Source organism: Kogia breviceps, chromosome 19, assembly GCF_026419965.1.
Source record: "Kogia breviceps isolate mKogBre1 chromosome 19, mKogBre1 haplotype 1, whole genome shotgun sequence".
Lineage (NCBI taxonomy): Eukaryota > Metazoa > Chordata > Mammalia > Artiodactyla > Physeteridae > Kogia > Kogia breviceps.
The window spans coordinates 29,443,378-29,515,466 of record NC_081328.1 but is presented as its reverse complement, the minus strand read 5'-3'; positions in this window follow the sequence as shown (position 1 = coordinate 29,515,466).

The window sequence follows — 72,089 nt, the reverse complement described above, 5'->3', positions numbered from 1 at the left end:
AATTTCTCATTGATATGTATCATATGTCCATGACTTAACACTTTGGGCAAATTTAAATGCTATCATGAAGGTGTCAATAAACGTGTCCTGTAGTTCAACACATATCTCCACGATTTTCACACTCATTCACCAAAAGCTCTCTTAGTCTGACAGGGTGAGGGAGGAAACATATCAATTTTTCTCCAGAGTGGAGTGTTAGTAGTAAATAATATAATGAGTCACTTATACAAATCACTTAGTATAGTTTCTAGGATCTAGAAGGGCCCAATAAATATTAGTTTTCTCTCCCTTCACTTATTTTCTTCCTTACACACTTAAAAACTTAGTTCTCAACATATAATATTTATTCTGATCATTTGAAGAAGAGGTTAAAGCAGCATATAAGGTAATAATGATGTCTGTTGAATTGCAAACTAGTTGCCTGTGGCAGTAGTTTTCAGCCATGTTTTACACTGATACCCTCAGGCCAAAAAGAGGGCCAGAATAGATAAAAACCTCCATTTACTTTTTGCTCCTTTGACAAGACTCCCCTTCGTACTTAGATTCATCTTTCCCAGGCTCCTCTTCTCATGGAGTGGAAAAATCTACAGGGAAAAGATTAAGGGGAAAAGGCTGATGAGCCTGCTAAACTTACTTTTTCTCCTCAAAACTGTATTTAACTATAGAATTTAGCTTTTCATTTAGTCTAGGCAAAATGATTTCTAATAATTTCATAATATCCAATCCAGTTAATCATATTTAGACTAAAAAAGTGTGCCTTACATGGTAATTGTTATATTATGCCAGGCATGGGTCCAAGGTAAACCATAAGCTTGGAGATTTTTTTTAGGTCTCTGAAGCAATGAGTATAATAGCACAGAAACTGTTCTTTGGAAAAAAGCCTTTCCATATGGGCTTTTCCAGTGTTCTTTCTTCCCAATTTGTGAATCACAAGGTGAGGGGAGTACTGTTTGAAACCTATGCTGGTCAGTGATTGTTTCTCCTGTAGTCAAGAGGTCACCCTGGAGTAGATCCTCCTGCTCATACAAAATTTCCCCATGACATGACCGATTCTGCTCCTATTGAACAGTTTGAAAGAATGCATACTTTTAAGATAGATTTTAAAAATAACATTTATTGTAGATTTTCTAATTACAAAAGTTTGGCATGTTTGTCAAAAAATCAGAACACTCAGGTAAGAAAAAATCACTTTTATATCACCCAGGATTTTTTCTAGGCATATACAAAATGAGTTTTAGTTATTTTAAAAAGTATTTGCTTAATAAAAGAGAATTAGGGGTATCTATTTCTGTTCATGCTATGGTATCTATGAATATGCCAGAGAATGTATCAGTATTTGGACATGATCTGTAATAAGTAACCAGAAATCTGTATCAAGTCATATCAAATGAGAAGTCTGTGACATTAAAACCTAAATGATAATTTAATTATAGAATTGGTTATATGAATTGTAAAGAATAATAAAATTTAATTTTGGGAATCATGTCTTGACAAATATATCTTGATGGAAAATGTCTTAATTTCATTTCCCACGGGCTTGCCAATATTACTATATAGAAGGCAACAATCACATACACACACATACAAGCACACACAGAAACATACACATGCACATTTTAGACAAATGAAGTGCAAAACATAAGCTAATCATTCACTTTTCAGAGACAGTTTAACACCTGGAAATACTGCCCAAAATTTATATAAAACCCCAAGTATTTTAAAAACAAAATATAATTTACATATAAAGAAATGTATTGTGTGTGTGTATATATATGTATATAGTATATATATATATATATATATATATATATATATATATAGTACATATAGCATAGTATATTGTGATGTTATATCTTAAAAACATTTCTGCATGGAGAAAGACTGCCCCTCTGGGGATTAGCCAATTCTTAGAGCCAGCAAAGGTCCCAGCCAGGAACCTGTCTTTGATACAGAAACCAATCAATACAGGATAAACTTCCACTAGCTGGTCTGTACACCCCATGAGACAATGTTCCTCTGCATTAGCCATCCCAGAGACAGGTGTCAGGCAACTAGGGACCATCTCTATAGTCCCAAACTAACTAATTCTAAATGAGTCACCCTGCCTTGTCATGCCTTTCCCACAAAATCTCCAATAAGGGCCATGGCCTAAACCATCACCTTGGTCTTGTCTTCTGCCTCTTGAGTACTCTGGTGTCTTTCCTGTTGGCCCCAGGAAGTGTATCATGCCTCTCTTGTCTAGTACTTGTGGGTAAATTAAGTGTCCTTTATTCCTGAGCCTCACTTCTGTATCATCTTGTGGCTGCACCCAACTGACCATCTCATAAAAAAATACAAAAGACAGAGATATTAAGGGTATAATTAAATCAGCTTCACAAACACATAAAAAATATCTATCCCATACCATAATCAAGAATATAATATTTCCATTATTCTTTATACCTTCTGACAATCAGCACTATTCTCTCATTTTCTAAGCAACGACTGATTTGATTTCCAACATCAAGGGTTTGTTTTGCCTATTTTAAACTTTATATGAATGGAGGCACTATTCTTTTGTGCCTCGATTCTTCACTCAGCACAATGTTTTTGAGATTCACCTTTTCTATATGTGTATAAATTATTTATTTTCCTTCTTATTACTGACTATTGTGTGTTTAACATTCTCTTGTTGATGGATTCCTAGGTTACTTTCAGTTTTGGGAGCTCATAAATAAAGCTGTTATGAACAATTATTTATAGGTTTTTACAGATGTGGTTTTTCTCTCTTGGATCAAAATCAAAGAATGGAATATCTGGGTCAGGGGAAGATCCATGTATAACATTTAAGAAACTGCTAAACAGTTTTTCAAACTAGTTGTACCATTTTACACTCTTATTAATAATGTATAAGAGTTCTGGCTGTTCTACAACTTCTCCAACATTTGGCATTGACACTCCCTCCTTGATTGGTGATGACATTTTTCTTGACAATTTTAATAAATATATAGTGGTATCTCCCTGTTTTAATTTTCATTTCCCTGATGAGTAATAATTATTCATTTTTCATTACTCTTTTTTCACTAGTGTATTAGCTATTTGTATACCTTATTTTTTGAAGTGCCTATTCAAATATTTTGCTTATTATTTTGTTTTTCTGTCATTTTAATTTGGAAGAGTTATTTATATGTGCTGGACACATGATCTTTGCCTGCTGTATGTGTTGATAATATTCTCTCCATGTATATGCCTTGCCTATTTAGTTTACAAAAAGTATTTTTAATTTAAAATAACTTCATTAAGATATAATCTAACATACAGTAAGTATATTTTATTTGTACAATTCTATGTATTTTGACAAATACATATACTCATGGAACTAGTATTATAATCAAAATATAAAGTACATTACTCCAAAAAGGGCCTTCATGCTCTTCTATAGTCATTCATTTTCCCAATCCCAATCTTCAAGCAATCACTGATCTACTTTCTGTCACTGTAGATTTTTTTGAAACTTTTAGAATTTCATGTAAATGGAATCACACAGTTTTTTTTTATGTATGGCTCCTTTTGTCCAGGACATGATATTACATGTATCAGTAGTTCTATTTTATTGCTGAGTAATATTCTATTGCATTGATATATGATAATTTGTAGGTTTGGGTATTTATAAACATCCACATGTAATTCTTTTTCTTTTCATGCACATATACTTTTATTTCCCTTGGATAAATATCAGTAGAATTTCTAGATCATAGCTATTTCAGTGTATTTTTCTGATAATTTAAATATTAGGATCACATCTGGATCTGTTTTTGTCTATTTCCTCTCTTGATTATGTGTCACATTTTCTTATATCTTATAATCTTTGATCCAATGTCAGCTATTGTGTATAAAAGAGCAATAGAGGATAAGGTAAATCATATTTACTTCCCAAAAGAATACACCTCTTCTTCTGTCAGGCTATGAATAAGGGAAATATTTCAATCTAGTCCGTGACTGAACTGGGCTTGGCATATTGATGCTTATGGTAGAGTCACCAGAAGTTCCATGTTATTGAAGGTAGAATCAGAATCAATTCTTTATCAGGGCTTAGACTTTGATCACCAGGATAGTTTATATCTGTTGTCCTGCCTGATCTCACCCATCAGCCCACTCCATTCATTGGTGCCTCATGGGAGTCTCTTTCAGTTTCCTCCTCAATTGCCAGCAACAGATGGCTGCTGACTGGTGCTCAGTGTAAGGTTCTAAGTACTTGTGGAGTTTCTCTCAGTTCTCTTTTTTTGCCCTAAGATGTCAGCAGGTCCTTGGTGTCTGTGTCTCTGGAGATCTCTCTTGGTTTTTGTTCTCAACTCCAAGTGGTAGTGGCCATTGTCTGGTCTTCAGTGTGAGCTGGAGAGCTTGTGGATGTTCTCTCCATTCTCTCCTCATCTCTTGGACTTCCAATGACACAACTTCCTTATGCACAAGAATATCTAACAGTTATTATTTTTAAAAGAACAATTAACAACTGATAACAATTCGATTAGAACATGTTTAAGTAAGTTATGGTACAATGATGATAGAGATACAGCTCTAAAAAATGAGAAAAATCTTAACTAAAATGGAAAAAAAGTTTATGATATACTGAAAAGTATTAGAGCCAGGTTGCTGAAAAAAAATATATATATATAAGCATGCATAAAATATATAGACATTTGTACACTGCTTTATCTATCTTTGAAGTGCATATTTCATGTACAAGTCTACATATTTTATTCAATCATGTGTATATTAATATGTGTATATATGTGAATACATATATATTATATATGTGTGTGTATGTATAATTCATAAAATGTACAAAGAGAAATGTCAAAATGAACAAGCAATAAAATGTCAACCTTGGTTACCTTTGAGGAAATGTTGGGAGTGGGCCAAGTAAAAGTACTTTGAATTTATATTATACGTGCTCCAGTATTAGCGATTTTTTAAAGTATCAGAATATGTTGATTAGGAGAGTCATTACAAAAATGAATGAAACTGATGAAAGGACAAATATACATTTGATGAGTATAAATATAGCTAAATGGAGTTCCACATAAGTTGCAAAAATTATAAACAAATCTAAACGTGGCTTTTTATTCTTAAAAGTTATGCTAAAATACAAAACAAACAAAAAAATAAGACTGACATAGTTGGGCTGCTTGAAACAGAGGGTGTGGTGTTAAAAGTAGGTGAGACTACACAATTTTTAGCTCCCAGTTTGTTTCTGACTTTTCTGTCAAGAAGAATTACCTTACTTAGACTTGAAGTTCAGAATGAAGAAACTTAAGTTCAAGTTAGGAGAAAAAACAAGAGATCACTTTTTAGGCATTAAAAATGTTTGGCAGGAGAACTTCAAGATGGCAGAAGAGTAAGAAGTGTAGATCACCTTCCTCCCCACAAATACAACAAAAATATATCTACATGTGGAACAACTCCTACAGAACACCTACTGAACACTGGCAGAAGACAACAGACCTCCCAAAAGGAAAGAAACTCCCTACGTACCTGGGTAGGGCAAAAGAAAAAACAGAGACAAAAGAATAAGGACAGGACATGCACCTCTGGGAAAGAGCTGTGAAGGAGGAAAAGTTTCCACACACTAGGAAGCCCCTTCACTGGCATAGATGGGTGGTGGACAGGGGCAAAGCTTTGGAGCCACAGGGGAAGGCACAGCAACAGAGACACAGAGGGCAAAGTGGAGAGATTACTGCACAGAGGATTGGTGTCAACCAGCATTCACTAGCCTGAGAGGCTTGTCTGCTCACCCACCAGGGTGAATGGGGGCTGAGAGCTGAGGCTCAGATTTCAGAGGTCAGAGAACAGGGAGAGGACTGTGGGTGGCTGCATGAACACAGTTTGAAGGGCTAGTGTGCCACAGCTAGCCAGGAGGGAGTCTGCGAAAAAACCTGGAACTGCCTAAGAGGCAAGAGACCATTGTTTCAGGTTGAATGAGGAAAGGGGATTCAGAACACCATGTAGACAAGCTCCAGAGACATGCAAGCTGTGGCTACCAGTGCAGACACAAGAGACGGGCATGAAATGCTAAGTCTCCTGCCACAGCCACCAAGAAGCCTCTGTGAAAGCACAGGCCACTATCCACACCTCTGCTCCTGGAAGTCTGTGGAACCTGCCACTGCCAGGGCCCCGTGATCCAGGGACAACTTCCCGGGAGAACACATGGAGCACCTCAGGCTGTTGCAGTGTCACACTGGCCTCTGCCACTGCAGGCTTGTCCCACTTTCTGTAACCCTCACTCTCCCAGGCCTGAGTGAGACAGAGCCCCTTAATCAGCTGCTGCTGTAACCCCATCCTGTCTGGGTGGGGAACAGTCACCCTACAGTGACCTACAAGCAGAGGCAGGGCCAAATCAAAAGTTGAACCCCAGGAGCTGTGAGAACAAAGAAGAGGAAGGACAATTTCTCTCAGAAGCCTCAGGATCAGCAGATTAAATCTCCACAATCAACTTGATGTAACCTGCATCTCTGGAATACCTGAATAGAAAATGAATCATCCCAAAATTGAGATGGTAGACATTTGGAGCAACTGTAGAATTAGGGTTAGCTTTCTGCATCTAATTTGTTTCTGGTTGTATGTTTATCTTAGTTTAGTATTTAGAGTTTATTATCATTGATAAATTTGTTTATTGATTTGGTTGCTCTCTTTTTAAAAAATATATAGATATATATTTTTTTCCTCTTTCTCTTTTTGTGAGTGTGTATCTGTATGCCTCTTTGTATGATTTTGTCTGTATACCTTTGTTATACCATTTGTCCTAGGGTTCTGTCTGTCCATTTTTTTTTTTTTTTTTTTAGTATAGTTTTCAGTGCTTGCTATCATGGGTGGATTTTTCTTTGGTTTGGTTGCTTTCTTCTTTCTCTCTTCTTTTTTTAAAGTTACTTTTTAATTTTTTTTAAAATTTTTAATATTTTTTAAAATTTTAGTAACTTTATTTTATTTTATTGTTTCTTTCTTTCATTCTTTTTTTTTCTCCATTTTCTTCTCAGGCATGTGACTGCCAGGGTCTTGGTGCTCCAGCTGCATGTCAGGCCAGTGTCTCTGAGGTGGAAAATGAATTTCAGGACATTGGTCCACCAGAGTCCTCCCAGTTCCATGTAAAATCAAAGAGAAAAAGCTCTCCCAGAGATCTCTATCTCATTGCTAAGTCCCAGCTCCACTCAACGACCAGCACACTACAGTGTTGGACACCCTATGCGAAACAACTAGCAAGACAGGAACACAACCATTCCCATTAGCAGAGAGGTTGCTGAAAATCATAATAAGGTCACAGACACCCCAAAACATACCACCTGATGTGTTCCTCTCCACCAGAAATACAAGATCCAGCCTCATTCACCAGAACCCAGGCACGAGTCCACTCCACCAGGAAGCTTACAAAACACACTGAAAAAACCTTAGTCACTGGGGGCAGAAACCAAAAACAATGGGAACTAAGAACCTACAACCTGTGAAAAGGAGACCCCAAACACAGTAAGTTAAGCAAAATGAGAAGACAGAGAAACACACAGCAGATGAAGGAGCAAGGCAAAAAACAACCAGACCTAACAAATTAAGAGGAAATAGGCAGTCTAACTGAAAAAGAATTCAGAGTAATGGTAGTAAAGATGATACAAAATCTTGGAAATAAAAAGAGCAAAAAACAAGAAACGTTTAAGAAGGACCTGGAGGAACAAAAGAGCAAACAAACAATGATGAACAACACAATAAATGAAATTAAAAATTCTCTAGAAGGAATCAATAGCATAATAACTGAGGCAGAAGAACGGATAAGTGATCTGGAAGATAAAATAGTGCAAATAACTACTGCAGAGCAGAATACAGAAAAAAGAATGAGAAGAATTGAGAACAGTCTCAGAGATCTCTGGGACAATATTAAATGTATCAACATTCAAATTATAAAGGTCTCAGAAGAAGAAGAGAATAAGAAAGGGACTGAGAAAATACTTGAAGAGATTATAGTTGAAAATTTCCCTAATATGGGGAAGGAAATAGTCAATAAAGTCTAGGAAGCACAGAGAATCCCATACAGGAAAGATCCAAGGAGAACACACCAAGACACATATTAATGAAACTATCAAAAATTAAATACAAAGAAAAACATTAAAAGCAGCAAAGGAAAAATGACAAAACACATACAATGAATCCCTCTAAGGTTAACAGCTGATCTTTAAGCAGAAACTCTGCAAGCGAGAAGGGAGTGGCAGGACATATTTAAAGTGATGAAAGGAATAAACCTACAACCAAGATTACTCTACCCAGAAAGGATCTCATTCAGATTTGACAGAGAAATCAAAACTTTTACAGACAAGCAAAAGCTAACAGAATTCAGCAACACCAACCCAGCTTTACAGCAAATGCTAAAAGAACTTCTATATGCAGGAAACACAAGAGAAAGAACAAACCTACAAAACACCACAAAAATATTAAGAAAATGGTAATAGGAACATACATATGAATAACTACCTTAAATGTAAATAGATTAAATGATCCAAACAAAAGATAGACTGGTTGAATGGATACAAAAACAAGACCTGCATATATGCTGTCTACAAGACAACCACTTCAGACCTAGGGACACATACAGACTGAAAGTGAGGGGATGGAAAAACATATTCCATGCAAATGGAAATCAAAATAAAGCTGGAGTAGCAATTCTCATACCAGACAAAATAGACTTTAAAATAAAGACTATTACAAGAGACGAAGAAGGACACTACATAATGATCAAGGGGTCTATCCAAGAAGGAGATATAACAATTGTAAATATTTATGCCCCCACCTAGGAGCACCTCAATACATATGGAAAATGCTAACAGCAGTAAAAGGGAAAATCGACAGTAACACAATCATAGTAGGGGACTTTAATACTCCACTTTCACCAATGGACAGATCATCCAAAATGAAAATAAATAAGGAAACCCAAGCTTTAAATGACACATTAAACAAGATGGACTTAATTGATAGTTATAGGACATTCCATCCAAATACCACAGAATACACATTCTTCTCAAGTGCTCATGGAACATTCTCCAGCATAGATCATATCTTGAGTCACAAATCAAACCTTGGTATATTTAAGAAAATTGCAATTGTACTGAGTACCTTTTCTGACTGCCACCCTATGAGGCAAGGTATCAATTACTGAAAAAAATCTGTAAAAACTACAAACACATGGAAGCGAAACAATACACTACTAAATAACCAAGAGATCACTGAAGAAATCAAAGGTGAAATAAAAAATACCTAGAAAGAAATGACAATGAAAGCACAATAGGATGCAGCAAAAGCTGTTCTAAGAGGGAAGTTTATAGCAATACAATCCTACCTCAAGAAACAAGAAATATATCAAATAAACAACCTAACCTTACATCTAAAACAATTAGAGAAAGAAGAACAAAAAGCCCCCAAAGTTAGCAAGAGGAAAAAAAATCATAAAGATAAGATCAGAAATACATGAAAAAGAAATGAAGGAAAAAATAGCAAAGATCAATAAAATTAAAATCTGGTTCTTTGAGAAGATAAACACAATTGATAAACCATTAGTGAGACTCATCAAGAAAATAGGGAGAAGACTCAAATCAATAGAATTAGAAATGAGAAGTAACAACTAAAACTGCAGAAATACAAAGGATCATGAGAGATTACTACAAGCAACTATATGTCAATAAAATGGACAACCTAGAAGAAATGGACTCATTCTTAGAAAAGCACAACCTTCTGAGACTGAACCAAGAAGAAATAGAAAATATAAACAGACCAATCGCAAGCACTGAAATTGAAACTGTGATTAAAAATCTTCCAACAAACAAAAGCCCAGGACAAATTCACAGGCAAATTCTATCAAACAATTAGAGAGGACCTAACACCTATCTTTTCAAACCCTTCCAAAATATAGAAGAAGTAGCAACACTCCCAAACTCATTCTATGAGGTCAGCATCATACCAATACTAAAACCACACAAAGATGTCACAAAGAATGAAAACTATAGGCCAATATCACTGATGACCATAGATGCAAAAATCCTCAACGAAATACCAGCAAACAGAATCCAACAGCACATTAAAAGGATCATACACCATGATCAAGTGGGGTTTATCCCAGGAATGCAAGGATCCTTCAATATACACAAATCAATCAATGTGATAAACCACATTAACAAAATGAATGAGAAAAAGCATATGATGATCTCAATAGATGCATAAAAACTTTTGACAAAATTCAACACCCATTTATGATAAAACCCTCCAGAAAGTAGGCATAGAGTGGATTTACCTCAACATAATAAAGGACATATATGACATACCCACATCCAACATCATTCTCAATGGTGAAAAATTGAAACTATTTCCTCTAAGATCAAGAAAAAGACAAGGTTGTCCACTTTCACTCCTATTATACATAATAGCTTTGGAAGTTTTAACCACAGTAATCAGAGTAAAAAGAAATAAAAAAAATTCCAAATTGGGAAAGAAGAAGTGAAGCTGTCACAATTTGCCGATGACATGATACTATACATAGAGAATCCTAATGATGCTACCAGAAGACTATGAGAATTAATCCATGAATTTAGTAAAGTAGCAGGATGCAAAATTAATGCACAGATATCTCTTGCATTCCTATACACTAATGATGAAAATTCTGAAAGAGAAATTAAGGAAACACTCCCATTTAACACTGCAATACAAGGATTAAAATACCTAAAAATAAACTTACCTAAGGAGACAAAAGACCTGTATGCAGAAAACTATAAGACACTGATGAAAGAAATTAAAGATGATCCAAACACGTGGAGAGATATACCATGTTCTTGGATTCGAAGAATCAATACTGTGAAAATGAATATACTACTCAAAGCAATCTACAGATTCAATGCAATCCCTATCAAACTACCAATGGCATTTTTCACAGATCTAGAACAAAAAATTTCACATTTTGTTTGGAAACACAAAAGACTCTGAATAGCCAAAGCAATCTTTTTTTTTTTTTTTCCATTGCGGAGCACAGGCTCTGGACACGCAGGCTCAGTGACCATGGCTCACGGACCCATCCGCTCCGCAGCATGTGGGATCTTCCCAGACCGGGGCACGAACCAGTGTTCCCTGCATCAGCAGGTGGACTCTCAACCACTGCACCACCAGGGAAGCCCTGCCAAAGCAATCTTGAGAACGAAAAATGGAGCTGGAGGAATCAGTCTCCCAGACTTCAGACTATACTGCAAAGCTACAGTAATCAAGACAGTATGTTACTGGCACAAAAACAGAAATATAGATCAATGGAACAGGATAGAAAGCCCAGAGATTAACCCAGACACATATGGTCACCTTATTTTTGATAAAGGAGGCAAGAATATACAATGTAGAAATGACAGCCTCTTCAGTAAGTGGTGCTGGGAAAACTGGACAGATACATGTAAAAGAATGAAATTAGAACACCAACTAACACAATACACAAAAATAAACTCAGAATGGATTAAAGACCTATAGGTAAGACCAGACACTATAATACTCTTAGAGGAAAACATAGGTAGAACACTCTATGACATCAATCACAGCAAGATCCTTTTTGACCCACCTCTTATAGAAATGGAAATAAAAAGGAAGATAAACAAATGGGACCTAATGAAGCTTAAAACCTTTTGCACAGCAAAGGAAATCATAAGCAAGACAAAAATACAACCCTTAGAATCAGAGAAAATATTTGCAAATGAAGCAAATGACAAGGGATTAATCTCCAAAATTTACAAGCAGATCATGCAGCTCAATATTAAGAAAACAAACAACCCAATCCCAAAATAGGCAGAAGACCTCAATAGACACTTCTCCAAAGAAGACATAAAGGTTGCCAACAAACTCATGAAAGGATGCTCAACATCACTGATCATTAGAGAAATGCAGATCAAAACTATGATGAGGTATCACCTCACACTGGTCAGAATGGTAACCATCAAACAATCTAAAAACCGTAAATCCTGGAGAGGGTGTGGAGAACAGGGAACCCACTTGCACTGTTGGTGGGAATGTATTAATACAGCCACTATGGAGAACAGTATGGAGGTTCCTTAAAAAACTAAAAATAGAGCTACCATATGACCCAGCAATCCCAGTACCTGGCATATACCCTGAGAAAACCATAATTCATAAAGAGTCATGTCCCACAATGTTCATTGCAGCTGTATTTACAATAGCCAGATCATGGAAGCAACCAAAATGTCCATTGACAGATGAATGGATAAAGACCATTGGCACATATATACAGTGGAATATTACTCAGCCATAAAAAGAAACAAAATTGAGTTACTTGTATTGAGGTGGATAGACCTAGAGATTCTCATACAGAGTGAAGTAAGTCAGAAAGAGAAAAAGAAATACCGTATGTTAACACATATATATGAGATCTAAAAAAAAAAAAAAAAAAAAAAGGTTCTGAAGAACTTAGGAACAGGACAAGAATAAAGATGCAGATGTAAGAAAAAAAAGTTTGTCACCTTTTCTTGGTATACTAAATTTCAGGGAACCAAAAGAATGTGAAAAGATCACTAAATTTCAAGAGGTATTTTTTTTTTTTTTTTTTTTTTTTTTTTTTTTTTTTTGCGGTATGCGGGCCTCTCACTGTTGTGGCCTCTCCCGTTGCGGAGCACAGGCTCCGGGTGCACAGGCTCAGCGGCCATGGCTCACGGGCTTAGTTGCTCCGCGGCATGTGGGATCTTCCCGGACCAGGGCACGAACCCGTGTCCCCTGCATCGGCAGGCGGATTCTCAACCACTGCGCCACCAGGGAAGCCCTCAAGAGGTATTTTAAGAACAGAATGCAAAGATTTCAAACATTTAACAAAATAGAACAAAAGAGCTCAAATGCATAAATACAGGGAAAAGGCAGAATTTATAATATGGAAAAATGAACTTGAAATTAAAATTAATCAGAATTTAAATATATATCATCATGTCTAGCTGTTTGAATTTAAATATAAGTTGATAGTGGAAACCAGCAATGGATCACTAATCTAAGGATAACAACTTTCTACAAGGTTTACATATTTGCTCTAAAATGTGACATAGCTCACTTAATTGCAAGGTATACAACCTTGTAGTGATAAATGTTTCTTGATTTAAACTCAATAGATTTAAAACATAAAAGTCCAGTTAAAGCCAACAGAATTTACAGAGGTTTGGATGTCATAACATACCACCTTGTAGGTTTAGCACATTTTAAATATAGGATGAAATAGAAAACAAATGGCTAAACTTCATTAGCTTTAGTCAAACCCAAGTATTGGTGATAGTAAAACATTGAATAATAATCTCAAGAATTAAAATGTCATTTCCTTGATAACAAACTTGATAAGCTAAATTCTCTAAAATGTGGATGATCTCTGAAGTGTACAGTTCTTTTTATATCTAATTGCATTCTGTACTTGACATTAATAAAAATCTTGAAGTTTAACCTAAGAATTCACTTAAACATTCCATTAGAAAGATGATTTCCATACCAAAATAGTAGGTGATCATGTAAAACTTTGATATAGATTTTTAGGTATTACTTAGAGATAAATATGTCAGAAAAATGGCCTATCGGAAACAATGATTTCAATAATTTCCTTTACTTTTCTACTGGAATATTAGGTTAAAATTATATTATTCATCCCTATAACATTCTATAGAAAATTGCACTGTTTTGATCTGCTAATTTACTAATCAGACTTCAATAATGTGAACCCTTGAGAAATTTTATCTCTTACATTAAAAAATGCATTAGGGTTTTATTTTTATTTTTTTTGGTTTTTGCTCTTATTATTTTTAAAAAATTTTATTGGATTATAGTTGACTTACAATATTGTGTTAGTTTCAGATGTACAGCAAAGTGATTCAGTTACACATATGCATGTATTCATTCTTTTTTAGATTCTTTTCTCAAGTAGGTTATCACAGAATATTGAGTAGAGTTCCCTGTGCTATACAGTGGGTCCTTGTTGGTTATCCATCTTATATAGCATAGAGATTTTAATCCAAAACATCTGATTTTGAGATGTTTTGAGTGTAAGTCCTTCATCAACCAGCTGAACGACCTTGGGAAAATATTTTTTTTTCTGAGACTCATTGTACTATAAAGCATCAAGGGATTTAATGTATGTTAAAATTCCTAGACATAGTAATACAATTCCTAGAACACAATAAATGATACATTTCCCCCTACTTCCTCTCTTCTCTTCCAACCATCTATTCTTTCATTGTAAGAAAGAAGAAAAAAAGAAAAAAGAAATGACTAATGTTGTAGGCAGCCCCTGAGATGGCCCCCAATGATCCCCACCTCCTGGTAAAAAACATCTGCAATACTGTTCTGTGACAGTGACTATAGGTTTTCTGATCAAATGTGTCCAGGGACTTTATGGACAATTAACTTAAATGAAGAATTTCTGCTTGATATAGGATCGGGAGATAGTGCTGGAGTTAGATGGCTGTATCTACAGTGTGCTTTGACAAGTCTTGGTGGAGTTATTAAAGAAACAGCTCTGGATAATCAGAGGAAGGTCACAGCACATCAACCTAAATATTCTTTATGGCACGTTATCATCAGTGATAAGTGAATGATCTCCCATCCTAGAGAAACCTCGCTCCCATATAAGTTAGATGAGATATATACTACTGTATACTGGACAGAGAGAAAGAAAGAGGGAGAAATGGAGATGTAGAAATTAGCCAAGAAGGTGTATCATACAAAAATTATCAGAGAAAACTGTGATATGAAAAAAAGCAGTTTCTGTTGATGAAGCTAGTAAAGACAAGATCATAACTACTGAAAGTCTCTGAAAGATTAAAGTGGAATGGAGGGAACTTTCCTCGTGTAGGGAGCAAAAATTATTACACTTATCTACAAAGCAGGCTTTGGGTAAAGGACTAAAGTCCAAACCCACCTATCATGCTCAGGAGGAGGTAAATTAAGTTGTATGTTTACCAAAAGTTAGTTTATTTTCTCCTAAATCTGTATATGTTTATTTTACTTAATAAGCAGTTTGATTTACAGAAAAGTTTTACTGGCTTAACATTTAGGCTTCTATACTCTCAAGCTATGGGAACCAATCTTTCTCATCTCTATAATAGATATAATATTGCAAATTCTAAAGTGTTACTAAAAAATTTATTTAAGATAATATGTGTCTAAATATTTCACACAATTTTCTATAGGTAAGAGATTGTCAGTGATGTTTGTATCACTCAGGACACCAGCAGGAAACTCAGAATTCACTCAATGCAGTGACTGAAGAGAGATTGATGAAAACACAATAACAAAAAAATGTGTGCAGAGTTAAGGGATGGATGGAGAAGCATCATTGAGAGATTAGCAACAACTGGATGTTATTACCACCCTAGAAAGGTCTGTAGGTTTATGAATGTGATTGCTCACAGAACTGGACCTTGGATGAAGGGGCACAGTAACTGCCAACTTGCAGCACACTAGGGAGGGAACAGGCAAATAAATACCCTGGTCTCTCTTTTGTTTCCTCTTTTGCATTTTCTCTCATTAGTCTAATCCAAATTGCAGTTAGGTTACGAAACTGAGTAGATCAAGATAAACAAATGGATAATACCCAGCCCATGTATCTGCTCACTTTGTCCTAAAAGGGAATTTTGAAGAGAGATATGCCTAAGGATAAAGATATAAGTTCATGAGAATACCAGATAAGACCTTGAACACTGGTATTGCTGTTAAGCTGAAATTTACATTTAGACAGGTAATAATGTTATAGAAACATAATATTAAAAAGTATTTGAGGGGGCTTCCCTGGTGGCGCAGTGGTTGAGAATCCGCCTGCCGATGCAGGAGACACGGGTTCGTGCCCTGGTCCGGGAAGATCCCACATGCCGCGGAGCAGCTGAGCCCGTGAGCCATGGCCGCCGGGCCTGCGCGTCCAGAGCCTGTGCTCCGCTACGGGAGAGGCCACAGCAGTGAGAGGCCCGCATACCGCCAAAAAAAAAAAAAAAAAAAAAAAAAAAAGTATTTGAGTAAATATAAACAAATGGAAAACCTCATAATCTTGTATTGCCCAATCTCTTTCAGATATTTAATACTACCTTAAAGTAGAATATTTTGAATAGCCAGATATCTGCATTGAATTTTTCCTTTGTTTTCTTCTTTATTTTCAGGGGGTATTTAAAAGGGGTGTGGTGCAAATGTGTATATACACATATGTGTTGGGGGGAGAGTGTGGAGGATAAGTTTCAGCTTGTTATTTTAGTAAATCCCTGTTAATTTCCTATACCTTTCATTTTATGGCAATTAATATTCTCTGATAAGGACCCCCAGGAGAAGATTTTGACTTAGAAAATATTGAGATGGATAAAAGTGTAAAATTTTGACTTAATGTTTTATTTCATGGCCACACACACACACAAAAGCAGTGAAGCCCATGCATAGACAGAGTTTTTGTGCTGTATGTGTTCTCCTTGACATTGAATGTTAGATATTATGCTGATATCTTCAACGAAATCTCAACTTCATTAAAGTGGACACATTTCCAAGTTAACATAAATACATATGTTTTTGTCATATTTAGAGCAAAAGCAAAACAAAAAAGGAATAATTTTGTTATTTTCTATGTATTAGGAACTCTGCTGGTCAATGTACATATGTTCTCACTTAACCTTCACCTATAATCAAAGGTTGTGTATTAGTCAGACAATTTTAAGGCAATAAAGACCAGAGAGATTGAGTGATATGTTACAAAGTTAAAGTTACTAAGCTAGTATGGATAAAACTGAGGGACAGACATGTCTGTCTGATTTAAAAATCCATGACCATTCAACCACATAAAGCCTCCCAGAGAGAAGGAAAGAAAAAAAACATTGCTAGCAAAAGTAAATCTACTTTTCTTGTGGCTTAAAATAATGATATAAAGATAGCCTTTGTTTATGTAAAGGAATATATAAGCACAGATCTTGTTGCTAGACAATATTTGATGAATTAAAGAACTGTGAAACATATCTTATCTTACTGACATGAAGCTAATTTGTATATTGAAATGGAAGTAATTATATTTTTACTAAATTCAAAATGTTAAATTCTTCTAGATGCCTATAGCATCAATCAATCATTTATATTGGTATAAAAATACATTCAGTGATGCCAAATAGCTACTGCTGATAGGTTGTTCTTAAGTGTCTGTTTCTGTTTGGGGCCTAAGGAAGAGATTATTCTCTCCAAAATCATTTCTGTCCCATGTGGATTGCTAAGTATAATTTCAATAATACAAATCCAGACCATTTCAACTAGACAAAGAGAGAGCAGTAACATCTCCTAACCATTCCCCTAAGTGACAAAATCAGAATTGTGTACATTTTGAAGCATATAGCACATTTTGAAATCAACTTACAGTTAGGAGTAAAAATGGTACTTCTACACATGCAAAACCAAAAAATCATATCTGTAGGTATTAATGTGTCCTATTGTGAGAAAGCAACACCTCTTATCAAAGTAATTTGGGAAAACACAGCACCAAGCACATAAAACATGAGCAGAATATTTGGGAGAAGAGAATTCCTCATGGAACCATTAAAATCTAGCATAATGGTCTCCTGGGTTAAAATGTCATCATAGACCTCAGTGAATAAGAAGTAAAAGCTGACATCAGAGACCTAGTTAATGCCTATGATGTAATGTATAACTATATATGAATTATATATGTAAATTATATACTTATAATTATTCAGAACATTCTTATATTAATGGATATATACACACATACCCACAGATATACACACATATTTTTTCCCCTTAGAGAGTGAGAATTCAGTAATTCTTAATAATTATGTTGCTTTTAACAGTGTGCTCTATTCTCTGAGATATTGTTACATATAAATAATTACCTTGTCTTAATTAAGTTTTCTTAGCCACAATAGTCAAGATTAAAATGTCCAGAATAAATAAAGTTGAGGGATTCCTTCAGAAGTGATTCTAAATCAGGACAAGAAGTAGATGAGCAAAGTCAAATAAGGAACCTATCAAAACAGAGTTGACTTTGGCGATTAATCCCTTGTCAATTGTTCTGTTTGCAAATATCTTCTCCCATTCATGCAAGTCAATATCAAAACACAAACAACCCAATCAAAAAATGGGCAGAAGGTCTAAATAGGCATTTCTCCAAAGAAGACATACAGATGGCCAAACACACATGAAAAGATGTTCAACATCACTAATTGTCAGAGAAATGCAAATCAAAACCATAATGAGGTATCATTTCATGCAGGTCAGAATGGCCATCATCAAAAAGTCTACAAATAATAAATGCTAGAGAGGGTGTGGAGAAAAGGGAACCCTCCTGCACTATCGGTGGGGATGTAAATTGGTACAGCCACTATGGAGAACAATATAGAGGTTCCTTTAAAAAACTAAAAATAGAACTACCATATGACAGTAATCCCACTTTTGGTCATATTTCCAGAGAAAACTAATTCAAAAAGATACATGCAGCACTATTTACAATAGCTGAGACATGGAAGCAACTTAAATGTCCATCAACAGATGAATGGATAAAGATGCCATAATTATATATGATGGAATATTACTCTGCCATAAAAAAACAATGAAATCATGCTATTTGCAGCAACATGGATGGACCTAGAGATTATCATGCTAAGTGAAATAAGTCAGATGGAGAAAGATAAATATCATATGATGTCACTTACATGTGGAATCTAAAAAATGATACAAATGAACTTATTTGCAAAATAGAAATAGAGTCACAGATGCAGAAAAAAAACAAAAAAACAAAATAAACAAACAAAAAAACTATGATTACCGCAGGGAAAGGAGGGAGGGATAAATTAGGAGATTGGGATTGACATATACACACTAATATATATAAAATAAATAAATAATAAAGGTCTACTCTATAGCACAGGAAACTCTACTCAATACTCTGTAATGAACTATATGGGAAAATAATCTTAAAAAAGAGTGGATATCTGTATATGTATAACTGATTCACTTTGCCATACAGCAGAAACTAAAACAACATTGTAAATCAATTATATTCCAATAAAAATTTTAAAAAAAGAGTTTACTCACTGCTAATTGTCAACATCTTCTTTCAAGGAAAAACAAAACCTTTCTCACTCAAGGGGCTATTATCTAAAAATGTTATTATTCCCTCATCCACCCATCTAAGGTATTAACTCCATGTGTGTATGTCTGTGTGGTTTATCAGAATTAGAGTTCAATAGAGAAAAGTGATGAATTCAGCAACATTGTCACTCTAAGAAGAGCAAGATAAAATGAGCTGAAATTTTAGAAGGAAGAAGACTGATTATTTATGAGAAATGACTCCCTTGAAACTAAAATGAGCAATTATTTGCTTTAATCATTAAAGTAAATAATTTAGACATTCAAGATAATGTTTTGGGGGCTTCCCTGGTGGCGCAGTTGTTGAGAGTCCGCCTGCCGATGCAGGGGACGCGGGTTCATGCCCTGGTCCGGGAAGATCCCACATGCTGCGGAGCAGCTGGGCCCGTGAGCCATGGCTGCTGAGCCTGTGTGTCCGGAGCCTGTGCTCTGCAACGGGAGAGGCCACAGCAGTGAGAGACCCGCACACCACAAAATAATAATAATAATAATAATAATAATAATGTTTTTGGAATCCACAAAGAATAATAAGTTATGCTAATGCATTCCACACTCACAGTACAATGTGGATTGATAATAACAAGCATCATTCTTAACTTTTCTCAGAATAAAACCCTCAAATTCCTGTGATTAATTTGTTTTTAATTATATTTTTCTTTTTGCAAGCTATGATCTTAAACACTCTCTATTCTTGCAACAAAAATGTTTAACACTAGAAAAAAGTGTATCTTATTATTGTTGCTCAATACTGAAAGAAGCCCTTATGTGAAAATCCTACTTACTATGCCACAGTGGTTAACAAATATTTATGCACAAAATTCAATTCAGGAAGAAAAAAACACTTGTAAATAACACTTTATTTTAAAAGTTATACTCCTTTCATTATTAAACAAAATATCTATAAGCATGTTTAAGAATTATTTTTCCTGATCAATGAAGGCTTTATTTTGGACTACAATTTCAGAAACTATGTAGTTTGTAGCATGTAATTTTAATGACAACACTTAGAACAAGTTTTGTGAATAGTGTTCCTTTGAAGGTGCCTCTTTTTGTCTTTAATTGACTGATCTTATGAGCTAGTAAATTGTTAAATACGGTTTGTCTCATGTGGCCACTTGAATTTTATATGTTTATGTATAGCTGATTCACTTTGTTATAAAGCAGAAACTAACATACATTGTAAAGCAATTCTACTCTAATAAAGATGTTAAAATTTTTTTTAATTAAAAAGAACTTTTTAAATTTTAAATGAATTAAATAACAATGCATTTTACACAGCTTATTTACAATAAAACAAATATTTCATTAGTTTTTTTTTCTTTGTAACAAATTTCAATTTTAATTTGAAAATAGTTACCTTAATTGACAACAAAGATGAGTCCCCTTTATGGTAGTCGATGAGTCATGTTTTCAATAAAGGAACTGGATCAATTTAATAGTCATATGGAAAAACAATAAGTTCTGACCCTTATCTCAGTCCATAAATAAATATCAATCATAGATAGAACATACAATTAAGTGTAAAACATGAAACACACACACACGCATATTAATATCCTAGAAGAAAGCTTAGGAAAGCATCTTTATGACCTACAACACAAAAAGCACTGCCCATAAAACAATACCCGATAAATAATACCATGTTAAAACTAGAACTTCTATGAAAAGACACATTAAGAGAGTGAAAAGACACATTAAGACACATTAAGGCAAGCTACAGAGTGGGTGAAGAAACTGGCAAAATGTGTAAAGTGAAATATCTAGAATATACATATAACTTCTTCAATTTGTTATTTTAAAATATATAACTCAATAGAAAATAAGGGAAAATACTTATATTTGATACTTTACAAAAGATAGTATCCAAAGACAGTAAACATGAAAAATAATAATCAACAATATTACTTTTCAAGGAAAAACAAATTTAAAAATAATGGTAGAGGGCTTCCCTGGGAGCGCAGTGGTTGAGAGTCCACCTGCCGACGCAGAGGACACGGGTTCTTGTCCCAGTCCGAGAAGATCCCACATGCCATGGAGTGGCTAGGCCTGTGAGCCATGGCCACTGAGCCTGCGTGTCTGGAACCTGTGCTCCACAATGGGAGAGGCCACAACAGTGAGAGGCCCATGTACCACAAATAATAATAATAATAATGGTAGAGTTATTATTTTGGATTGGAGGTAAGATACGTCCTTATGGTAGTGGTCACCACATTTACATAAGACAACTAATCTCACAGCATAATGTCTAGCACAAGAAGACAAAAAAATCAAAGATTTTATAGATGAATCATTCATATAGAACTAAAAACTTAGTGAAACTAATCTGTTATGTTAGAAGTCAGGACTACCTTGAGGGAGGGTAGTCAAAGAGAAAGGGAACAGGGAGACTTTGGCCATGCTGGTAAGATTCTGTTTTTAACCTGGGTGTTGCTGATACAGTTATTTTCATTTTATGAATATTTATTGTGATTTTTCCCTGTCATTTATATGCAGTTCTTCATGTCTATTATTTACTAAAATGTACATTTTTGGGGAAAATAAATTGATATAATAAACTGATGCTCAATATCTATATTCCCTCATCCTTAAAAATTGAGGTAAGAGTGAAAAAAACCCCTAAATAAGAATAGTGCCATCAATGGATCAGAAATATTAAGAAGTCCTTAAACAAAGAAAACAAACAGGATCAGATATACATAAAAACTAAACCAAAGGAACAACCCATAGCCCTGAGTGAATAAATGAAGATATAATTTACAGGAGTTTAGGGTTCAGATTCAACAAATTAATCCATCCAGGTGATTAATTAACTTAAAAGATTAAAATGCAGCAGCTAGACCTGTTATCCTTTTCTCACCACATCATTACCAGTTATATCACCAAGCTGAAAAGAGACTATCTGGATGAAAAACTACCAGCACAATATTCAGTCTTCCCACCAAAATCACAAAAAGTACCCAAGGTTCAGTGAGAATGAAAACAAGCAGGACACTCTGGGGCTCCTGGGTATGAATCTTTTCTGTGCCCCCTGTTTCTTGCTGTAGAATATAGGCTTCACTCAGCCTCCTTGACCTTCCCTGAGTTCCAAAGGGAAGATTTAAGCAGTTTCTAATCAGGGAAGGGAGGGATTCAGAGACATGGGAGGGACAGTCAAGAAACAAAAGTGCAGCCTTGGGGCAGGATCCTGGTTCCTCTTCAAGGAATATGCATATCAATATCTTTGCCCATATCTTTGCCCTGTTACTTCACCACCAAGCAATCAGAAGAGTGTCACATACATTGGTGCCCTTACACCAACTTTTGACTATAAAAACTTTTCCCTGAAAGCCATTTGGGAGTTTGTGGTTTCTGAGCACAAGCCACGTGTTCTTCTTGCTTGGCACTGCAATAAAACTTTCTTTGCTCCAAATTCCAACATTTTGGTTAATTTGGCCTCACTGTGTATTGGGCACATGAACTTGTGGTCAGTAACAAGAATGAACATGGAGGTAAGCAGGATTCATGAAAGAAAGAAAGAGAAAGAAAGAAAGAAAGAAAGAAAGAAAGAAAGAAAGAAAGAAAGAAAGAAAGAAAGAAAGAAAGAAAGAAAGAAAGAAAGAAAGAAAGAAAGAAAGAAAGAAAGAAAGAAAGAAAGAAAGAAAGAAAAGAAAGAAAGAAAGAAAGAAAGAAAGAAAGAAAGAAAGAAAGAAAGAAAGAAAGAAAGAAAGAAAGAAAGAAAGAAAAGGAAGGAAGGAAAGAAGGAGGAAGGAAGGAAGGATCAGAAAATGTGGAATTAGCAAACCTTTGAAGATAACCAATATCATCAAAGTGGGCAAATATTTAGTAAAATAATTAGTACTGAAGAAAACAGAATTCACAAAATAGATAGAAGACATTAGAAAATGCATAAATAATATGAGAAAGATTCAAGCAAATGACTTGGAAACCAAAAATAAAAACCAGATATTTTAAACAACAACAACTACAATGATGACAACAAGAAAAAAATGCAGAATTGAATGACATAAAAGAAATAATTGAAGAGAAAATTAGCTAAATAATCAAACCAAGACCATTAATGAAGCACAAAATGTCTATGCAATGATTTATATGGGAAAAAGTTCAGAGGTAAGTTGAGAGAATGCATCCTCCAGTGTCTGATGTAAAGAATAATCAAATATTTAATAAAATACTTCTCATAGCTAAAAAAATACACAAGTATACAAACTGAAAGAGAGCACAATGTGGTCATGGATACAAAACAAACATACAAAAGCAAAACAAAAAAATGAAAACATCTAGATAGATACATCATGATTAAATTTCACTGCATCAACATTAAAAACATCCAAAAAATATTCAGAAAGGATAAGAACTCAAATTACCTAAAATGAAATGAGAAACAAAATAACAGTATCAAATGCTGGAAAGCAGTGGAAAAATATTGCCTGAGTTCTGAGGGAAAATGTTTTTAAACATAGAGTTCTCTACTACACAATACTAGCATTCAAATGGGAGAGAAAAATAACATTCTCACATCCAAAACCCCAGAAATTTTATGACCATAAACACATTTCTGGTAGATTTATTTGAAGTGAATTTTCAAAAATGAAAGTATGATACAAGAAAGAAATGAAGATTTACAGAAAAAGAAAAATGAAACTGTAGAGGAGCAAAATTTACCATCTCTTAATGTCTCTTTGGCATGTGAATTATTTCAAGCTGAAAGCATTCAAGGCACAAAAGACTCAGGAAGAAACTTTAACCTTTCTTCTAACTGCCTAAAATAATTTAGCTAAAGTGCTTCTTCCCAGAATAGAGCTATCATCAGAGATATCTACAAATAATATGGGCTAGGTGTGGTGGGGGTTACTGAGCAGAGCATAGAGATCAGAGGCCCCTTTGTGTCCCATTGTGTCTTTATGGCTCACCAAACATTTGTTTATCAAATATTTGCTTTTTATTCTTGATGTGAATTGCCTTGCTTCCCTTTGAAGTCCCAAACCACTACCCCAACATCCTCTGTTGCCTTTAGCTGGAGATGGTGCTACTGAACAAAGTTCATGTGCTCAATGGACAGTGAGACCAAATAAACTAAGATGTTGGAGTTTGGATCAGAGAAAGGTTTATTGCAGGGCCAACCAAGGAGAACATTTGGCTGGTGCTCAAAAACCAAAAACTCCATGATAGTTTGGGGGAAGAAGTTTTATAGGCAAAATTTGGGGTGAGGGCTGTGGGGTGTGTGACTTTCTTCTGATTGGTTGGTGGTGAGGTAGCAGGGCGGTGCTCCAGGAATCTTGTACTCAGCTTGAAGTTGCCATCCTCTACCTGGTTGCGGGCTTTAGTTCTGCAGAATAACTCAAAGATATTTTTATGTACATTCCTTGGAGAAAGGAGGAACCAGGACCTTTCCTCAAGGTTGAACTATTGTTTCTTGAATTCTCCTCCCTTGTCTCTGCATCCCCTTCCTTTCCTGATTACCAACTGTTTGAACCTGCTCTTTGGAACTCAGGGAAGTTTAAGGAGGCTGAATAAAGCTTTTTTCCTACAAACAAGAAACAGGGGACACAGAAAGGATTTGTACCTGGAGCCCCACAGGGCCTTGCTCAGTTTCAATGGTATTTAAGGTGAAGGTTTCAGCCATTTTGGTGAGTTACTCCGTTTTACTGTGTCTCTATCACATATACATGCTATTAAACTTTTGTTTGATTTTCTCCAGTTAATCTATCTCATGTCAATTTAATTCTTAAACCAGCCAGAAGAACCTAGAACTGTAGAGGGAGATTTTTTCTCCCTGGCAAAACAAAACATAAATAATCATGAATGCACAAAAAAGGGGCTCAACTGTGCTAGTCATCAGAGAAATACTAATATAAACAATAGTGATTTGCTATGAGTTACCTTTCAGTTGGGTCAAATATATGTGATTGAGAACAGTTAATTTTAGAGAGGCTGTGAAGAAACTACTGCTCTTATCCATTATTATTAAGAATAAAATTTGAGTTCTTATTGGTAGATATCTGACAGTATCTGCCCAAACAAAAAATCACATTTCCTTTAATCCACAAATTTCATTTTTACTACTCTATTATTTTTATTTTTTATTTTTTTTCAGTACGCGTGGGCCTCTCACTGTTGTGGCCTCTCCCGTTGCAGAGCACAGGCTCCGGACCCGCAGGCTCAGCGGCCATGGTTCACGGGCCTAGCCACTCCGCGGCATGTGGGACCTTCCTGGACCGGGGCACGAATCCACGTCCCCTGCATCGGCAGGCGGACTCTCAACCACTGCGCCACCAGGGAAGCCCTACTACTCTATTCTTAAGAAATGATTTTACCTATACTACTGATATATATATTCCTGATATATATTCAGGAATATCAATTTCAGCATTTAAATAGTTAATATTGAAAACAATTCTAATGCTAATCAATAGAGAAATATTTAAATTTAATAATATATTTAGTCTATATATTAGATTATGTCATCATTAAGAGGACTAAGATAGACTTAGATGTACTGATATACATTAGTTTCTAAGACTTATGGACATTTTAGCTGAAAAGTTCAGGGACAAAATGTAAATATTGATCTAGTTTGTTGAAAATATTTAGAAAGCAGTGTGTGTGTATGTGTCTTTATGCATTCACAGAAAAATGCTCAAAAAAATCTTATCTGCAATAATTAATTCTGAGAAAGAGTGGAAGTTATAAAACCAAGCAGGACCCTGTGGGGTTCCTGGGCATGGAAGCCTTACCATGTCCAACGTTTCTTGTTTATAGGGGACATACTGCAGTCTCCATGACCTTTCCTGAGTTCCAAAGTGTATAATCTGGGAAGAAAAGGGATGCAGACACAAAAGGGGAAGAGCCAAGAAACAATAGTGCAGCCTTGGAGCAGTGTCCTAGTTCCACCTCAAGGGATACACATGGCAATATTTTTAATCTCTTTGTAGAAGTAAAACCCCTAACAACCTAACAAATGGAAGATGTCAGCATTCTTCATTCCAGAGAAGACTACCTGAGGTCAGATTAAAGAAACCAAAGGGCTTCAGAGCGGCTGAGCCCGTGAGCCATGGCTGCTGAGCCTGCACGTCCTGAGACTGTGCTCCACAACGGGAGAGGCCACAACAGTGAGAGGCCCGCGTACTGCAAAAAAAAAAAAAAAAAAAGGAACCAGAGAAGCTCATCAAGAGATTACCTGAGACCAGATTAAAGAGTGCAGGCCCTACACACACCCTAATCTTATCAGCAACCCCACCCTTGAATTATTGCTATGAAACTCCTCACCAAATCCTCCTCGCTTGGGACACACAGTTTTTGAGGGCAGGAGCCTGATATGTCCCCTTTTGCCTGGCAAAAAAATAAAGCTATTCTTTTCTACTTCACCGAAACTCTTTCTGAGATTTGATTCAGCACTGGTGCACAGAGGCTGAGTTTTCAGCATCAATAAGAAGGATTTAAAAGGGGTCTTATAATTCCATTTAGTTTGGCTCTTGCAACAGGAAGGTACTTAGACATGGACAGCAGAAAAGTGGAAGCAAGCAAAAAACACTGCTTATACCAATTCATGTCTTTACGTTTAGTTTTGCTTTATTGGCTTGCTTTTATCTTGCTTTCTCCTTCTACCCGCTTTAGTGGCAGATTCAGTCAGCAGTCAGTTCTCAAATTCTCCAGCTCTTCCTTGGTTTACTGTTTTCTTTTGGTCTTTCAGTCAGAGTTCAAACATCTCCTCTTCAGGGAAGTCTTCCTTGCCTATCCCTTCTGTAAAAGAAGAAAAAAAACCAAGAAAACAAAAACACATTTTTTTCTATGTAGGGAAAATTCCAGTTCTTCCCTACCGTGTGTTTCTTTCCTGTGTGTCTCTTACCATTCACACAAAATGCTTCACTCTGTTTACCAATGTGTGGGATTTTCTCCCACATCAAGAAATTTTCCATGATACCAGCTGGGCAGCCTACAGTTTAACTCAGTTTTGATACTGTCTACTTAGAGATAGTGTCACTTCCCACAGGTTAAGGCTCAGACCCATAAGATTGTCCCTATCCTACTTCAGATGCCAATCTCAAGTACCAGGTCTCCAGGTTGCATACAACTTCTGTTTGATTTGGCTACAGATTGGAGGTTCACATGACCCCCTCCTCAGGTTCAATTAATTTACTAGAGCAACTCATAGAACTCAGGGAAACACTTACTTATGTTTACCAGCTTATTAAAGGATATGATAAAGGGCACAGATACACATCCAGATGGAAGGTATAGGGCAAGGTATGTGGAAGAGGCAGAGAGTTTTCCTGTACTCTCAAAGGCACCACTCTCCAAGCACCTCTACATGTTCACCAACCAGGAATATGACCAAACCCTATACTTTGGGAATTTTATGGATGTTTCATCATGTAGGCATGATCAATCATTAACTTCATTTTCAGCCCTCCTCCCTTCTCAAGAGAATGGAGGGCAGGGCTGAAAATTCCAAATTTATAATCATGATATGGTCTTTCCAGTGGCAAGTTCTCATCTAGAAACCATCCAGAAACCCATCCAGAGTCACCTCTTTAGAAGAAACACACTCCTATCACCCAGGAAATTATAAGGACTTCAGGAACTGTGTGCCAGGAATAGAGATCAAGACCAATATTAGAACAAGAGATGCTTCCAGAGTTCTTATAAATTAGGGAATTACAAGGTTTCAAGATCCCTGTGCCAGGAATATATTCCTTGTTATCTCACATCTTTCTAATGCCTCTCCTCATCTTTACATCATATTACTATTCTCGTTTTTATTTTTCAAGGCATCGATCTCTATCTACAATTATACTTCATATATATTTCTTTAACTGTTTACTGGAGATGCCCCCATTACAATCTTAAAAAATGTTTTGACTGAAAATAAAAAAGGAAACAAGGTAAAAACAATGAGTTTCAGTGCTTCTCTTTTATTTGGGGACTTTACTGAGGACTATAGCCTGGAAGACAGTCTCTCAGATAGCTCTGAGGAACTGCTGCACAAAGGTAGAAGAGAAGCCAATTTATTTTTGGCTGGGAAATACATGTAATAAAGCATTTAAAAAGTTACTGCTAATCACAAAGAACAAATATCTCAAGTTAATGATTTTAGTGCTTTTTAAATTTTCTTTTTATTATTATTTATTTTTTATTGAGGTATAGTTGATTTACAATATTGTGTAAGTTTCAGGTGTACAGCAAGAATCTGAGGTCAGTGGAATTCTTCCTTAAATATGCATCTTAACTATCTAGGGGTCGTTATATCCCAAACACAGAATGCTTCATCCTTTTTTTTTTCATCCTGAATTTCTCTCAGGGTACACTGTTTTGGGCACTGTGGCTTGTGACCTAGCTCTTTGTATAGGGGAATAATGAGTGACACTCTTTTTGTTTGTTTGTTTACAAATGAAGGCACCATGTAAGCAAGTGTATGCTTTACCCCCATTGCTATAGCCTTAGTGACAGTACTTGACAAATATTAAGCATTTAATAGGTATTTATTGGATGAATGAATGAATGAATGAATGTCGGTTCAGTTTTCTCATCTACAGGATGAAGACATTCTGAAATTAGATTTAGGACAATATCAAGCAACTAAGCAGGAAGTTGGATTATTCATCACCACCAATACTGATTCAGTGATAATGTAGTTCTGAAAAGCAAGGAAGATCATAATATGTTATTGACCTTGGCCACTAAAGCCAATATTAATGCAGAGTTTGAAATGTTTTTATTTAGACTGTTTTTGTTATTTGCTTTAAACCACATTGTAGAGGGAAAACAATGCTATGTTCTTCCCAAATGAAAATATTAAAGCACTCCAATCCCAGGTATTCTTGGCAACATACTTCTTTTCATATGTGAAAAAGTGTAAATGGGAGTAGATAATACTTCAGTTCTATTAGGTCTATAATCCCTGGGGTGTGACATGTGACACATTCCTACATCTCTTCTCTCTCTCTCTCTCTCTCTCTCTCTCTCTCTCTCTCTCTCTCTCTCTCTCTCTATATATATATATATATATATATATATATATATATATATTCTTGAGGATATAATAATGCATTTTCTTAGTGGCAGCAAGATATAATTACAGTAAATAGAGGAAATAGTACTCCTAGTGTCTCTGACTAATTTACTTCCATAGATATATTGAAATGTCCTAAAGACAAATGTTCATGTTGGCAAGTTGACCAGTGACACTGCCTAATCTTTGACTGATAACCATGGAAAAACCAATCAGCTTTCCTTTTGTATGTTTAAAAAAATGATGTGCATATTTCCAGTTCCCCTAATTCTTGTTTATTTCAAGGGTTTTATTAAGCCTGTGATCATTTAAGAAAGCTGTGTAGAAAAATATAAAGATAAAATGAAAGTCATTTATTTAATTTTTTTTTTATTTTAATGATTAAATCTTAGCAAAGAGAAGTACAAGAGTCTAAATCCAGGGTGGTGGTGGGAGGGGGTGTTGTACAGGAAGCATTGGGAAAAGCAATTGTCTAAAGTCATAAGCAGAACATTCCCTGTAATGGAAGACATAAATATTCACAGGTTTTATTCCATTGTTTTGATTTCAACAATATCTAAGAATTCCATTCTGCTATGTATTGAAAAACAGGACAATCTTGGCCGGAAAGAATAAAATGGTTTAAAATACATTTAAGTTAATCTTTTGATTTGTTGAATAGTATAACAGCATATATAGTTATATTATTATCACTATCCACATCATCTACTCTCCTTTTTTCTTATATATTTCACCATAAGACATTGATTGGGAAATAAATAATACTCCGTTCCACCCTCTCTCATCCTAAAATAACTATAAAGAGTATTTTGGGCGAAGAATTTAAAATGAAAATGCTGAGAATGACTGCTATAATCACTGCATAATAAAGTTCTAACCTTGTATATTGCAGGATCTGCTCTGTAGATTGCACTTGCATTGTTCAGTAATTTTACATATTTTTTCTGGGTAGTACCTTTTATTCCCCCATGGGAGATTGATTGACTGAAGTGTATTTAATTTACAATGTTGTGTCAATTTCAGGGGTAATTCAGATATATATATATATATATATATATATATATATACACACACACACACACACTTCTTATATTCTTTCTCATTATAATTATTACAAGATATTGAATATAGTTCCCTAGATATAGAGTAGGACATTGTTGTTTATCTATTTTATACATAGTCGCTTGTATCTGCTATTCCCAAACTCCTGATTTACCACCTCCTCTTCCACTTTAGTAACCATATATTTGTTTTTTATGTCTGTGAGTCTGTTTCTGTTTTGTAAATAAGTTCATTTGTGCTGTATTTTAGATTCCACATATAAGTGCCTCAGGTAATGTTTGCTATATGGGTCTTTTAAATACAACCTGGATGGTCTGAGTGTATTTCTAATAATTAATTGATTAATGGTCTAACTTCCTGCATTTTGAAATTTGACAAATAATATGTAGTTCCTCTTCTAGACTCAGGCAAGGACCCTGCAAGGACTTTCTCCAGGTCCTATGCATTGGAGGGTCTTACTTTGGCCTTCCTCCACTCCACCTATGCTCCTTCCCATGGAATAAACAGTCCAGTGCCAAATGGATGTATCTAATAAGAGACAATATCCCTTTCCAGATTGCTCTCTGTGAGAGAGCAATTTGGGACCCTAGAGCTCTGTGCTGCAAATGGCTTATGGGTCTCCCCCCTGGATCTAGGTAGACCAAGTTGCCAGTGTGCACCTAATTTTAAAGGGTGGCCAAAGTGTGGCTGATTTTTGGATGTGAGATACAGAATGGTACCAAGGTAGGGAGAAAAAAAACCAAGGACAGAATTAGTCAGAGACTGAAGGGTTTGCTCTCCACACACGACCATGGTCTTGTAGAAAATTCTGAGGAATTATAAATTTCTAAATGTCATCTTACTTTTCAGGTCATTGTGAGTATATTTTCATCAAGTAGGATGCTAGGGCAAATTTTATTCAACAATTTAATAGTTGTATGTATGCAGAATTCAATTTGGATTTTCTCTGGGCATGCCAATGTTAGAAAGATGCTTGGTAAAATTGAAATACCATAAACTTTGGGATGAGATAGAATTCTGTCCAAACATCAGTTCTACTGCTTACTAATTGGATGCTTTTAAATGAGTTGCCAACCTTCTTTGAGACTACAATTTCTCATCATTTAAGAACAAAATACTATGTGTTTATTAGAGTTTTGTTTTTCAATGAATTAAGTAATATATACAAGGTAAGAGCAGATTCCTTCATTTAAAAAAAATTGTAAATAAGAACACTTCATGACTTAGGATATATGCTAAAGAGTTGTGAAAGACAGATGAGCATGATATAACCCTCACATTTGAAGATTCATTTTTATAAATGAAGAAGAATGTTACCAGGGTCATGATAGAGATATGTATGAGAGAAAGTAGAAAAATTTTAACTATGGTGAATATAGATAGCTTCATATTGAAGGGCTCTAAAGCTGAGTTTAAAATATATATATATTTTAGGCAAAGGCAATAAGATGAACAGAGACAAAGAGAAAATAATTTTGTGTAAGTCTATAGCAAAAGGTAAAGGAATGGCCGAGTGTAGGTACCATAAGATGAAGATAAGTACTTTATAGGTAATAAGAGCATGATTCCTGAGAGCAGTATATTTCATTTGTGTACTAAAGGTAACTCTGAGAACTAGGCATTTCTGGCAATATTATTGGAGAAATACACCTAGTTTAGGGCACATTAAAACTATGAATAAAATGTTTAAACCACCATTTAAACAAATAACTGAAGTAGTGGGTAAGATCAGAAGTAAGAAACATCCTAAAATATGAGGGTGTTTTCAGACTAGTATATGTGTCTGGAGCCTTTTTTAATTAATGAAAACCTAGGGCATGAGAATAGGAAACAAAACCTGAACTCCCTACATGATAGGAGTTCAGATTCAAGATGCTACCATAAAGCTTGGGATATCTAAAAACCTCCAAAAGTGCCACCCCCTGTGTCAAACAAACAAAAAACATGTCCTGCAATGGAAGGCTTGCCTGTCATGGCCTTGTTACTGGATGGAGGCAAAAAATTCAGTATAACAAAATGTCTTCTTCTAAAGTTTCTCATCGACCCTCATTGGGTTGTCAACAAAAAAATGTACAACCTAAAAGGTGAGAGTTATGTTTGATTCAGTGGATTTTCTGAGGACTTCAAGTCCAGGAGACAGATTCTCAGATCACTTTGAGGGACTGCTCCAAAGAGGTAAGGGAGGAGCCAGGATATACAGGGATTTTTGCAACAAAGACCAGGTAGTCAGAACATCAAAAGATTATCATTAATTAAAGAAAATCAGATATCTCAAGTTAATGAATTCAACACTGTTCTATGTGTGGAAAGAAACAAAAGTTGAGCCCATTGAAATTATTCCTTTGATATGCACCTTAGCTATCTGGGGCCAGTATCCTGTTCTTTCCCATCCTGAGTCTCCTCAGGGTGCACCATTGGGGGGTGTCTGCAGTAGCTAATGGGTTGGCAGTGGGCAGCCTTCTTGTCTCCATCTGGAGTTTCCTCAGGGCTCACTGCCAGGGTGACTGGCTATAGTGGCTTGATGGCTGCAACATCCTTTGTTTACTGATATGGCAGACAACATTTTTCATTCACAGGGTTTGGAGTCAGAATTTACTAAAGCTACATGACCCCCAAGACTAGGAGCTCCCAACTTTTGCTCCCTACTTGGCAAAAGCAATTATAGTGCTCCCTGGATGAATATATATTAAAGTTAGAACAAAAATATTTTGCATAGATAAAGTTCCATAGGATTTGAGCTTACTGTCCAAAAAGCACAAAGCACACAAGGAAACTAGAAACATGACTGAGAATTATCAAGCACAAGGGCAGAATATGAGCATATTATAATTATGTAAAATCATGAAATGTATATGTTTAATATGTTTAATAAAAACATATACTAAAAGCATGATTAAGGAATAAGTGTTATCTAGAGAACTGAAAAATAACTGTAAAAAACCCATTAGATGTATTGAAAAGCAGGAGTGACAAAGTCAGAAAGAGAATTAGTGAACTTGTAAATATGTCAAAATATGTAATTCTGAATGTGGGAGAGATGAGATCAAAAATATTAAAAAGAAATAATGATAGGATGAAAATATATAACAATTATTATTGGCCTATCAGAGGAAAGAAAGAGAAGATGTAACATTTAAAGAGATATTTGTTGAATATTTTCTACAATTGATGATACATTTGAATACACCGATTCAAGAAGTCTAGTGGATCTCAATTTTAAAAATAATAAATAATTCAATTGCTAGACACATTGTGATGTGATGACATATCACCAATGTCAAATATAAAGACACAATGTGTACAAATGGCTCTTAGAGTCTCATGAAAAGGCAGGTGGCAGGGAGAATGTTAGTTTGGGTTCTCCTGAGATCAGATCTTGAAAAAAGAACTTATGTTCAGATGGTGTCAAGGAGGAAGACATTTTTCTCTACCCTTTTAGGTTCTTTTGGCTGGTCTAAAAATTAAATTGACATGAGACAAATTAACACAAGAAATTAAACAGAAGTTTAATAACATGTATACATGACACACAGGAAAACTGAGTAATCACCAAAATGGCCAAAGACCTCACCTTAAATACCATCTTTAGTTAAAGATAAAAGAGGATGTTGGGGAAGTGGTTTGGGACTTCAAATGGGAGGAAGGCAATTCACATGGAGATAGAAAGCAAATATTTGGTAAACAAATGAAAGCTGGGTCATGCAGAGACAATACGACACAGAGTGGACTGGGTCCACTGATCTCTAGGCCCTGCTCAGTAACCCTTACCACATTTAGCTCATGTTTTTTGTAGATATCTCTAATGATAGCTCTGTTCTTGGAGAGACACTTTAAATTATTTTAGGCAGTGAAACGAAAGGTAACAAGAAAAACGTTCTGAGTCTTCTGTTTCTTAAAAATAATCAGTTTTAATTGATCCTCATTCCAAAGAGACACATTTTAGGGTGTCAAATTTTGCTCCCTTATAATAATATTATTGCATGCATGAGGTAGTGAGGAGAATATGGGCAGAAAATGATTAAGAAGGTATTATTCAGGATGCCACTGTGAGCAACACAGTATTGACCCTCCTGGGAATTTCTGAGAATCTATAAAATACCTCCAAAAATTATGTTCCTGAAGGAAGCACTGAGATTGAGAGTTGGTCTCCAGGGCACTGACTCTGCTGGACTTCCTGGCAGTGCTTGTGATCCAGCTCAGCATTCATAGCATGAGAGAAACATCTGGGTAGAAAGCATATAGATGTAAAATGATGTGCCATGCAGATATCTGGGGGAATAGTTTTCCAGACAAGTGAAATGGCATGTGCAAAATACCTAGAAAAAGGAACATTCTAAGTATGTTAAAGAATAGCCAGTCTATTAATGCAATGGTAGCCCAAATGAGCAGAGCTGGGGAGAAGTATAAAAGGAGGCCTGAGGACTCTAGCCAGAGTCCAGGTCACTGAGGCCATTGTGATCCAGCATAAGTACTTTCGTCCTTATTCCAAAGCACTGGGAAACTTTCCGAAGCTGTGTGCAGTTATATCATTACAGATTTTATTTTAAATATTCATACAAATTCTTTAAGCTGGAGTAGTGACTGCTATAACAAGTAGGCCCCCAACATAGTGACTTACTCTTGGCTCCTATATACAGACCAAAATGTTGTTAGTTTGGAAAGACTGATGGAAATTCTGCCATCATCAAAATGTGTTTTCCAGAACTGCTGTACATATCATCATTCAGCTGGAAGGAGTAAGAGCCTGGAAGGCCTCATTTAGAAATATTGATTATTCAGGCATAAAAATGATTTAAAACACTTCACCACACAGCCCAATGAATAGAACCCAATTACATTGCCACACCTAACTCCAAGGGAAATTACGAAATGTGTTCAGCTGTGCATACAAGAAAATTAAACAACAGCAATGGAAACCATAAACAAAATGAAAAGACAACCTACAGAATGGGAGAAAATATTTGCAAATGATGCGACAGACAAGGGATTCATTTACAAAATATACAAACAGCTCATACAGCTCAATATCAAAAAAAAAAAAAAAGAAAGAAAGAAAGAAAGAAAAGAAAACAATCCAAAAATGGGCAGAAGATCTAAATAGACATTTCTCCAAAGACACACAGATGGCCAACAGTAACAGGAAAAGATGCTCAACATCACTAAATATTAGAGAAGTGTAAATCAAAACTACAATGAGGTATCACCTCAAAGCAGTCAGAATGGCAATCATCTAAAAGTCTACAAATAATAAATGCTGGAAAGTGTTTGGAGATAAAGGAACTCTCCTGCACTGTTGGTGGGAATGTTCTCTATAGAGAACAGTATGGAGGTTTCTTAAAAAACTAAAAATACTGTTACTATATGATCCAGCAATCCCAACCCTGGGCATATATCCAGAGAAAACTAAAATTCAAAAAGATACTTGCACGTCAATGTTCATAGCAGTACTATTTACAATAGCCAAGACATGGGAGTAAACTAAATGTCCATTGACAGATGAATGGATAAATAAGATGTGGAATATATATATATATATATAATGGAATATTTCTCAGCCATGAAAAAGAATGAAATGATGAAATTTGCAGCAACATGGAAGAACTTAGAGATTATCAAACTAAGTGAAGTAAGTCAGAGAAAGACAAATACATGATATCATTTAGATGTGGAATATAAAAAAAGAAACAAATGAACTTATTTACAAAACAGAAATAGACTCACAGACATAGAAAACAAACTTATGGCTATCAAAGGGAACTGGAGGAGGGATGAATTAGGAGTTTGGGATCAAAATACACAAACTGCTATTTTTATTGGAGTATAGTTGATTTACAATGTTGTAGTAGTTTCAGGTGTACAGCAAAGTGACTCAGTTATACATATACATATATTCATTCTTTTTAAGATACTTTTCTCATATAGGTTACCACAGAATATTGAGTAGTTTCCTGAGCTATACAGTAGGTCCTTGTAGGTTATTTATCTTATATATAGTAGTTGTGTGTGTTCATCCCAGGCTCCTGATTTATTCCCACTCCCTCATGTTTCCACTTTGGTAACCATAAGTTTGTTTTCCATATTTATGTCTGTTTCTGTTATATAAATAAGTTAATTTACATTTTATAAATTAGATTTCACATGAGTGATATGTGAAATGAGTGATATCATATGATATTTGCCTCTCTCTGTCTGACTTAATTCACTTAGTATGATAATCTCTAAGTTCATACATGTTGCTGAAAATGGCATTATATCATTGTTTTTTAGAGCTGAGTAATATTCCATCATATCTTCTTTATCCATTCCTCTTTCAATGAACATTTAAGTTGCTTCCATGTCTTGGCTATTGTAAATACTGCTGCTATGAGCATTGGGGTGCATGTATCCATTCAGATTATTGTTTTATCCAAATATATGCACAGGAATGAGATTGCTGGATCAAAGGATAGTTCTATTTTTTGTTTTGTAAGGACTCTCCATACTGTTCTCCCTAGTGGTTATACCAATTTACATTCCCACCAACAGTTCAAGAGGGTTCCCTTTTCTCCACACCCTTGCCAGTATTTATTGTTTGTAGACTTTTTGATGATGACTCTTCCGACTGGTATGAGGTGATAACTCATTGCAGTTTTGATTTGCTTTTCTCTGATAATTAGTGATGTTGAGCATCTTTTTATGAGCTTTTTGGCCATCTGTATGTCTTTCTTGGAGAAATGTCTATTTAGATCTTCTGCCCACATTTTGATTGGGTTTTTGCTTTTTGACATGAGAGCTGAATGAGCTGTTTGTATATTTTTGGAGATTAATGCCTTGTCAGTCAATTTGTTTGCAAATATTTTCTCCCATGCTGTGGAGTATCTTTTCATTCTGTTGATGGTTTCCTTTGCTGTGCAGAAGGCTTTAAGTTTAATTAGGTCCCATTTGTTTATTTTTGTTTGTATTTTCATTATTCTAACAGGTGGATCAAAAAAAGGTATTACTGCAATTTATGTCAAAGAGTGTTCTGCCTATGTTTTCCTCTAAGAGATTTGTAGTATCTGGCTTTACATGTAGGTCATTGATCCATTTCAAGTTTATTTTTGTATACAGTGTTAGAGAAAGTTCTAATTTTATTCTTTTAAATGTAACTGTCCAATTTTCCCAGCACCAACTATTGAAGAGACTGTATTTTCTCCAATGTATATTCTTGCCTCCCTTGTTGTAGATTGATTGACCATAGGGGTATGAGTTTATTTCTGGGTCTCCTATTCTATTGATCTACATTTCTGTTTTTTTGCCAGTACCATACTATTTTGATGAATGTAGCTTTGTGGTATAATCTGAACTCAGGGAGCCTGATTTATCCAGCTCTGTTTTTCTTTTTCAAGATTGCTTTCAGGCTTCCCTGGTGGCGCAGTGGTTGAGAATCCGCCTGCCGATGCAGGGGTCACGGGTTCGTGCCCTGGTCCGGGAAGATCCCACATGCCGCGGAGCAGCTAAGCCCGTGATCCATGGCCGCTGGGCCTGAGCGTCCGGAGCCTGTGCTCCGCAACGGGAGAGGCCACAGCAGTGAGAGGCCCGCATACAGCAAAAAAAAAAAATTAAAATTTAAAAAAAAAAAAAAAAAAAAGATTGCTTTCACTATCCGAGGTCTTCTGTGTTTCTATAGAAATTTTAAAGATTTTTGTTCTGTGAAAAATTCCATTGGTAATCTGATAGGAATTGTGTTGCATCTGTAGATTGCCTTGGGTAGTATAGTCATTTTGAGAATATTGTTTGTTCCAATCCAAGAACATAATATATCCTTCTATCTGTGTCATCTCTATTTCTTGCATTAGCATCTTACATCAATAATTTTTAGAGTAGAGGTCTTTTGTATCCTTATTAGGTGTATTCCTAGTATTCTTTTTGATACAGTAGTAAATGGGATTGTTTCCTTAGTTTCTCTTTCTGATCTCTTGTTGCTACTGCATAGTAATGCAAGAGATTTCTGTGTATTAATTTTGTATCCTACAACTTTACTGAATTCATTGATTAGCTCTAGTAGTTTTCTGGTAGCATCTTTAGGATTTTCTACTTATAGTATCATGTCATCTGCAAACAGTGACTATTTACTTCTTCTTTTCCAATTTGAATTCTTTTAATATCTTTTTCTTCTCTGATTGCCATGGCTAGGACTTCCAAAACTATGCTGAAGTGGCATGAGTGGATATCCTTGCCTTGTTCCTAATCTTAGAGGGAATGCTTTCAGCTTTTCATCATTGAGTATGCTGTTAGCTGTCACATATGGCCTTTATTATGTTGAGGTAAGTTCCCTCTACTTCCACTTTCTGGAAATCTTTAATTTATAAATTGGTGTTGAATTTTGTCAAAAGATTTTTTTGCATCGATTGAGGTGACCATATGGTTTTTATTCTTCAGTTTGTTAATGTGATGTATCACAGTGATTGATTTGCAGATATTGAAGAATCCTTGCATCCCTGGGATAAATCCCACTTGATCATGGTGGATGTTTTTTTTAATGTATTGTTGGATTCTGTTTGCTAGTATTTTGATGAGAATTTTTGCATGTATGTTCAACAGTGATATTGGCCTATCATTTTCTTTTTTGTAATTTCTTTGTCTGTCAGAGTGATGGTGGCCTCATAGAATGAGCTTGGAATTGTTCTTCCTCTAATTTTTTGGAAGAGTTTCAGAAGGATATGTGTTAACTCTTCTCTAAATGTTTGATAGAATTTGCCTGTGAAGCTGTCTCGTCCTGGACTTTGGTTCTTAGAAGATTTTTAATCACTGTTTCAATTTCAGTACTTGTGCTTGGCCTGTTCATATTTTCTATTTCTTCCTGGTTCAGTCTTGGAAGATTATATCTTTCTAAGAATTTTTCTATTTCTTCTAGGTTGTCCATTTTTTTGGCATATATTTGTATGTAGTAGTCTCTTATGATCCTCTGTATTTCTGTGGTGTCTGTTGTAACTTCTCATTTTTCTTTTCTAACTTTATTGATTTGAGTTCTCTGTCTTTTTTTCTTGATGGGTCTGGCAAAGGTTTGTCAATTTTGTTTACCTTTTCAAAGAACCGGGTTTCAGTTTCATTGATCTTTGCTATTGTTTTCTTTGTCTCTATTTCATTTATTTCTGCTCTGATCTTTATTTCTTTCCTCTGCTAACTTTGGGTTTTGTTTGTTCCTCTTTGTCTAGTTGCTTTAGGTGTATAGTTAGGTTATTTAGTTGAGATTTTTCTTGTTTCCTGAGGTAAGATCATATTGCTATAAACTTTCCTCTTAGAACTGCTTTTGCTGCATCCCATAGGTTTGGATCATTGTGATATTATTGTCATTTGTCTCTAGGTATTTTTTGATTTCCTCTTCAATTTCTTCAGTAATCCATTGGCTGTTTAGTAACTTATTGTTTAGCCTCCATGTTTTTGTGTTTCTTCCTTTTTTTTTTCTTGTAATTGATTTCTAATCCCATAGCATTTTGATCAGAAAAGATGCTGGATATGAGTTCAATTTTCATAAATTTACCAAGTCTTGGTTTGTGGCACAAGATGTGATCTATCCTGGAGAATGTTCCATGTACACTTAAGAAGAAAGTGTATTCACTTGCTTTTGGATGGAATATTCAGTACATATTAATTAATTACAACTGGTCTAATGTGTCATTTAAAGCCTGTGTTTCCTTATTGATTTTCTTTCTAGATGATCTGTCCATTGATGCAAGTGGAGTGTTAAATCCCCCACTACTATTGTGTTACTGTTAATTTCCCCTTTTATGGCTGTTAGCATTTACCTTATATTTTGAGATGCTCCTATGTTGGGTGTATATATATTTATGATTGTGTCTTCTTCTTGGCTTGATCCCTTGATCATTATGTAGTGTCCTTCTCTGTCTCTTGTGACATTTTTATTTTAAATTCTATTTTGTCAAATATGTTCATTGTAACTTCAGCTTTCTTTTGATTTCCATTTGCATGGAATAACTTTTCCCATCCCTTCACTTTCTGTTTCTATATGTCCATAGATCTGAAGTGGCTGTCTTGTAGACAGAATATATGTGTGTCTTGTTTATGTATCCATTCATCCAGTCTATATTTTTGGTTGAAGCATTTAAGACATTTACATAAAGTAATTATCAATATGAATGTTTGTATTGCCATTTTGTTAATTGTTTTGGATTTGTTTTAGAAGGTCTTTTTGCTTTCCATTCTCTTTTGTTCATTTCTCTTGTAATTTGACGTCTATCTTTAATGATGTGCTTGGATTGCTTTTTCTTTTTTGTGTTATGTAGCTATTATAGATTTTTGTTTTGTCATTCCCACAAGGTTTTGATATAGCAGTCTATATATAAAAAAAGATTGTCTTAACTTGCTCATCTAAATTTCAAATGCATTTCCAATATCCTGCATTTGTACTCTCCTCTTCTCATGTGGATGATTTCCTATCTTTATTTATGTTTGCCTTTACTGGTGAGCTCCCCCATTTGTAATTTTCTTGATGTTATTTGTGGTCTTTTCTTTTCCTCTTAGATGATTTCCTTTAGGATTTGTTGTAATGCTGGTTTGGTGGTGCTGAATTCACTTAGTTTTGCTTATTTGTAAAGCTTTTGATTTCACTGTCGAATCTGAATGAGAGCCTTACTGGGTAGAGTATTCTTTCCCTTTCATCACTTTAAATATACCATGCCACTCTCTTCTGCCCTGCAGAGTTTCTGCTAAAAAATCAGCTGATAATCTTTTGGGGGTTCCCTTGTATATTATCTGTTGCTTTTCCCTTTTTGCCTTTAATATTTTGGCTTTGTCTTTAATTTTTGTCAGTTTGATTAACATGTGTCTCGGTGTGTTCCTTCTTGGGTTTTTTTTTTTTTAACATCTTTATTGGAGTATAATTGTTTTACAATAGTGTGTTAGTTTTTCCTTTACAACAAACTGAATCAGTTATACATATACATATGTTCCCATATCTCTTCCCTCTTGCATCACCCTCTCTCCCACCCTCCCTATCCCACCCCTCTAGGTGGTCACAAAGCACAGAGGTGATCTCCCTGTGCTATGCAGCAGCTTCCCACTAGCTATCTAATTTACATTTTATAGTGTATATATGTCCCTGCCACTCTCTCACTTCGTCACAGCCCACCCTTCCCCCTCCCCATATCCTCAAGTCCATGCTCGAGTAAGTCTGTGTTTTATTCCCGTCCTACCACTAATCTCTTCATGACATTTTTTTCCCTTAGAGTCCATATATATGTGTTAGCATACGGTATTTGTTTTTCTCCTTCTGACTTACTTCACTCTGTATGACAGACTCCAGGTCCATCCACCTCATTATAAATAACTCAGTTTCATTTCTTTTTATGGCTGAGTAATATTCCATTGTATATATATGCCACATCTTCTTTATCCATTCATCTGTTGATGGACACTTAGGTTGTTTCCATGTCCTGGCTATTGTAAATAGAGCTGCAATGAACATTTTGGTACATGAGTCTTTCTGAATTATGGTTTTCTCAGGGTATATGCCCAGTAGTGGGATTGCTGGGTCGTATGGTAGTTCTATTTGTAGTTTTTTAAGGAACCTCCATACTGTTCTCCATAGCGGCTGTATCAATTTACATTCCCACCAGCAGTGCAAGAGGGTTCCCTTTTCTCCACACCCTCTCCAGCATTTATTGTTTCTAGAGTTTTTGATGATGGCCAATCTGACCGGTGTGAGATGATATCTCATTGTAGTTTTGATTTGCATTTCTCTAATGATTAATGAGGTTGAGCATTCTTTCATGTGTTTGTTAGCAATCTGTATATCTTCTTTGGAGAAATGTCTATTTAGTTCTTCTGCCCATTTTTGGATTGGGTTGTTTGTTTTTTTGTTATTGAGCTGCATGAGTTGCTTATAAATTTTGGAAATTAATCCTTTGTCAGTTGCTTCATTTGCAAATATTTTCTCCCATTCTGAGGGTTGTCTTTTGGTCTTGTTTATGGTATCCTTTGCTGTGCAAAAGCTTTTAAGTTTCGTTAGGTCCCATTCATTTATTTGTGTTTTTGTTTCCATTTCTCTAGGAGATGGGTCAAAAAGGATCTTGCTGTGATTTATGTCGAATAGTGTTCTGCCTATGTTTTCCTCTAAGAGTTCGATAGTGTCTGGCCTTACATTTAGGTCTTTAATCCATTTTGAGTTTATTTTTTGTATGGTGTTAGGGAGTGTTCTAATTTCATACTTCTACAGGTAGCTGTCCAGTTTTCCCAGCACCACTTATTGAAGAGGCTGTCTTTTCTCCAATGTATATTCTTGCCTCCTTTATCAAAGATAAGGTGACCATATGTGTGTGGGTTTATCTCTGGGCTTCCTATCCTGTTCCATTGATCTATATTTCTGTTGTTGTGCCAGTAACATATTGTCTTGATTACTGTAGCCTTGTAGTAGAGTCTGAAGTCAGGGAGCCTAATTCCTCCAGCTCCATTTCTCGTTCTCAAGATTGCTTTGGCTATTCGGGGTCTTTTGTGTTTCCATACAAATTGTGAAATTTTTTGTTCTAGTTCTGTAAAAAATGCCAGTGGTAATTTGATAGGGATTGCATTCAATCGGTAGATTGCTTTGGATAGTATAGTCATTTTCACAATGTTGATTCTTCCAATCCAAGAACATGGTATATTTCTCCACCTATTTGTATCATCTTTAATTTCTTTCATCAGTGTCTTATAGTTTTCTGCATACAAGTCTTTTGTCTCCTTAGGTAGGTTTATTCCTAGATATTTTATTCTTTTTGTTGCAATGGTAAATGGGAGTGTTTTCTTAATTTCACTCTCAGATTTTTCATCATTAGTGTATAAGAATGCCAGAGATTTCTGTGCATTAATTTTGTATCCTGCAACTTTACCAAATTCATTGATTAGCTCTAGTAGGTTTCTGGTAGCATCCTTAGGATTCTCTATGTATAGTATCATGTCATCTGCAAACAGTGACAGCTTTACTTCTTCTTTTCCTATTTGGATTCCTTTTATTTCTTTTTCTTCTCTGATTGCTGTGGCTAGAACTTCCAAAAGTATGTTGAATAATAGTGGTGAGAGTGGGCAACCTTGTCTTGTTCCTGATCTTAGTGGAAACGGTTTCAGTTTTTCACCATTGAGAACGATGCTGTCTGTGGGTTTGTCATATATGGCCTTTATTATGTTGAGGAAAGTTCCCTCTATGCCTACTTTCTGCAAGGTTTTTATCATAAATGAGTGTTGAATTTTGTCAAAAGCTTTCTCTGCATCTATTGAGATGATCATATGGTTTTTCTCCTTCAGTTTGTTGATATGGTGTATCACGTTGATTGATTTGCGTATATTGAAGAATCCTTGCATTCCTGGGATAAACCCCACTTGATCATGGTGTATGATCCTTTTAATGTGCTCTTGGATTCTGTTTGCTAATATTTTGTTGAGGATTTTTGCATCTATGTTCATCAGTGATATTGGCCTGTAGTTTTCTTTCTTTGTGACATCTTTGTCTGGTTTTGGTATCAGGGTGATGTTGGCCTCGTAGAATGAGTTTGGGAGTGTTCCTCCCTCTGCTATCTGTTGGAAGAGTTTGAGAAGGATAGGTGTTAGCTCTTCTCTAAATGTTTGATAGAATTCGCCTGTGAAGCCATCTGGTCCTGGGCTGTTGTTTGCTGGAAGATTTTTAATCACAGTTTCAATTTCAGTGCTTGTGATTGGTCTGTTCATATTTTCTATTTCTTCCTGGTTCAGTCTCGGCAGGTTTTGCATTTCTAAGAATTTGTCCATTTCTTTCAGGTTGTCCATTTTATTGGCATACAGTTGCTTGTAGTAATCTCTAATAATCTTTTGTATTTCTGCAGTGTCAGTTGTTACATCTACTTTTTAATTTCTAATTCTATTGATTTGAGTCTTCTCCCTTTTATTCTTGATGAGTCTGGCTAATGGTTTATCAATTTTATTTATCTTCTCAAAGAACCAGCTTTTAGTTTTATTGATCTTTGCTATTGTTTCCTTCACTTCTTTTTCATTTATTTCTGATCTGATCTTTATGATTTCTTTCCTTCTGCTAAATTTGGGGGTTTTTTGTTCTTCTTTCTCTAATTGCTTTAAGTGCAAAGTTAGGTTGTTTATTCGAGATGTTTCCTGTTTCTTAAGGTATGATTGTATTGCTATAAACTTGCCTCTTAGAACTGCTTTTGCTGTATCCCATAGGTTTTGGGTCGTCGTGTCTCCATTGTCATTTGTTTCTAAGTATTTTTTGATTTCCTCTTTGATTTCTTCAGTGATCACTTCGTTATTAAGTAGTGTATTGTTTAGCCTCCATGTGTTTGTATTTTTTACAGATCTTTTCCTTTAATTGATATCTAGTCTCATAGCGTTGTGGTCGGAAAAGATACTTGATACAATTTCAGTTTTCTTAAATTTGCCAAGGCTAGATTTGTGACCCAATATATGATCAATCCTGGAGAATGTTCCATGAGCACTTGAGAAAAATGTGTATTCTGTTGTTTTTGGATGGAATGTCCTATAAATATCAATTAAGTCCATCTTGTGTAATGTATCATTTAAAGCTTGTGTTTCCTTATTTATTTTCAGTTTGGATGATCTGTCCATTGGTGAAAGTGGGGTGTTAAAGTCCCCCATTATAATTGTGTTACTGTCGATTTCCCCTTTTAAGGCTCTTAGTATTTGCCTTATGTATTGCGGTGCTCCTATGTTGGGTGCATAAATATTTACATTTGTTATATCTTCATCATGGATCGATCCCTTGATCATTATGTAGTGTCCTTCTTTGTCTCTTTTAATAGTCTTTATTTTAAAGTCTATTTTGTCTGATATGAGAATTGCTACTCCAGCTTTCTTATGATTTCCATTTGCATGGAATATCTTTTTCCATCCCCTTACTTTCAGTCTGTATGTGTCCCTAAGTCTGAAGTGGGTCTCTTGTAGACAGCATATATATGGGTCTTGTTTTTGTATCCATTCAGCCAGTGTGTGTCTTTTGGTGGGAGCATTTAATCCATTTACATTTAAGGTAATTATCGATATGTATGTTCCTATTACCATTTACTTAATTGTTTCGGGTTGTTCTTGTAGGTCTTTTCCTTCTCTTGTGTTTCTTGCCTAGAGAAGTTCCTTTAGGATTTGTTGTAGAGCTGGTTTGGTGGTGCTGAACTCTCTCAGCTTTTGCTTGTCTGTAAAGGTTTTAATTTCTCCATCAAATCTGAATGACATCCTTGCTGGGTAGAGTAATCTTGGTTGTAGGTTTTTTTCCTTCATCATTTTATATATGTCCTGCCACTCCCTTCTGGCTTGTAGAGTTTCTGCTGAAAGATCAGATGTTAATCTTATGGTGATTCCCTTGTGTGTTATTTGTTGTTTTTCCCTTGCTGCTTTTAATATGTTTTCTTTGTATTTAATTTTTGATAGTTTGATTATTATGTGTCGTGGCGTGTTTCTCTTTGGGTTTATCCTGTATGGAACTCTCTGTGCTTCCTGGACTTGATTGACTATTTCCTTTCCTATATTAGGGAAGTTTTCAACTATAATCTCTTCAAATATTTTCTCAGTCCCTTTCTTTTTCTCTTCTTCTTCTGGGACCCCTATAATTCGAATGTTGGTGCGTTTAATGTTGTCCCAGAGGTCTCTGAGACTGTCCTCAGTTCTTTTAATTCTTTTTTCTTTCTTCTGCTCTGCAGTAGTTATTTCCACTATTTTATCTTCCAGGTCACTTATCCGTCCTTCTGCCTCAGTTATTCTGCTATTGATCCCATCTAGAGTATTTTTCATTTCATTTATTGTGTTGCTCATCGTTTCTTGCTTCCTCTTTATTTCTTCTAGGTCCCTGTTAACTGTTTCTTGCAAATTGTCTATTCTATTTCCAAGATTTTGCATCATCTTCACCATCATTATTCTAAATTCTCTTTCAGGTAGATTGGCTATTACCTCTTCATTTGTTAGGTCTGGTGTGTTTTTATCTTGCTCCTTCATCTGTTGTGTGTTTTTCTGTCTTCTCATTTTGCTTATCTTACTGTGTTTGGGGTCTCCGTTTTGCACGCTGCAGGTTCGTAGTTCCTGTTGTTTTTGGTGGCTGTCCCCAGTGGCTAAGGTTGGTTCAGTGGGTTGAGTAGATTCCCTGGTTGGGGGGACTATTGCCTCTGTTCTGGTGGATGAGGCTGGATCTTGTCTTTCTGGTGGGCAGGTCCTCGTCTGGTGGTGTGTTTGGGGATGTTGGTAACCTTATTATGATTTTAGGCAGCCTCTCTGCTAATGGATGGGGCTGTAGACCTGTCTTGCTCTTTGTTGGGGATAGGGTGTCCAGCACTGTTCTTTGCTTGTCCTTGAGTGAAGCTGGGTCTTGGTGTTGAGATGGAGATCTCTGGGAGATTTTCGCCGTCTGGTATTACGTGGAGCTGGGAGGTCTCTTGTGGACTAGTGTCTTGAGGTTGGTTCTCCCACCTCAGGGACACCGCCCTGGTGCCTGGCTGGGGCGCCAAGAACCTTCAATCCACACGGCTCAAAATAAAAGGTAGAATAAATAGAAAGGAAAGAAAAGGAAGGAAGGAGGGAGGGAGGGAAGGAAGGAAGAAAGGAAGGAAGAAATGAAGGAAGGAAGCAAGAAAGGAAGGAAGGAAGGTGCAGAGGAAGAAAGGGAGGAAGGAAGAGAGGAAGGGAGGAAAGAAGGGGGGAAGGAAGGAAGAAAGGAGGGGAGGAGGGAAGAAAGGAAGGAAGAAAGGAAGAAAGAAAGGGAGAAGACAGAGTAGTATAAAATATAGTTATTAAAATAAAAAATAATTATTAAGAAATAAAATTTCCTTTAAAAAAAAAAACGAACAGAAAAATGGGTCGGTCTAACCCTAGGACAAATGGTGAAAGCAAAGCTATACAGACAAAATCTCACACAGCAGCACACACATACACACTCACAAAAAGAAAAAAAAGGGGGAAATAATAGTATATCTTGTTCCCAAAGTCCACCTCCTCAACTTGGGATGATTCGTTGTCTATTCAGGTTTTCACCAGATGCAGGGCACTTAAAGTTGATTGTGGAGCTTTAATCCGCCGCTTCTGAGGCTGCTGGGAGAGACCTCCCCCTCTCCTCTCTGTTCGCACAGCTCCTGGGGTTCAGCTTTGGACTTGGTCCCGCCTCTGCATGTAGGTCGTCCGAGGGCGTCTGCCCTTCGCTCAGACAGGACGGGGTTAAAGGAGCAGTTGATTCGGGGGCTCCGGCTCACTCAGGCTGGGGGGAGGGAGTGGCACGGGGGCGGGGCGAGTCCGAGGCGGCACAGGCCGATGTGACGCTGCGCCGGCCCAAGGCGCGCCGTGCGTTCTCCCGGGGGAGCTGTCCCTGGATCCCGGGATCCCAGCAGTGGAAGGGCTGCACGGGCTCCCAGGAGGGCCGGTGTGGAGTGTGACCTGTGCTCACACACAGGCCTCTTGGTGGTGGCGGCAGCAACCTTAGCGTCCGACACCCGTCTCTACTGTCCGTGCCGACAGCCGCGGCTTGCGCCCGTTTCTGGAGTTCCTCTATGCGGTGCTCTTAATCCCCTCACCTCACACCTGAGGAAGCAAAGAGGCAAGAAAAAGTCTCTTGTCTCTTCGGCAGCTCCGCGCCCGCTTCTGGGGCTCCTTTAAGTGGCGCACTTAATCCCCTCTCCTCGCGCCCAGGCAGCAAAGAGGGAGGAAAAGGTCTCTTGCCTCTTCGGCAGCTCCAGACTTTTCCCCGGACTCCCTCCCGGCCAGCCGTGGCACACTAGCCCCCTTCAAGCTGTCTTCACTCTGCCAACTCCAGACCTTTTCCTGGGATCCAACTGAAGCCCGAGCCTCAGCTCCCGGCCCCACCCACCCCAGCGGGCGAGCAGACAAGCCTCTCGGGCTGGTGAGTGCCGGTCGGCACCGATCCTTTGCGGGAATCTCTCCGCTTTACCCTCCGCACCCCTGTGGCTGAGCTGTCCTCCGCGGCTCCAGAGCTTCCCCCTCCGGCGCCCGCAGTCTCCGCCCGCGAAGGGGCCTCTAGTGTGTGGGAGTCTTTCCTCCTTCACGGCTCCCTCCCACTGGCATAGGTCCCGTCCCTATTCTTTTGTCCCTGTTTATTCTTTTCTCTTTTGCCCTACCCAGATATTTGGGGAGTTTCTTGCTTTTTTGGAGGTCTGAGGTCTTCTGCCAGTGTTTGGTGGGTGTTCTATAGGAGAAGTTCCACGTGTAGATGTATTTCTGATGTCTCTGTGAGGAGGAAGGAGATCTCCGTGTCTTACTCTTCCGCCATCTTTAAGCCGTCTCCCTTCTTGGATTTATCTCGAAAGGGACTCTTTGAACTTCCTGAACTTTAGTGAGTGTTTCCTTTCTCATGTTAGGGAAATTTTTGGCTATAAACTCTTCAAATATTTTCTCAGACCCTTTTTCTTACTCTTCTCCTTCTGGGACCCCTATAATTCAAATGTTGGTGCACTTAATGTTGTCCCAGAGGTCTTTGAGACTGTCCTCATTTCTTTTTTTTTTTTTCTTTCTTCTTTATTCTGTTGAGAGGCAGTCATTTCCACCATTGTGTCTTCCAGCTCACTTTTTCATTCTTCTGCCTCAGTTATAATGTTATTAATTTCTTCTAGTGTATTTTCATTTTAGTTATTGTATTGTTCGTTTCTGTTTTTTTCTTTAAATATTCTATTTCTTGTTAAACATCTCTTGTAACTTCTCAGTCTGTGCCTCCATTCTTTATGTGAGGTCTTGGATCATCATTACTATCATTACTCTAAGTTCTTTTTCAGGTTGGTTGCCTATCTCCTCTTCATTTAATTGTTTTTATGGGTTTTTATCTTGTTTCCTTGTCTAAAACATATTTCCCTACCAACTCATTTTGTCTAACTTTCTGTGTTTGTGTTCTCCTTTCTGCTAAATGGAGGATCATAGCTACTCTTGCTTCTAGTGTCTGTCCTCTTGTGGGTGAGGTTTGTACAGACTTGCTGGTCAAGGGACTGGTACCTGCCCACTGGTGGGTAGATCTAGGTCTTATACCTCTGGTGGGCACTGTCATGTCAAGGGATGTTCTTTTTTTACTTTAAGTATTTTTTAACATTTATTTTATTATTTATTTACTTATTTTGGCTGCACTGGGTCTTAGTTGCAGCATGCAGGATCTTTATTATTTATTTATTGTTGGCTGCATTGGGTCTTTGTTGCTGTGCATGGGCTTTCTTTAGTTGCAGCGAGCAGGGGTTACTCTTTGTTGCAGTACATTGTGGTGAGCATGGGCTGTTCTTCATTTCAGTGCATGGAGTTCTCATTGTGATGGCCTCTCCTCTTGTTGTGGAGCACAGGCTCTAGGAGCATGGACTTCAGTAGTTGTGGCACGCAGGCTGTAGAGAGCAGGCTCAGTAGTTATGACACATGGGCTTAGTTACTCTGTGACATGTGGGATCTTCCCAAACAAGAGCAGAAGGGACATTCTTATAGGTGACTATGAGCTCAGTATGGCTTCAGGCACCCTGTCTGCTGATGGGTGTGTCTGTGTTCCTATCCTGCTTGTTGTTTGGTCTGATGCATTACAGCACTGGAGCTTGTAGATTGTTCGGTAACACCATGTGTTGATGTAAAAATGGTGACCTCTGGGGAAGCTCATGCTGATGAATATTCTCTGGGGCCTCTGTCACCAGTGTCCTTGGCTCCCAGTGAGTCACAGATGACCCCTGCTTCCCCAGGAGAACCTCCAAGATTTGTAGGTAAGTCCAGCCCCAGCTCCTATGGAGTTACTTCTTTGTGCTGGGTCTCAGTGTATATGATAAGTTTGGGGTATGCCCTCCAAGTTTGGAGGCTCTGTTTCACCCAGTCTTGTGGAGACCCTGCACTCAAGCTTCTCTTACCTTCAAAGCCAAGTGCTTTGGGGATTCCTCCTCTCAGTGTCAGACCATCAGGCTGAGGATCCTGACATGGGGCTCAGGACTCTCACTCTTTTGGGAGAATCTCTGTGATGTGATTATTTTCCATTTGATGGGTGGCCCACGCAGCAAGTTTGGGATTTTATTATCATGAAAGTGCCCCTCCTGCCATGTCATCGTGGCTACTTCTTTGTCTTTGAATGTAAAATACCTTTCTTGTTCCACTCTTTTTTACTGATGGTTGTTCATCAGTTAGTTGTGATTTTGGTGTTTTCATGAGAGGAGATGAGCTCATGAGAGGAGATGAGCTCTGTATTTTTGTCTGGAATTGAAAGGCTGCTTTTAATTTGGATGTGTGCAACCTCTTTCCTCAGCATGCACTGGCTGTTATCCCCTTGATATGGGTCCTGCTGGTACAGTGACCCTTGCCCACTCCTGGGACAGTGGAGGTAGTCCCTGGCTCCCACTTGTGAACTTCCTAGTGGCAGGAGGTTTCTGTGCCCTCCTGGGACAATGAGGAGGGGACTGGCATCTGCTTGTGAGTCTGGTAGTGTTAGCCAGTGCCCACCTCTGGAGCCCAAGATGACAGCAGTGACCCATGCCACCCCCAGAGCTCCAGTAGGTAGTGTCCTGTTACCTGGGAGCACTCACAGAAAAAGAGGTTCTTATGGTAGTCCTGTCCCTCTCCTCATGCACCTGTTAATAATGGTATCTTGCCTCTCTGGCAGGCCAAGGCTCTAATGAATACACCCTCAGTTGCTATGGCCCAGCTTCTTCAGGCTGTTTCCACATATCCAACTCCAGTCCTCTCCCTGAGTGTGACTTCCAAAGCTTGAGATTCAGCAGGAAGCCCCCATCCACACCAACAGAGGAGTGTCTCAGTTTGTGGAGTGCAGGGCAGTGGTGTCAACCCTCTGTGCAGGTTACTCTCCATTTTGCCTTCCACAAACTGGTTGCTGTGCTCTCCTCTTAGGCTCTGAAGCTCCCTCTCCATCCAGTCTGATCTCACTGTTAGTGAGGAGACTTCCCAGGGTATGTGAGTTTTTCTTCCTTTACAGCTCCTTCCCTGGGGCTCAGGCCCCAGCCTGATTCCTCTTTTTCTTTTTCCTTTTGTTCTACCCAGTTATGTGGAGGTTTTTTAGTCTTTTTGGAAGTCTGAGGCCTTCAGTTGGCATTCAGTGCTGTTCTTTGTGAATCATTCCACTTGTAGATGTATTTTCAATGTTTTTGTTGATGAAGGTGAGCTCCATGTCCTACTCCTCTGTCATCTTGATCTGTCCTATTTTGATAATTTTTTAAAAATAATTATTTTAATATTTCCAAACATTTCTGAATATTAATAAATCCAATGTTTTATTGAATTTAAAACATTTTTGATTGCCCCACACTTTCCAAAGCAATCTGGAATAATGTAGGTTGTGCAACTTCACAAAACAATATTTGTTCTTATTGTCTGTAAAAACATAATTTTCCATTCTATTTTATTCTTTTTACCTTTTTCTATTTCACTTTTAACTTCTGGCTATTACTTACTATATAATTTTCTTATCCAGTTGAGATTGCTACCTGTAGATCAAAAGTCAATATAATACACTAGTTATCATCTGGGAAATAAGCCCTGAACTTAGAATTAAAATGCTGGGTTAAAACCCTGTTACTGTTAGTGTATTAGTCAGATTGAGTAGGTGTGATTCATGGACCAGTAGCATCAACCTCACCCGTTTTCTTTGTGAATACAGACTTCTTACTCAGATCTATTGAATCAAGATCTATATTTTTACAAAGTTCTCTTGTGAGTCATATACACAAAAAGGTTTGAGAAGCACTGAGCTAGGCAATACTGAAGTAACAAACAACTTCAAATTCTTAGTAGTTTGAAAGTGTTTATTTCTTGATCATGCTACCTGGCCATCATATGTAAGCATGGAGGCTCTGCTCAGCACAGTCACTCAAGGATTCCATCTTTAGAGTAACCATGCTCTCAAACATTGCCAGTTGTTTTTCAATCTCAGGAGGGAATTTCATCAGCCTATTACAGTATCAAATAAAAAATTACTGATATTATTCTTGCCTACTAAATACAAAATACTTTTTCTCACTTCTGCATTACTAATAAGGCTTGAACTTACATTGTATTAAATTTTTTGTATGTTTATTTCTGGATTCTTTCTATTATAGTGAAGTCCACATTGTCTTATACATCTTTACAAACTTGATGTTAAGTTCATAAAAGTTGATTACATTGTGGGTTTTTATTTTTGTAGGTTAAATAACACATTTAGATTCAGAGACACTTCCATTTCCAGATTAAGAAATGTATCAACTGCTTTAAAAGAGAGCTTAGTGCTAGCAAACCCCCATTAAAACAAGTCACCATCTGTGCGAGGTCAGAATGAGAAGACCTTCCCTGAGTTCAGTAAGGTTGATTGATGGGATGAGCTTTACCCATAAACATACCACCTTTGATAGCAATTTTTTCTACAGAAAGCAGATGAAAATTGGAAAGTATCAGTAGGTCCTGGCTGCAGTACTGTTCCTCCTGGAGAGTAAAACGAAAACTACTTTTCAGATTTCCCAATGTGAAAGTCTTATAGCTACTTTTTAATTTTAGTTAGATGTTTTTAAGAGCAAATATTTTGCAAATTAGAGGTGACTCACCATATTTAGTTATTAGCAGCCAATATTCTGCTGTCTTTTAGACCACCAAACCTAGATTCCTTTTCACCTATCTTTCTTATGAATAGTCTATACATGAAAGCAGCTCTGTTGACCCTTTCCTGTTTGCTCATTTCTGTTTCCCTCTAACCTTAAGAGAACCTAATTATAGGAATGATATTTCTAGGCAATTTAATTGAACTCCTGACATGTTTTCCTGAATTCCCACCATGCCTTATCTAACCTGATGATTCTTTTCTTAGATAAAATGAAGTAAGAATGAAGAATCAAGCAGTTAAAAAAATAACTAGCTCTCTACATGCACGGATTCCCCTCTAAGCAATCCTGCAGGCAGATCACTTGGGTAAGATAACATCTGAAGAATCAGCCAGTCTGCACTCAATGGAGAGCAGCCAGTGGCTGAACGTGAGTTCAATAACATACATACTACAACTTTATTTTCTAATAGTTATGAAGACCATTATGGTACATAGATCACAAGAATATTGATAATAGGTCACAAGCTGTTTTTCCATATTTTTTGGTGCGTGTCTTTCCATATTAACTCAATCAATACTCACTACAAGTCCATGAATATCCTCATTTAATGGTTAAGGCAACTGAAGCACAAAGAGATTAAGTAATTTTTAAACTTTGAAGTAATAGAGGATTTATGGAGACAAACTTATCAATTGGCCTTTAAAATTATATTTAGAAAATCAGAAGCAGTACTTTGGACAGACTAAATGTTGCTAATACTGAATTCACATGTAGCTCTCTTTGTGCCAATAATGTATTTCTGAAAAATGCTTAAGTTGAATTATGTGCTCAGTAATTGAGATTATGACAAAAGAAAAAAAAAGTTTGGAAAGATTTCAGTTTGCTGAAAATTAATGCTTTCAATAAGAGATAACAAAATTCCTGAATAAAGCTCTTTAGCTTAAAACTGCATCTTCCACTACACATTTTGTTCCATGGCATGCAAAACTTGAGTTTTACATGATTTTTTTAAAATATTGCAAATATATCTACCTCCTTACCATCACTTTTAGGAAGCTAGGCTACCTGAAAGAAGCAAGAAACTATACTGTTATTTTCCTTCCCTCTATTCAAAAATCTCCTATTTAGGAGCTCAAAACTTGACAGCTACTGGTCTACCCAAGAGTCAGTATTCTAGTTCTCAGTCCTTCATCAGGGCTGGTCTTATTCTCTTTTTCTAAAAGAACAAATAGATATGTGTCTCCTTCTTTGGTCAACTTTATTTCACTAGAAACTAGATACATGAAAAAGATACAAAACCAATTCTTAGCTGAATTTAGTAACAATGTGTTAATTCTGAGCAAAACAAACAAATAAACAAAAACATACATTTGTAATATTTTAGAAAGTAAACAGGTTAAAACAATTGTGAACATTCATTGAAGAAATATGATCACTGAATATTGTTTGTAATTTGGCTTTGTTTGGGTAAGAGGTTGGTTTCAAGCAGTAGTCTCAAATTTGTGTACAATTTAGAATAACCTAGGACATTAAAAAAAAATGAGACACCCAAGTTGAACCCTATACCAATTAAATTAGAATCTCTAGGGATGAAATTTAGGCATCAAAACATTTTTTAAGCTCTCCAGGTGATTTCAATATTGAGCAGAATTTGAGATCTATTGGCTCAATTACAGTTTATTCTGAAACTTACAATGATGACTATCAGTACTTTTAAAATCCCACCAACAACTGTATTATATCAGTTACTCTCAACTCTCTTTTTATATTATAGAATTCTGTTTGATAAATGAGATTATAAAGACTATTTGTATAGAACATAGGCAAAATGATTTGTTCCTATAGTAGAAAAGTTTGTTAAACTAGTTTGAGGCTCTACAGCAATGATGATAGAGAGTACAATTATCCCTTTTTTTTTTTGGTAATTATTTACTGTTTATAACAGAGGTTCTTTCCTTAGCCAAACTTCAGGTTCCTGTGAAATCACTTCTCAAATAGGTCATGACTTTTGAACCTCTGTTTTCATCTTGGCATTGTTCAATTTTAGCAAGAATCTGACTAAATCAATTTAGTTGAATCTTCCAGCCTCCATTGCTAATCACCCTTGGCATGTGATTGGGTTCCCATACTCCACAACCCCTCATGTAGTTTATGAAGAAATTATTTTCAACAAGAATACTCTTGTATTTGGAGTTGATCCCAATCTCTTCTACTGCAAAACCCCATTGTAGTGTTTCCTACCTTGTTGAAATGGTCTTAAATAGAGTATGCCTTTCTATTCTTTAATGTGTCATGAATAACTTCTCTTTAATATTTATTGTAACTACATGTAAAACAGCAATAATAAATTCAGATCTTACTATGTGACTTATTCCTTTCTACCAGGCCATATTATTTATTTAAAAAAAATTATTTATTTATTTTAGAAAACGTGAAACTGTTCAACTACTTCAGAAACACTGAACTTATGCAAGATTTAGTAATCATAAACTCAACGGGTGGGACTGATTCATAAGCACTTTTTACAAATTATCTATGTGATTTTTATGTTCACTAAACTTTCTGAACCAACAACTCCCTATATCTCTTGTACTCTATTATGTACTCTCCAAAGCCAGTTGCTGTGTCTTTCAGTCCATTTGCATGTCCAGATTGCCTTGGTCAGGCACCTGTTCACAGGAGTGTGCAATCAATATTTTTTCCAAGTGACTAATCCTTGCCAGTGTTTGCTGTATTTCATCTTGGCTTAAATCCAATAGTAGGTATGTTTTCTTCTAGCTGAAGCTTCAGCAAAACAGATGGCATGTGTCTACACATTGATGTCTCTAGGAGTAGCAGAGTGAAACATTTTGGTTGTAGGAAAAATTGTTTAGAAGCCTCTGAATTGACCCCTTTGGATACCAAATTGAAAGTTTGTGCAGATAGTTTTATCTTTGCTTAAACTAGTATTCATCAAACTATCAAAGATTGTGTTAGAGTTAGAGCAGCTATTCTTGAAGCACCACCAAAAACAAGAATTTGCATTTAAATCTTTAAATCAATCCACATCTTGTTGGCTATCACAGAATTTTGATGGTAAAGAACTTGATTATGTATTTTAAGTCCTATTTACCAGAAGAAACACTATAAAGATAATTTAGCACGTGAATAGAGCTCAAAACTCAAAAAATGACATTTTTTGTCATTCATTGTTCTGTTTATTATACTTTCTACCATTCATCCCTGCCCTTTGCACTCTTACTCAACAAAAATGCAGTTTTCTAAGAACTCTTATTTAGATGAAAAATCAGAATTGGGTAAGTGCTTTGTGAAATACTGAAGGATTCTGCTCTAATCTAAGGCTGATTTACCAGAATCACAGGAAAAAATAAAAACAAACAAGAAAATTCTGAGAGAACATGTAGAGTACCTTGAAACAGCTTAAAGTGGGCTTTATTACAAGAGGGGCAATTAAATTATTACATGAGAGAAATTAGAACTTGAGCTTTTTGAAGTGAGGACATTCTTAAATGTCACTGCAGAGAAATGTGTATGGTTTTAGCAGAGATTTAGAAAGGTTTTAGGTTTCTTTTTCTCAGGTAAGCCTACGAAAGACTAGTTTTCAGCTGAAAAGTATTAATTACAGCTAAAACCTCCAGAGAACTCTACTACAAAGCTACAGATATAAAGGTTAAAACAAATTCCACAGATTTGCAAAATCCTTTATTTAGGTTACACACACTCAGAAGTAGTTTTAGCATAAATCAAGCTCTGAAGTTAACTCCACCTAAAAAATATAAGCAGTTAGTGTGCCCTTCCTTGATTTTATATGATTACTATGGTCTAATCATTTTTAAAATATTTGTTTGTTCTGTTTATCTTTAAAATTATTTGCCATCAAAAACTCTTAGTTGATGCTGCAACATTAGGTTATTAATGGAAGAATGGGGATTAAAACTCCCAAACCCATTCCCAAATTGGTACATCTCAAAGCTTTGGTAATGTTCCAGAATTTTCTTAATCATAGCTATTTGTATGAAGAGTGGAGCAGAGAAACCTCCCACACATTTCCTTCTGCCTTTCCTGCCAATGTAAAGCTGCCTCCCTCACATGGTATCTGTAGAGCTTGAAATTTTTAGCTTGGACCATTATTAATCAGCCACAATTTAACATGGATTAGTTTATCAAGTGTAGATAGAATGAGCATGGAGAGAAATACTAAATGAGATAAGAAAATGATGTAAAGTAAGGACAGGTGATCAGGATGGGTTGAGGTGGGGCGTGGAAGAATGTAGAGAGAACTTAGCACTGCCAAGGAAGAAATCTGAAAATTTGGGGGTATTTTAAAAATTTTGTCTCCCAATGTTTTGGGGTAATTAATGTCACTTAATGAGTGGGATAGGGATGCTAAATGTTGTGATATGTGGATTTGTCCCAATCCTTTCTTCACTTTCAAATGCCTTGCTGGGCATTCAGAAAGAGTTTACTTGAGTCTACAATCTAATTCCATTTTATATAAACACACCTTGTCCATGATTTTCCTATACAGTGACCTTGGCAGTAAAGCAATGAAAAAGTCAGTCAAATTGTTACTTTGAATCATTTAGCAAAATTTTCCCCAATTTCAGAAATACATGGTACTTGTGGTAATAATGATATTTGTTGTTTTGTTTCACAAACATAACACACCACTATTGGCCTGCATTTGTAGATGTCACATTATTGCTGAATCTACATAAGTGTGTTTGTACCTCTACTTCATTGTGACTTCTAGTAAAGCAATCTTCATGATTTTACCTACTAAAATATATTTTATTATAAATTTCATTTCTTGTATCTATTCTTTGTAATTTTAAATAAGATATTAAATATTTTAAATTAAATAAACCCTTAAATTATATAATTTATGGTTTTAATTCACGACAACAAAGATGGCTTTACTTAAATACATACAATAAGAGGAAGACATTGCACAGGTAAAGGTGGAAAACAATGAATTTGTAATATGTGAAAAGCCTGAGGAAGGCTTTTGGGAAAGAGAGAATGAGACCTCAAGGACATATTTTACTTATTCACTGACAGCTTTAGGCAACAAGTCAAGTGCAAATAAAATATTCTGATAGACTCATAAAAAAGAAGCAAACTGATAAATCCACCGATTAACAAATTCAGTCAAGTATTTAATAAATACTAGAGACTAAAACACTGAAGCTGTGCTGTAGATTCACAAAAGAATAAATCACCAATCTCAAGTAATTCTGGTAGAAAACAGATACTTATATAAATTATTACAATATAGTGAGGCAAGTTCAACTATAGAAATGAGCACTATGGAAGGGACCTAATCTAGTATAAAAGGTGACCTAAGGAAATCTTCTCAAAGGAGATAAGTTATTTAGAAACTTAACTGGTTAGTAAGATTCAGCAAGCCAAATGATGCTAAGAGAGTATATTGAGCAGAACACTGTGTACTGGTTATCAATCCCATGGGAGAAAAAAAATAGGTACGAGTTACCAATCCCAGGAGAAGATTATGACTACATGGAGGATAGTAAAGATCATCACCATGCTGACCACCAAGAATAGAAGTCCAAACACTGCTGTCCTTTGTATCTTGGTATTCGAGTCTCCAAGAAAACCACAATGTAGTCAAGCACCTGGTGAAACAACTCTTTACTTACATAGAGAAGAAAGAAAGATCAGCTTTAGTAGTGGGAAGCATGGATCTCCAGGCAGCCAATACAGGATAATTTGCCTACATGCACCCTTCTCTTGTTTCAGTAGAAGGATACCAACCCCCACCCTACGAAGTTTTGGGGACATGCCCAAAGGCCGTTGGTAAACAGGCTTAAGCAGAACAAAGGAAGACTCATTAAGCATGTAAGAGGGAAACATATTTCTACACAAGGTGACAAGCCCAACACAGGCTGTATGGGGTCTTTATCCCTTGGTAAGGAAGTGTTTATGGCTCAAGGCCCATTCTTATATGACCAAGTAGCAGTCATGGAAAGACTACATTCTTGACTGCTTTGCCCAACAGGGAGACATGAGATCTCTGGGAATAAAAGCATAGAAAGGAAACAAGGTAAGAAAAAGTATGTGAATAAGATACACCCTGATGAGTGTGGAAAACATCAAACAACAATTATGAGTCAGGAGAGAAAGGCAGAGACTGGATCTTTAAGGACCTTAGCAATTATGTAAAAGAACTATAAAACTTTTAAAGAATAGAACAGAATATAAAAAGACTTTTTTTGAGAATTTTTTAAGGTAGAACTCACTGGTACCTGTGAGGAGGAAAGTGTTGAGGCAGATGGGAGAAGAGACAAGGTATAATAAATACACTACTGTAATAACTGAGAGATAATGAAGACCTACAATAGAGCAATGGGACAGGAGAAAACATAGTTTCAAACACATATAAATATAGCTGGTTAAAATATACCACTACTCAGGCCCCATCAATAGAGGCTCTACACTGACTGGTCTGAGTTGGCTACTAGATATTGGAATTTTTTTCTAAGCTCCCAGGTAATTATGATACCTACTCAAGTTTGAGAAGCACTGGTTTAGGTAACTACTTGTGATAATAAATCGATAGGACTTGGCTGATTGGAAGTGAGAGTGAAGGACAGACAAAGAAGACATCTAGAATGGTGCTCAGGGTTCTAGTTTAGGAAAATCTGCAATTTATACTGTTATTAATTTAACTAGAGGAAGTGAGAGACTGAATAGACTGAAGGGAAAAATAATGTGCTCCAAATGAACATATTGAGGAGAGGTGCCTGTGGGATATTTGAATGTTTATGATCAGCAAGCAAGTGCATATAACACTTCAATACTTTGCAAGTTAATATAAAATGTCAATACTTTGAAAAAGATGTACAATTTGAAGGTAGACATTTTAGAGTAATCAGTATCTTGAGGGGGAAGAGTGTGGTTAAAAAACATGTCAATGCATATTATCTTTTAGGGATAGTGTGTAATATGAGGAAGGCAGAAGACCAATAGTGAAAATCTACACAATATCAATATTTCAGAGTTCAAAAGAAAAAAACAAGCCAATTGAAGTGTCCAGAAGGTATGCTAAAAATAATAAGAACTCTTTAATAGGCAAGTGTGGAGTCACGAAAGTGAAGAAAGAATAGACAGTAAGAAATGAACTAAGATCAGAGCTAAAAATTGACCATTCATTTTAGACCAAGGGGTCAGTAGTACCCTCAGAAAGGGCATTTTTCATTGCAGTTAGATAAAAGTTTGTTGAGGAGGAATAGAGTGGTTATAAGTAAGGAGAGTGATCACCAAAATTTTCTCTGTAAAATCTGGATATGGAAATCAGTAAGGGTCTGATGGTGTTATTGTAGCTAGAGAAGGGCAATATGACATGTTTGGAAAAGGTGACAGTAGTGGTCATCTTACTGAAAAGTGATGGAGTTGGAGAGGAGGATGGAGTTGATTTTTTTGGATCAGAGGGACTTTAATTTTAAAAGTTAAAAAGTAGCAAGGAGAGAGTTTAACTATACAAGGAAGAAATGCCCTAAATATGAAAATAAGGGAAAGGAACAGGACCACAGATGGATGGAAAAAATAAACCCATCTTGTCATGGGCTACTAAAAATATAGGGTTTTTTCAGCAGTAGAGAATAAAAGTAGCTAAATAATTAGGGCAAGATTGTGTAGAGGGATAATTAAAATTGCCTTAACTGAACATTCAGTGCAGAAATATCCTGTTTTTTGAAATATTGTTATCTGTATATATTGAAATTATTACATTTTAATCATAATATTTTAAGACTTCAATATTGCTGGTAATTGAGGAACTAAGGTTTAGACACCAGTCCTGTCTGACTCCAAAACTCATCTTTCTTCCAGTCTCCCATATCCATTTCAGTTTAAGAAGATTCCATGGTGCTCTAATGCACATCAGCTTATAATCTTAATCAGGAACAGGAAATCTTCCAAAATTATGAAGTAACTAGAAAGCCTTCACAACTAAAAATCAAAAAATATCTAAAAAACTTCACAACACTATGTCTGGAATTTCTGGGTTCTACTTAATCTAAAATCATTTGTATTTCCTTATACATCTTCCCTTAATAGATACCATCACTATAGCAATGTTGACAGAGTAATGAGCCTATTGATTTTGACTGGTATTTACTATAAAAGAGGCTTATCTGGGAACTTGCTACACAGTTCTGAGTTAACAGATTTCCTGTCTTACTTTTAGAAATCAGACATCAATTGAGTATATCGGGAGTGTTAATTATATTTGCCTTACTAACTCGCTGTTGAATCTTGGGCAAGTAATGCAAACTTTGTGAGACTCAACTTTCCCACTTTTAAAAATAAAAATGTTAGTCTTTGGTTGATCCTTTCAACTCAAAAATGCATCAAACCTATGAAGTTATCATGATGAGAGATGGTGGTTGAGGGGGGTAATTAAAAACATAAAAGTTATCAGATATTTAATTTATCCAGTGTTCCTAAACAATCTTTGTTCTTAGAAATAGTTGAAAAGGCCCCATCTCATCTGATAAGTGCAATATGTATTTGTTAGTTATCATTTAGGAATGTGGTCCCAAAGGACCTATACTAGTTTAGTATGTTCTTTTTGGTTTGTTAATTTGTCGTGTAGTAGTGGAAAACTTTTATTTTCTCCTCTTCTAGGTTCTTTGGCTGGTCTAATAATTAAATTGACATAAAATAGATCAACAGGAGAAATAAATTTAATTCATAGATATAGGAGATCATAGAAATATGAAATTCAAGGAAGTGACCAAGTCAGGTAGCTTTCACACATTTTAGACAAATAAATAAATAAATAAATTTCTGAAGAACTGACAAAACAAAGATGTTTGGGCTTAAGGGAGTAGTAAGTTAATAAAGAAGTAATAAGTTTGTTTATATACAGTCTTTTCATTGCTGAATTTCTTGTCTCTGGTGATAAGGATGTCTCTATCTCCTGGTGCAGGGAGGGCACACCATTCACATGGGAGATTTATTTCCTTTCAGGAGGACAAAGGAGGGTGAGAGTATCCTTCTTACACCAGTTGCTTCTAAAGTAACTTTAATTCAAAGTAAACATGTGCCAAAGTGGTGCCTTTGGGGGTAGCTTGCCCTGACCCCCATATCAGTTTGTTAGATATTCTTTGGTTTATACATTCATTTACAATAAATTATTCTATTTCTCTGATATGCTAGGTGCTTTGGGGAAAATATAAATAGGATCCTTTCTTTTATGGAGGAAAGAGTTGTTAAGAGAATTTAATGTGCACAGGAGATTTAAATTGCAATGTAGAAGGTGGTAGACAGCTTAAAGCTAGTGTAGGCACAGACATGGGTTCTTTTTCAATTAACACCATGTTATTAAGCTCTGCTGTGAACTGGGCATTGTTTCTAAGGCCTTGCTACTCACAGAGTATTCCACACACCTGCAGCCTTGACTAGACCTAGTATCTTTTTAAAAAATACAGAATCTCAGACCCAATCATACTAAATTAGAAGCAATATTTTATTATAATCCTTAGGTTATTAATAAATACATTAAATCTTGAGAAACACAGGTCCAAATTAATTTTTCTCAAAGTGGAATATAAAGAACATCTACAACGGAATCTCAGATTCTGGGATTCTACATCCAGGAATTCTGTTTCAATAGATTTGCAGGGGGGCCCTCAATCTTTGTTGAAACAAAATTATACTCATGTGATTTGTTTACTACTTTTAGTTTGAGAACCACTGATTTGGTTGGTGGGGATGAAAAATGGACATATAATAAGTAGAAATTTATGTCAATTAAGTAAATTGGGATAAAATTGGGAAGGTGTTTCAGACCAAGCATGAATAAATAGTTTTGGATCACAAAAACTGGTTTGGGTGTGAACCACCATAACCAATGCACTTTGATTATTGTAATATGGGCATCACAAAGCAAGAGACTTACATTTTAAAGCCTTCTGTCTTACCATGGATAAGTTCTGGCTAGAACTACCTAAAGCATTGTACTTGGGACCAAAATATATATATTTTTAATATCTTTATTGGAGTATAATTGCTTTAAAATGTTGTGGGAGTTTCTGCAGGACAACAAAAAAGTGAATCAGCTATATGTATACATGTATCCCCATAACCCCTCCCTTTTGCATTTCCCTCCCACCCTCCCTATCCTGCTCCTCTAGGTGGTGACAAAGCTTCAAGCTGATCTCCCTGTGCTATGCAACAGCTTCCCACTAGCCATCCATTTTACATTTGGTAATGTATATATGTCAATTCTATTCTCTCACTTTGTCCCAGCTTCTGCTTTCCCCACTGTGTCCTCAAGTCTGTTCCCTACATCTGTGTCTTTATTCTTGCCCTATCATTAAGTTCATCAATACCATTTTTTCAGATTCCATATATGTGCATTAGCATACAGTATTTGCTTTTGTCTTTCTGACTTACTTCACTCTGTATGACAAGCTCTAGGTCCAACCACCTCATTGCAAATAACTCAGTTTTGCTCCTTTATATAGCTGAGTAATATTCCATTGTATATATGTGCCACATCTTCTTTATCCATTCATCTGTCAATTGACATTTAGGCAACTTCCATTGTAAATACTGCTTCAATGAACATTGTGGTACACCTATATTTATGAATTATGGTTTTCTCAGGGTATATGCCCAGTAGTGGGATTACTGGGTCATATGGTAGTGCTATTTTTAGTTTTTTAAGGAACCTCCATACTTTTCTCCCTAGTGACTGTACTAATTTACATTCCCACCAACAGTGCAGGAGGGTGCCATTTTCTCCACACCGTCTGCAGCATTTAGAGTTTGTAGATTTGTGTATGATGGCCATTCTGACTGGTGTGAGGTGATACCTCATTTGGTTTTGATTTGCATTTCTCTAATGTTTAGTGATGAGAATCTTATCATGTTTTGTTGACAATCTATATGTCTTCTTTGGAGAAATGTCTATTAAAGTCTTCCACAAATTTTTGGATTGGATTGTTTGTTCTGATATTGAGTTTCATGGGTTGCTTGTATATTTTGGAGATTAATCCTTTGTCAGTTGCCTCATTTGCAAATACATTCTCCCATTCTAAGGGTTGTGTTTTGGTATTGGTTATGGTTTCCTTTGCTTTGCAAAATCTTTTAAGTTTAATTATATCCCATTTATTTTTTATTTTATTTCCATTACTCTAGGATGTAGGTCAAAAAAGATCTTGCTGCAATTTATGTCATATCGTGTGGTGCCTATGTTTTCCTCTAAGAGATTTATAGTGTCTGGCCTTATCTTTAGGTGTTTAATCCATTTTGAGTTTATTTTTGTGTATAGTGTTAGGAAGTTATATAATTCCATTCTTTTAGATGTAGCTGTCCAGTTTCCCCAGTACCACTTATTGAAGAGGCTGTCTTTTCTCCAATTGTATATTTTTGCACTCTTTGTCAAAGATAAGGTGACCATATGTGAATGGGTTTACCTCTGGGCTTTCTATCATGTTCCATTGATCTATATTTCTGTTGTTTTGCCAGTACCATACTGTCTTGATTCCTGTAGCTTTGTAGAATAGTCTGAAGTCAGAAAGCCTGATTCTAACAGCTCCATTTTTCTTTTTCAAGGTTGCATTGGCTATTCAGGATCTTTAGTGTTTCCATACTAATTGTAAAATTGTTTGTTCTAGTTCTGTGAAAAATTTCATTAGAAATTTGACAGGGATTGCATTGAATCTGTAGATTGCTTTGGGTAGTATAGTCATTTTCACAGTGTTGATTCTTCCAATCCATGAACATGGTATATCTTTCCATCAGTTTCATCTTTGATTTCTTTCATCAGTGTCTTATAGTTTTCTGCATGCAGGTCTTTGCCACCTTAGGTAGGTTTACTCCTAGGTATCTATTCTATTTGTTGCAATGGTAAATGGGAGTGTTTATTAATTTCTTTTTCTGATTTTTCATTGTTAGCATATAGGATTGATAGAGATTTCTGTGCATTAAATTTGTATCTTGCTACTTTACCAAATTCACTGAGTAGCTCTAGCAATTTTCTGGTGACATCTTTAGGATTTTCATATCTTTGGCAAACAATGACAGTTTTACTTCTTCTTTTCCACTTTGGATTCATTTTATTATTTTTTCTTCTCTGATTGCCATGGTTAAAACTTCCAAAACTATGTGGAATAATAGTTGTGAGAGTAGGCAACCTTGTCTTCTTCCTGATCTTAGAGGAAATGCTTTCAGTTTTTCACCATTGAGAATGATGTGGGCTGTGAATGATTTGTTGGCTGTGAATCATTCAAATATGAATGATTTTTCATATATAGCTTTTATTATGTTGAGGTAGGTTTCCTCCATGCCCACTTTTCTGAGAGTTTTTATCATAAATGAGTTGAATTTTGTCAAAATCTTTTTCTGCATGTATTGAAATTATCATATCATTTTTATACTTCAGTTTGTTAATATGGTATATCACATTGTTTGATTTGTGTATATTGAAGAATCCTTGCATTCCCTGAATAAACCCACTTGATCATGGTGTATGACCCTTTCAATGTGCTCTTGGAGTCTGTTTGTTAGTATTTTGTTGAGGATTTTGCATCTATGTTCATCAGTGATGTTGGCCTGTAATTTTCTTTTTTTGTGACATCTTTGTCTAGTTTTGGTGTCAGGGTGATGGTGTCCTCCTAGAATGAGTTCGGGAATTTTCCTACCTCTGTTATATTTTGGAAGAGTTTGAGAAGGGTAGGTGTTGGCTCTTCTCTCACTGTGTGATAGAATTAGCGTGAAGCCATCTGGCCCTAGGTTTCTGTTTTGGGGAAGATTTTTAATCACAATTTTAATTTCAGTGCTTGTAATTTGTTCATGATTTCTATTTCTTCCTGGTTCAGTCTTGGAGGTTTTACATTTCTAAGAATTCATCCATTTCTTCCACATTGTCCATTTTATTGGCATATAGTTGCTTGTAGTAGTCTCTCATGACCTTCTGTATTTTTGTGGTGTCAGATGTTACTTCCCCTTTTTCATTTGTAATTCTGTTGGTTTCAGTCTTCTCCCTTTTTTTCCTGATGAGTATGTTTAATGGTTTATCAATTTGTTTATCTTCTCAAAGAATGAGCTTTTAGTTTTATTGATCTTTGCTACTGGTTCCTTCAATTCTTTTTCATTTATTGCCGATCTGATCTTTATGATTTCTTTCCTTCTGCTAACTTTGGGGTATTTTGTTTGTTTATTTTTCTTTCTCTAATTGCTTTAGCTGTAAGATTAGGTTGTTTATTTGAAATTTTTCTTGTTTCTTGAGGTAGGATTGTATTGCTAAAACTTCCCTCTTAGAACTGCTTTTGCTTCATCCCATAGGTTTTGGGTCATCATGTTTCCATTGTCATTTGTTTCTAGGTAATTTTTAATTTCCTCTTTGGTTTCTTCAGTGATCTCTTGGTTGTTCAGTAGTGTATTTTTCAGCCTCCATGTGTTTGCGTTTTTTACAGTTTTTTCCCTTTAATTGATATCTAGTCTCATAGCACTGTGGTCAGTAAAGATGTTTGATACAATTTCAATTTCCTTAAATTTACCAAGGCTTGATTTGTGACCCAAGATGTGACATATCCTGGAGAATGTTCTGTGTGCACTTGAGAAGAAAGTGTATTCTGTTGTTTTTGGATGGAATGTCCTATCAATATCAATTAAGTCCATCTGGTTTAATTTGTCATTTAAAGCTTGTGTTTCCTTATTTATTTTCAGTTTGGATTATCTTCCATGGGTGTAAGTGGAGTGTTAAAGGCCCTACTATTATTGTATTACTGTTGATTTCCCTCTTTATGGCTGTTAGTATTTGCCTTACGTATTGAGGTCCTCCTACGTTGGGTGCATAAATATTTACAATTGTTATATCTTCTTCTTGGATTGATCCCTTGATCATTATACAGTGTCCTTCCTTGTCTTTAATAATAGTCTTTATTTTAAAATATATTTCATCTGATGTGAGTATTGCAACTCCATCTTTCTTTTGATTTCCATTTGCATGGAATATCTTTTTCCATCCCCTCACTTTCAGTCTGTTTGTGTCCCTAGGTCTTAAGTGGGTCTCTGGTAGACACCATATATATGGGTCTGGTTTTGGGTCCGTTCAGCCAGTCTGTGTCTTTTGGTTGAGGTATTTAATCCATTTACATTTAAGGTAGTTATTGATATGTATGTTCCTATTTCCATTTTCCTAATTGTTTTGGGTTTTCTTTGTAAGTCTTTTCCTCTTCTTGTGTTTCCTGCCTAGAGAAGTTTCTTTCACATTTGTTGTAAAACTGGTTTGGTGTTGCTGAATTCTCTTAACTTTTCCTTGTCTGTAAAGCTTTTGATTTCTCTGTCAAATCTGATTGAGATCCTAGATGGGTAGAATAATCTTCATTGTAGGTTTTTCCTTTTCATCACTTTACATATATTTTGCCACTCCCTTCTGGCTTGTAGAGTTTCTATGAATGATAAGCTGTTAACCTTCTGGGGATTCCTTTGTATATTATTTGTTGTTTTTCCCTTGGTGCTTTTAATATTTTTTCTTTGTGTTTAATTTTTGTTAGTTTGATTAATATATTTCTTGGCATGTTTCTCCTGGGTTTATCATGTTTGGGACTCTCTGCCCATCCTGGACTTGATTGACTATTTATTTTCACATATTGGGGAAATTTTCAACTATAATCTCTTCAAATATTTTCTCAGACCCTTTCTTTTTTTCTTCTTGTTCTGGGACATCTATAATTCGAATGTTGGTGTGCTTAATATTTTCCCATAGGTCTTTGAGACTGTTCTGCATTCTTTTCATTCTTTATTCTGCTCTGCAGCAGTTATTTCCAGCATTCTATCTTGCAGCTCACTTACCCATTCTTCTGCCACTTTTATTCTGCTATTGCTTCCTTCTAGAGCTTTTAAAATTTTATTTATGGTGTTTTTCATTACTGTTTATTTGCTCTTTAGTTCTTCTGGGTCCTTGTTAAATGTTTCTTATATTTATTCTATTTCAAAGATTTTGGATCATCTTTACTATCATTACTCTGAATTACTTCTCAGGTAGTTTGCCTATTTCTTATTCATTTATTTGATCTTTTGGGTTTTTATCTTGCTCCTTTACATGTAAGGTACTTCTCTCTCATCTCATTTTGTCTAATTAACTGTATTTATGTTCTCCTTTCCCTAGGCTGCAGGGTCGTAGTTCCTCTTCCTTCTATTCTCTGCCCCCAGTGGTGTGGTTGGTCCAGTGTCTTGTGTAGGCTTCCTGATGGCAGGGACTGGTGCCTACATTGTGGTGGATGGAACTGAATCTTTTCCCTCTGATCAGCAGGGCCATATCAGGTGGTGTGTTTTGGGGTGTCTGTGAGCTCAATATTCCTTAAGGTAGTCTGTGTGCTGATGGGTGGGTTTTGTGTTCCTGTCTTGTTTGTTGTTTGGTGTGAGGCATCCAGTGCTGGGAGCTGCTGGCAGTTGGGTGCAGTTGGGCATTGGATTCAGAAGGTCTCTGTGAGAGCTCTTGGCAGTTAATCTTCCCTGGGGCTGGGAAATCTCTAGTGGTTCAGCATCCTAGACTCTGTGCACCCACACCAGGCCCTCTGGTCTGACTTCTGATTGAGGGACCAAGACCCCACTAGTTGCTCATCCCACCAATAAAGGTGATTTAAAGAAAAAGAGAAGATGACAGAAGAGTAAGACACCTTCCTCCCCACAGATATATCAGAAATACATCTACACGTGGAACTGCTCTTATAGACCACCCACTGAAGCTGGCAGAAGACCTCAGACCTTCCAAAAGGTAAGGAACTCCCCATGGGCCTGGGTAGGGCAAAAGAAAAAAGAATAAACAGAGACAAAAAAATAAGGATGGGACCTGCACCAGTGGGAGGGAGCTGTGAAGGAGGAAATGTTCCCACACACTAGAAGCCCCTTAATGGGCGGAGACTGCATGTGGTGGAGGGGGAAGCTTCAGAGCCATGGAAGAGAGCACAGTAACAGGTTGTGGAGGGCAAAGTGGAGAGATTCCTGCAGAGGATTGGTGCTGACCAGCACTCACCAGCCTGAGAGCCTTGTCTCCTCACCCACTGGGACAGGTGGGGGCTGGTAGCTGAGACTTGGTCTTCAGTTGGAAGCCAGGAGAAGACTGGGGTTGGCTGTATAAACACAGCCTGAAGGGGTTAGTGCACCATGGCTAGCCAGGAGGGCGTCCGGGAGAAGTCTGGAGCTGCTGCAGAGGTAATAGACCATTTCTCCCATCTTTGCTTCCTGGGGCATGAGGAGAGGTGATTAAGCGTGCCACTTAAAGGAGCTCCAGAGATGGGCGTTAATCTGCAACGAAACAAGAGACTTTTTCTTGCCTCTTTGTTTCCTGGTGCGAGAGGAGAGGGGATTAAGCTCACCATGTTAAGGAGTTCAGAACGGCTCCAGCCATGGCTATCAGTGCAGACATCAGAGACTGGCATGAGATGCTAAGGCTGCTGCTGCCACCACCAAGAAGCCTTTGTGTGAGCACAGGTCGCTCACCACACCTCCCCTCCCGGGAGGCTGTGCAGCCCGCCACTGCCCAGGTCCTGGGATCCAGGAACAACTTCCCTGGGAGAACGCACAGCACACCTTAGGCTGGTGCAACATCATGCCGGCCTCTGCCACTACAGGCTCACCCAGCATCAGTACCCCTCCCTCCCCCCGGCCTGAGCCAGAACCCCCAAATCTGCTGCTCCTTTAACCCCGGCCTGTCTGAGCAAAGAGCAGAGGCCGTTGGGCAACCTACACACAGAAGCGGGGCCAAGTCCAAAGCTGAACCCCAGGAGCTGTGCGAACAAACAGGAGAAGGGGAGGTCTCTCCCAGCAGCCTCAGAAGCAGTGGATTAAATCTCCACAATCAACTTGAAGTGCCCTGCATCTGTGGAATACCTGAATAGAGAGCTAATCATCCCAAGTTGAGGAGGTGGACTTTGGGAGCAAGATATATTATTATTTTCCCCTTTTTCTCTTTTTGTGAGTGTGTATGTGTATGCTGCCATGTGAGATTTTGTCTGTATAGCTTTGCTTTCACCATTTGTCCTAGGGTTCTGACCATCAAGGGGTTTTTTTGTTTTAAAAAATTTGTCTTCTTAATAATTATTATTTATTTTAATAACTTTATTATATCCTAACTTATTTTATCTTCTTTAGTTCTTTCTTGCTCCCTTTTCCCCCCTTTCTTCCTTCCTTCCTTTCTCCCTTCCTTCCTCTCTTCCTTCCTTCCTTCTTTCCCTCCTTCCTTCCTTCCTTCCTTTCTTCGTTTCTTCCGTCCTTCCTTCCATTCCTTTCTATTTTTTCTCCCTTTTATTCTTAGCTGTGTGGATTAAAGGCTCTTGGTACACCAGAAAGGCATCAGAGCTGTGTCTCTGAGGTGGGAAAATCAAGTTCAGGACACTGGTCCACAAGAGACCTCCCAGCTACACGTAATATCAAATGGCAAAAATCTCACAAGGAAATCCATCTCAACACCAAGACCCAGTTTCACTCAACGACCAGCAAGCTACAGTGCTGGACACCCTATGCCCAATAAATAGCAAGACAGGACTACAGCACCATCCATTAGCAGAGAGGCTGCCTAAAATCATAATGAGGATACAGACACCCCAAATCACTCCACCAGACATGGACCTGCCCACCAGAAATACAAGATCCAGCCTCATCCACCAGAACACAGGAAGTAGTCCCCTCCACCAGGAAACCTACTCAACCCACTGAACCAACCTTAGCCACTAGGAACAAACACTAAAAAAAAAAACCGGGAACTACAAACCTGCAGCCTGCCAAAAGGAGACCACAAACACAGTAAGGTAAACAAAATGAAAAGACAGAAAAACACACAGCAGATGAAGGAGCAAGGTAAAAACCCACCAGACCAAACAAATGAAGAGGAAATAGGCAGTCTACATGAAAAAGAATTCAGAGTAATGATAGTAAAAATGATCCAAAATCATGGAAATAGAATAGACAAAATGAAAGAAACATTTAACAAGGACCTAGAAGAAATAGAAAGGAAGCAAGCAATGATGAGCCTCACAATAAATGACATTAAAAATACTCTAGATGGGATGAAGAGCAGAATAACTGAGGCAGAAGAACGGAGAAGTGACCTGGAAGATAAAACAGTGGAAATAACTACTGCAGAGTAGAATAAAGAAAAAAGAATTAAAAGAACTGAGGACAGTCTCAGAGACCACTGGGAAAATATTAAACACACCAACATTCAAATTATAAGGGTACTAGAAGAAGAGGAGAAAAAGAGAGAGATTGAGAAAGTATTTGAAGACATTATAGTTGAAAACTTCCCTAATATGGGAAAAGAAATAGTTAATCAAGTCCAGGAACAACAGAGACTCCCATAGAGGATAAATACAAAGAGAAACACATCAACACACATATTAATCAAACTATCAAAAATTAAATACAAAGAAAACATATTAAAAGCAGCAAGGGAAAAACAACAAATAACACACAAGGGAACCCCATATGGTTAACAGCTGATCTTTCAGCACAAACACTGTAAGCCAGAAGGGAGTGGCAGGACATATTTAAAGTGATGGAGAAAAACCTACAACCAAGATTACTCTACAAAGCAAGGATCTCATTCAGTTTTGATGGAGAAATTAAAACCTTTACTGACAAGCAAAGCTGAGAGACTTCAGCACCACAAAGCCAGCCTTACTACAAATGCTAAAGGAATTTCTATAGGCAAGAAACACAAGAGAAGGAAAAGACATACAAAAACAAACTAGAAACAATTAAGGAAACGGTAATGGGAACATACATATCGATAATTACCTTAAATGTAAATGGATTAAATGCTCCCACCAAAAGACACAGACTGGCTAAATGGATACAAAACCAGAACCCATATATATGCTGTCTACAAGAGACCCACTTCAGACCTAGGGACACATACAGACTGAAAGTGAAGAGATGGAAAACGATATTCCATGAAAATGGAAATCAGAAGAAAGCTGGAGTAGAAATTCTCATATCAGACAAAATAGACTTTAAAATAAAAACTATTACAAGAGACAAAGAAGAACACTACATAATGATCTAGGGATAGGTCCATGAAGAAGATATAACAATTGTAAATATTTATGCACCCAACGTAGGAGGACCTCAATACGTAAGGCAAATACTAACAGCCATAAAAGGGGAAATAGACACTAACACAATCATAGTAGGGGACTTTAACAGCCCACTTTCACCAATGGACAGATCTTGAAAAATGAAACTAAATAAGGAAACACAGTTTTAAATTATACATTAAACAAGATGGATTTAATAGATATTTATAGGACATTTCATCCAAAAAAAACCAGGATACACATTTTTCTCAAGGGCTCATGGAATATTCTATAGGATAGATCATATTTTAGGTCACAAATCTAGCCTTGGTAAATTTAAGAAAATTG